At 45.9% G+C, this 72,089-nt stretch overlaps 2 protein-coding genes and 1 pseudogene across 2 annotated transcripts; 2 read left to right on the forward strand and 1 right to left on the reverse strand.

The window, feature by feature from the left end:
• Positions 1–5,163: 5,163 nt before the first annotated feature.
• Positions 5,164–7,116, forward strand: LOC148220111 (endogenous retrovirus group K member 8 Gag polyprotein-like). Its single transcript, XM_088155786.1, has 2 exons — positions 5,164–5,182; positions 5,930–7,116. Exons 1-2 carry the CDS (start codon positions 5,164–5,166, stop codon positions 7,114–7,116), a joined length of 1,206 nt encoding a protein of 401 aa, XP_088011912.1.
• A 4,237-nt stretch (positions 7,117–11,353) lies between these two features.
• LOC148220112 (endogenous retrovirus group 3 member 1 Env polyprotein-like) lies at positions 11,354–15,520 on the forward strand (annotated as a pseudogene).
• Positions 15,521–15,764: 244 nt separating this feature from the next.
• On the reverse strand, positions 15,765–18,416 carry LOC148220113 (uncharacterized). The gene is given in 2 exon segments (XM_088155787.1): positions 15,765–15,804; positions 16,633–18,416. Coding segments are annotated over 2 exon segments (1,824 nt in total).
• Between the last annotated feature and the right edge of the window lie 53,673 nt (positions 18,417–72,089).

Raw genomic sequence — 72,089 nt, forward strand, 5'->3', positions numbered from 1 at the left:
CCTAATAAAGTTACAGGTTTATTTCTCGTGGGTAGCGAGTGAAAAAGGGAAGGGAAAAGGGAGGGGAAAAGAGGGAAAAAATCCAGAAAGAGGGAAAAAGAGAGAAAAGAGAGCGAGGCCAGGGGGTACTGACCTTTTCTAGGGTCTGGAAAGGGGGGGGGGGGGAGAAATTGGATCACAGCCAGCTCTGTGTTGCCAGGAGGGGAGAGGGACCAAGACACAGGGCACAGCAGGGGTCATGGAATGTACCATTTACAATGTATCTAGGAAACACAACACAGAGGGAAACCCATCTGGACAGCTGAAATTTGGCAGGACATTGCTGCCCAAGTAGAGAAATTGACCATAAAGGTTCAACACGTGGATGCACATGTACCCAAAAGCTGGGCTAATGAAGAATATCACAACAACAAGCAGGTGGTCAGAGCTGCCAAAGTGAAAGTATCACAGGTGGATCTAGACCGGCAGCACAAGGGAGAATCATTCCTAGCTTGTTGGGCCAATGATGCCTCTGGTCATCAGGGGAGAGATGCAACATACCGATGGGCCCGTGACCGAAGGGTGGACCTTACCATGGACAGCATCTCACAGGTCATCCACGACTGCGAGACCTGTGCCGCAATCAAACAGGCCAAGCGGTTGAAGGCTCTGTGGTACGGTGAACGATGGTCAAAGTACAGGTATGGGGAAGCCTGGCAAATTGACTACATCACCCTTCCCCAAACCCACCAGGGCAAGCGCTACGTACTGACCATGGTGGAAGCAACTACAGGATGGTTAGAAACCTACCCTCTGCCTCATGCCACTGCCCGGAACACCATCTTGGGCCTAGAAAAACAAGTCCTTTGGAGGCATGGTACCCCCGAGAGAATTGAATCAGACAAGGGAACCCATTTCAAGAACGGCCTTATCAACACCTGGTCCAAAGAACATGGTATCGAATGGATATATCATATCCCTTACCACGCGCCAGCTGCCGGGAAAGTTGAAAGGTCTAATGGACTCCTTAAGACTACTTTGAAAGCACCAGGTGGTGGAACCTTCAGAAATTGGGAAATGAACTTGGCGAAAGCCACCTGGATGGTTAACACCCCAGGGTCCATCAATCGAGCCTGTCCTGCCCACTCTGAACCCCTGCACACAGTGGATGGGGACAAGGTCCCTGTGGCACACATGAAAGGTATTTTAGGAAAGACTGTTTGGATTAATCCCACCACAGGCAAAGGCAAACCAATCCGTGGGATTGTTTTTGCTCAAGGACCTGTTTGCACTTGGTGGGTAATGCAGAAAGATGGGGAAACCCGTTGTGTCCTGCAAGGAGACCTAATTGTTAGAGAGAACTGTATGTGAGGTTTCATTTTGTATTATATATCTGTAACAGGGTATTGGTTTGGGTCTGATGTAGATGGTAATAGAATAAGGGGTGGATTATGTCCTGGGGTACAATGCAAAAATGTGTATTCTATCACCATCTGTTAAAATGTGGGAGGGGTGGTCATCCTTATCACTGTGGGAGATATCCTCTGCTGATGTGCCATCTGATAAGATCAGGGGGATGATCATCATTATCTTTTTACAACCCATCCTTCCTCCGGGAGATATATTCTGTTAATGGGCCATTAAATCCTATTGTGTGACTGATAAGATTACATCATCCCATTGGGAGATGCTCCAGACAGGGGGAGGAGCCAAACATTTCCTACCTAGATAAAAAGTGAGATTTGGAACACCAAGGCACTCCTTGCTACTCGATCCCAGTGGAAAGTTGGACTTTTTTCCGCATCATCGCTGGATCTTCGGAGGAAAACTGCACCTTCTACAGGAGCACTGCTTCAACTGAACCACATCTGTCATCCAGGAGGACTGCAGCCACCACTTATACGGAATGCTACCAACACACTGACTGACAGGGTGTCAGGTTGTATTTCTGACTTTGTTGGTGGTTTTTCTTTTATATTACTGCATGTATTTTATTTTTTCTCTTTTCCCCTATGTAATCATATTACTGACTTGGAGTCTCGCACTGGTTTTACATTCAAACCAACACAAGCCTAATCCTCACTACCCGGGATCCCCCAAAATTCAACAAATTCTCCCCCAAAATCAACCTGGGACCCCTCACCTGGATCTCCCCAAATCCCCACCCTTCCCCCCCCCCAAATTCATCTGGGAACCACCAAGTCCCCAGAATTCAACCCAAAATTCACCTGGGACCCCAAAAACCTCCAAATTCGCTCCAAAATGATTGGCAACTTTACACACTCCACCTTCCCACAAAAGGATCTAGAGCCCTGTGCCCTTCGTATACAAACTAAATGGAAAAAAACTTTCTATTCATTCTCAGCAAAAAGACTTCCTATTCCACCGTCTTTTGGACAAAACTGCCTTCACTTTCAAACTTATTCTCTTGCTCACTTACATGCATAATGCTTAGTCCCTGTTCTGCATGCTCATTTTCTTCACTTTTACAAGGAATCCACTCCTCATCTTCTTTTTCCCCTGCTTCTTCCATTTCCTATGCCAAGATCACTTGTTTCTCTGTTAGATTTGTTTCTCCAGCTGATTTTTGACAACTGTCCCTATCTTGTGGCACCGCTCGCTCGATAGAGGTGATTGTCCTGCTCTGCTCTGGGCTGGGACTGCGCTCTCTTCAAGCCCTGGGGGCAATTTTGGATGCCACAACGTCAGAAAGACCTCAGGCTATTGGAGAAATGTCCAAAGGAGGGACACCGAGATAGTGAAGAGGCTGGAGGGGAAGCCATACAAAGAGTGGCTGAGGGCATTTGGTTCAGCTGCAGAGAGGACATTGAGCTCACACCTCACTTGGGACCTCTCAGCTCCCCTCAAGGGCAGCACAGGGACAGCTTTGCTCTCTGCTCTCTGCGACCAGGGACAGGAGCCAAGGGAATGCCAGGAGCTGTGTCAGGGGACGATTAGGCTGTCTATCAGGGAAAGGTTTTTTTCCTCAGAGGCTGGTCAGGCACTGAATAGGTTCTCCAGGCAATGGGCACAGCCCCAATGCTGACAGAGATCCAGGAGCGTTTGGCCAATGCTCTCAGGGATGCAGAGGGTGGGACTGTTGGAGTGTCTGTGCAGGGCCAGGAGTTGGACTTTGACGATCCCTAGGGGTCCCTTCTGACTCAGGAAACTCTTACCATTTTCCCCTCTTTCCTCTCCTTGCACAATGCTCTCAGCTTACTGTTCCACTGCATGTTCCACTTCTGAAACCTCAGCTACTACCTTCCAGTTCATGCACAGTTCTACTGGTTGCAATCCAAAGATATACCGATTGAAAAACAACCAAAAAGAAACAACTGTTTGGAATGTCGTGGTGGTATTTGGATCTCGAACTATGAAGTCGATTGTGCCTTGCAAGTTCTAAAAGGAAAATTACAAGCAAAACAACCCACCACGCTGTTTTAACATAGGGATGAGCTTTCTTCTAAGAAATCCATATCCCTTCTCAAAAGGGATCTACTTCAGTAAGAGGTCATCTTGAATAGATCACTTACTATCTAAAGAACCTGGAACACTCAAATCCGTAATCATAAGCCTGTTACCTTGTCGTTTTCTGTTCCAAAGGCAAATGAATTTGCTCAAGTGCCGTTTGTAACAAGGACAGAGTTGAAAGTGTGGCTCTGAGAAATGTTTTGGTTTCCCTCTCCTATCTCTCTCAAAAGCACTTTGTTCAATGGCTGAAACAATACTTGATATAGTCTGAATTTTAAAGGTCATGAAAATATTCTCAAAAGTGAAAAATTAATATAGCAGTCAGGTTTTAAACCAACGGGAATTTTTGTTTTACCTGTTTGAAGATTTCCTTCACACCAAAATGCTGGCTGATGGATACCTAGAAGAAATCAATTCCCACAAAATGCTTCCGGGTAAGCCATTACGTCATCCATTAAAATTTGCTTCAGTGTCCCGTTCCTGTCCAATTGAAGGTCCCTGTTTAAGAGACTCAAGTACAGAGAGAAATAAAATTAAATATGACTACAGTGCCTTTAAATCTAAATCGAACTTCCTGATCAATCTCATAAAACCTTTAGGCTAAATGTTGCCATTGATCTGTTTCTATTGAACACAATCACGTTCTGGCTTGTTAGAGATTAGTTCATTACAAAGAAAGAAATGCACAGAAGTTAAAATATTTCCAAAGAAGCATTTGACATCCTTCCTTTTGGATGGGGAACCATTCCAACACTGTTGGCGGCCTAGTAGGAGCTCTGGCTCTGCAGCCTGTCTATAGAAAACTACCTTAGTTATGTTAATGGTCTGGTCAAGGTTACCGTGTCCTTGGCGTGACTATAGGAGAAAAACAAAATCATAAATTTTGACGTTGAGATAAGCAAGAACAAAGGAAAAGACATCTGGGGAAGCAAGATCCTGTTTAGTTGATATACCTTGTCCACTTCAAAGAGTATCTTACGCAATAACTAGACTGTAGAAAGATAGATCTTAGATGAACCAATAGAATTACTATTAACATATATACGTCTTTTGTGTAACCAATCGTACTCTTTGTAACAAACTCTAAGTAACCACTGAAAACGTATAAAAATCATCTCTTTCTTAAAAATAAAGTCTCGGCTCTTTGCATTCATCTTGAGTGCGTGTTATTGATTCCTGTTCTCCAGCATGAAAACCCCAGCATCTTGGTGACCCTGACGTGATGATTTGAAGGGGCCAGACTGCTTAACAGACAGACTTTTATGTGGAGGGTCTTTGTGCGTGCTGCCTAGGAGAACGTTGACTTCCCGCAGCGGTTGTGACCGGGCATCCGAGAGAGGCGCGAGTGGCCACTGTCGACCAGTGAGTCGGAGCCTTAGACGGCTGTAAAAAATTTGCGGGATGGGAAACACGGTATCAGCTATCGAGAAAGCTACTGTTGATGCCTTAATGAAACTTGCCCAAAAGAAAGGAGAGACTGTTGATCGGTCTTCGCTCGTGAATTTACTGTATTGGGCTAAACGTCGTGGTTTTTTAAAAGACTCTTCCGATGTTTTTAAAGAGACTACTTGGCAAGAAGTCGGGGCAGATTTGTGGGAAGCTATACAAACTGGGAATAAGGAGGTAAAATCCTTAGCTCCTACGTACCGGCAGCTGCGCATGTTAATTGAACAAATGGGTGCTGAAATTGAGCTGGAACTCGCAGCATAGACCATGGTCACTTCCGTAGCTGGTAAACTCACCCCAGAGTCTGCTACTGTCCCACCCGCGTACGTGTCAGCCCCTGCTGCCCGTGGCCCCTATGATGATTTAATACCACCCTGGGACCCTACCGATGTTCATAATGTGCCTTCCTTTGCACCCCCGGCACCTACGGCACCCTCTGCGCCCTCAGTACCTACGGCACCCCCAGTAACAATGAGCGTAGCGCCCGCTAATCCCACTAATACTGACCCCGTGTTGCATCTGCCCTCACCTCCCACTTTCGACCCAGCGACTGTGCCTCTTCCCGAAGAAACAGAAATGGACACGGACGATTTACAGTCCACACTGCAAAAGCAGACCGAAACCATGCTTGAACTGTTAGGTGAAATGAAGCGGCTTGATAAGGGTTCCAAAAGTTAAACGATTCGGGAAGCATATAAAAAGGCCCCTAACGCCATTCTCTCCGGCCTCAAAACTTTAGAGGAAAATTCTTTTTCTGCACTGAATACTTCTACATCTCAACGCCGACAGAACATTATCAATTTGGTTAAGGCGGGGGAGTGGGATATGCCTACTGCAAATCAATTTCTAACATCTAAAGGTTTACCCCCAATAATGCTTTCTGAAATTGAAAACACAAATGTTTCTCATTCTACAGAAAAGGAAGGGATGGGATTGTTAACTACCTTTAATGACTCTTTTCAGCGTTGGTGGAACAAAGGAGGGGAGGGAGGCTCGGGAGGCTCGGGAGGCTTGGGAGGCTCGGGAGGCTCAGGGAAAGGTCCTGACTTAACTCCCATCCCCAAAGACCCTTCTTTTGACATGAATAAGAGGTGGAAAGGAGTGGTAACAAATGCTGAGTTGACGGGAGATTTTCAGTTTGTCTCAGCTCCGGTGGTGCGAGGAACTGGTGGTAATAATGCTTGGCAGCCCTTAGACTGGCAAATGATAGCAAGGGTTCAAAAATCTGTAATGGACTACGGTGTTGATAATCGCTTGGTAAGGCGGCAAGTAGAAGCATTGCTAAAATATCAAGAACTCGTCCCTGCCGACCTTAAGGCTATGTTTGAGCTTATACTAGGACCTACTAGTTATATGTTATTTTTAGCAAAGTGGCAACATAGATTGGAGCTTAAACAATTAGATAATGTCAATTTGCCGCAAGGTGATCCTCTACGCTTTGCCACGCTAGATATGCTTATGGGAAATGGTCAATTCATCGATCCACAAAGACAGGCAATGTTAGGGGCTCGCATTTTAGCTCAAAGCAAGTCTGCTGCTTTAGAAGCTTTTAACAACTTGCCCCAAGTAGGTAAGCCTCGACAACCTTATTTACATATTCAGCAAAAGGAAGATGAATCCTTTTTGTCTTTTGTGGACAGGATTAAAGAAGGAGTAGAGGTAGCACCAGATGTCCCTCCTGATACGAAAGATAATTTAGTAAAGGAAATAGCTATGCAAAATGCAAATGCCACCTGCAAGCGATTATTAGCAGCATTACCAGCTCATATGACAATAATACAAATGATTGAACAATGTTCAAGAGCCCCTTTAGAAATTGAAAAGGACAAAGCTCGAATTCATGCTGCTGCTTTAGCTGCAGCCATCACTCAAGCACACAAACAAGGGAACGGGGACAAAGGCCCTCCCAACACATGCTATAATTGCCGTCATACCAGACATATTAGAAAGCATTGTCCTTCAAGTTTGGCAAAACAACAACAAAATAACAATACGAACCTCACATCTACATCATTTGTGGGCACTTGCCGACGATGTGAAAAGTTTGGCCACAAGGCAAATGAATGCCGATCCAAATTTAAAAAGGATGGGACACCGTTGGCGGGAAACGAGATGAGCCACGAGGGGGGCTCTGCGAACAAAAAGAACCCCTCAGTAGCCATGGCTGTCTCTACAACATGCTCCCCGCCACAAAAAGGAGCGCTGGAGTTGATTTGGTAACTAGAGACTCCGTGACTATTTTTGATGATTCTGTTACCGTCATTGATAGTACTACCAAACGTCCACTAGGTGTCTGTATGGCCGCATTATTGCTAGGGAGATCGTCGGCCACTTTAGACAGCATTTTCGTTTTACCTGGTGTAATTGATGCTGATTATAGTGGTATTATCAGAATAGTAGTGAAAGTCTTTTCCCCACCAATGTTCATTCCACAAGGTAGTGTAATTGCTCAACTTGTTCCTTTTCTTCCCCAGGTTCCAACAGCTACTAATTCACAAAGATCTGGTGGTTTTGGTAGTACCGGACCCTTAATTGCCTTTGCTCAAGTCAGGACTAGTGATAGACCGACCCGGCAAGTAACCGTAAAATTGTATTCTGATAATATCGATGATTCCGAAATGCTTGAACATTCAATGATGCTAGACACTGGGTCAGATGTCACCATAATACCACTAATTGCTTGGCCTCAGCAGTGGCCCACTACACTCTTAAATGAGCAAATCTTAGGAGTTGCTGGAACCACCCGTACTTTACAAAGTCAGGAATTTGTAGAAATTACTGATAAAGAGGGAAACAAGGCTGTAGTAAAACCTTATGTACTAGACACTCCTCTTTGGATCCTTGGTAGAGACACGCTTAGTCAATGGAATGCCATTTTAACCAACCAACATTTTCAGGGGCGGCCACTGAGCCGATAGGTGCTCGACCCACTATACAACTAACATGGAAATCTGGCCAACCAGTATGGGTGGCTCAGTGGCCCATCACTAAAGATAAATTAGAGCATCTCCATTCATTAGTACAGGAACAATTAGCCTTTGGTCATTTACAACCTTCTATGAGTCCCTGGAATACCCCCGTTTTTGTTATACAAAAAAAAGTCGGGAAAATGGAGATTTTTACATGACTTAAGGGCAGTCAATAATCAAATGCACTCTTTAGGAATTCTGCAACCAGGTTTGCCATTGCCAGCTGGTTTACCAAAAAACTATCACCTGTTTATTATTGATATCAAAGATTGCTTTTTTAGCATTCCGTTGCACCCTGAAGATACCAAACGATTTGCATTTAGTGTGCCCTCCATTAATCACAGTGCATCTATGAAAAGATATGAGTGGGTGGTACTCCCTCAAGGTATGAAAAATAGTCCTACAATTTGTCAATGGTTTGTAGACCAAGCCTTACATCAATGGAGACTTAATAATCCAATTTTTCTAACATATCATTATATGGATGACATTTTAGTCGCAAGTGAATTTCCATTACCCCACTTAAAACAAAAGGAATTATTGCTAGAATTAGAAAAGTGGGGATTGAAAGTGGCAGAAAAAAAGGTGCAATTCTCCAACCCTTGGTCTTACTTGGGCTTTAAAATAACACAAGCTCGCTTTGTGCCTCAAAAGGTAACTTTACATGCAAATATTGAAACAGTCAATGATGTGCAAAAGCTTCTAGGAGACATTCAAAGCATACGTGCATGGGCAGCTATTTCAAATCAAGACTTAGATCCTTTAAGAAAATTGTTACAAGGTTCAAAGGACATTAATGATAAAAGGGAATTAACCCAAGAAGGGAAACAAGCACTGCAAATAATTGCTAAAAAGTTGCATTGTACAACTGCTTTTAGGTTTGATCCTACCATACCAATAAACCTTTATATCATTAACTACCCTGCTGAACAAATTGCTATAATTGGGCAGGAATAATTCAATACTTTCTTCTTATTGGAATGGGTGTTTTTAGCATGTAGCCCCACTTCCTCTGTTACAAGACGTATTGATCATTTAGGATCCTTAATTCTGAAAGCACGCCAACGAGTGCGTACTGTTTTTGGAGTTGATGCATCTTCTCTTTATGTGCCCATAAATAATTTGTCTCTTTGCACTGAATGGCAATCACTATCGTATACATTCGCTAAAGCCACTATTGGCTTAGAACTTGATAATCATTATCCATCACATGCCTTGTTTTCCACTAACCTCCCACTAAAAGGTCAAACATTGCGAAACTCTAAGCCAATTCCCAATGCGATCACTGTTTTTACTGATGCCAGTGGAAGGACCAAAAGGTTCGGATATGCAATATGGAAAAATGGCAACTGGGATGTCGTAGTTTACCAACATCCGGAAGGATCAGTGCAATTACTTGAACTCAAGGCTGTAACCTTAGCTTTTCAACACTTTGACTTTCAAGAAATTAATCTCGTTAGCGATTCCTTGTATGTTGCCTCTATCTTGGAAAGAATTGAGGACGCATTAATAGGTCGAATCTCAAACTCCTTAATTTATCATGAACTCATTCTTCTAGTAAATGTAATTAATATCAGGCACCATGCCTTTTTCTCAACACATATCCTCAGCCATCTCAATCTACCAGGGTTTTTATCAGAAGGAAATGCCAAAATTGACCAAATCGTATGTTCACCAGCCATTGGACTCAGTAATTTTGACCTTGCCGTTGCCTCTCATGCCTTTTTTCACCAGTCAGCATTAAGCCTACAGAAGGAATTCCATCTAACAAAACGAGAGGCATGAGGTATCATAGCATGTTGTCCTGATTGTGCAAAACTACCCCCAATTCAGTTACAAGGAGTGAACCCTCGTGGTCTCCACCCTAGAACATTGTTTCAATCAGATGTCACAATCGTGCCATCATTTGGACGCTTTAAACATGTACATGTCACTGTTGATACCTGTAGCAGACTAGTATGGGCAACGCCTATGATAAACGCCAAAAGTAAGGCAACCTGCAGACACTGGTTAGAAGCTTTTGCAGTGCTTGGTGTCCCACAACAAATAAAAACAGATAACGGTCCTAATTATGTTAGTTCTACTTCACGTGAGTTCCTACGTAGATGGAACATTACCCATGTCACAGGAGTACCTCACAATAGTACTGGGCAAGCTATTGTAGAACGCAAACATCAAGACCTTAAACGCCTTTTCTCTGCTTTACAAAGGGAGGGGAATGTCACCCTCTCTCCACAAGAAATCGTAGCAAAAACATTGTATGTCCACAATTGGAAAATGTGGATGGAACGCCCTGAGCTAAAAACCCAAATGTTGCCCATTACACTGCATTTTTGCAAGGATGAATCTTTGACTGTTCATAAGATACAAGTATCTGTATGGGAACCCCAATCACAACAATGGACTGGTCCCCACCAATTATTGACATGGGGACAGGGTTATGCTTGTGTATTAACAGGTGCTAAACCTAATTGGATCCCAGCCAAGTGGGTCAAGCCTTGGATATCAAAGATTGAGGAAACTGGAGAAGACACGGAGCCAAATTCAACGGTGGACGAATAGAGTGCAAGATCTCATCCCGATCCTAATCATTATTCTCAAGGAACCAATAAGAACACACCCTAATATCCCAGACTTTCCAGATGTGATTGATTTGCATAGACTAGTACAGAAATATCTTAGGTCTAGAATACAAGAAGTATTATTTCCTCGTTGCGGTTGTGTAGTATGGAAATTAGGAACTTTCTTACATGGAAATTGTAAAAGGGAGTATAACTCCAGTGATATTTATACTTGCTTTTATGGATGTAATGAATGTCAGGAACGCCAATCAGTAAGACCTTTAGAATCACTTAGAAAGTGGTTAAAACTGCCTGACTTAACTGTTAGTGAAGCTATAAGTTTATTTGAACCAATAGAAGAAAGGAATTTAGCATTGCATGCGTGGTATATTTTAAATTATACAAAGCTAGTTGAGACTGCTTGGTGTACTATTATTATATCTAGCCAATATACTGTTGCCTGCAAAATCCATAGCAATAATGATGCTAATTAAGCTACTAACACTATGTTTGACTCTTACCCAGTGCTTTTCGCAATCACCCTCCCTCAAGAGAACTTCTGGATCGCTTGGGCCAATAAAACTGGTAACACAAATTTTTGTTTACATCTTATTGCAGCCACTGAACCATTTAAAACTTGCCTCATTGGGTCACCGGTACAACCACAAGAAATTACTATAGCCCCCCCTATCAATTGCTCAGAAGAAAAAAACAACAGTCACTGCCTGGCAAAAATAATCAAATCTCTAAATACAACCCTGCCATGGGATCCTCAAGAGTTAAATTTACTAGACAGTCGAAAAGCAAATCACTCCGGATGTGTGTATTTTGGGCAGACTAGTTGGAACATTAATGAATCTAAAAAACAAGTCTGGCTAACCCCTCATAAGTTTTACAATAGTAGTGAACATTGTGGATCATCCCCCTATGGGTGGTGTTCAGGTCATATTCACTTAGATATTTCTAAGCCCCTTTCCCTACCTCAAGGCCTATATTTAATCTGTGGAGATAGAGCCTGGCAAGGAATACCTCATCATGCTTATGGGGATCCTTGTTACCTTGGCAAGTTATCTTTAATGCTACCCTCTTATAATCATTTGATTGCCTGGAACATTTCCAAAAATCGAAGGAAAAAATGACAAGTCTCAGAATTAGATGATAAATGCGATGATGAAGTGGAACTATGGAGTAGAACCGCTCGATTTTTTGCAGCATTACTACCCCCAGAGGGAACAAGACAAGCGCTAACTGAGATCCAACACCTAGCGTGCTGGACATCTAAACAGGCCAATGTCACTACACAAGTTCTGTCCCAAATGGCTCAAGATATGAGTAGTCTCCGACAAGCTATTCTTCAAAACAGAGCAGCTATTGATTACCTTTTGTTGGCCCAAAGTAAAGGCTGTGAAGATTTTGAAGGAATGTGTTGTTTTAACTTGTCTGATCATAGTGATTCAATCCATAAGCAGCTAGAATGGCTTCAAGATCACGCTAAGAAGATTACTGTCAATCACAACCCCCTTGATGACGGGTTAATGTCTTTTAGGATTTCTGCATGGGTAAAAGATATCCTTAAGATAGGAATTATTATTGTAGTAATTGTAGTAATTGTGTTATGTATGGGACCTTGCATCATCCAGAGTTTTTCCTTTCAAATTCGACGTATGGCCAATGCTGTTCTTGAAAAGAAAGGGGGAGATGTTGGCGGCCTAGTAGGAGCTCTGGCTCTGCAGCCTGTCTATAGAAAACTACCTTAGTTATGTTAAAGGCCTGTTCAAGGTTACCGTGTCCTTGGCGTGACTATAGGAGAAAAACAAAATCATAAATTTTAACATTGAGATAAGCAAGAACAAAGGAAAAGACATCTGGGGAAGCAAGATCCTGTTTAGTTGACATACCATGTCCACTTCAAAGAGTATCTTACGCAATAACTAGACTGTAGAAAGATAGATCTTAGATGAACCAATAGAATTACTATTAACATATATATGTGTCCTGGTTTAGGGCAAATTTCAGAGGAAACCTCTGAATGAGGTCCCTCGGGAAAAAGGAAAAGGAAAAAAAAAATTGGAGAGAAGTGGAAAAAAAAGAACTGTTTATTCAACAGGCAACACACTTCCCAGCGCAACAATGAACAATATCAAACAGCAAAACCTCTCACCGTTCCGAGGAGATGGCAGATTTAGAAGAGTTCTTTCCGTGGGCTGCCCAGCTCACTCAGTCTGCTCTCAGTCCCTCTGGTGCTGGGGAATGCTGCGGCCCAGGCCAGGCCCAGTGGGCCACAGGTGTGAGCTCCCGGTGCTCTTCTGGGTTTTCAGTCCAAAGCAGGTTCAAACAGTTCCAGGAAAACAGGAAAAAAAATAGAAAAAAAAAAAAAAAAAACCCAACAAAAAAACAATCCAGGGGGCTTCTCTGCCTCAGCTAGCCAAAAAACTAACCAAGAGCAAAGGAGAGCTCTCTCTCGCTGTCCACCGCAGACAACACAGTCTGAGAGCAGGAATGCGGGGGAGCCAGTGCAGTCTCTGATAACAAACTCTGCACTTCTTCTTCCCCCCTCTGCCCTTTCACTCCTGGAACCAGTCTTAAAGTTGAAGAATTTAATATTCAACACCAACAGAACAGACGATTTGGGGATATAGGCATCATACAGTCACCCCAAGACATTCCTCCCCATATCGTCAGCTTACTACCATATCTGATACACACACTAATTCTATAAACACATACATCATTATCATACACACATATATATATGCAAGGTACAACTATAGACAGACAATGACAGTGATATTCAATAGTAATATTTACATATGGTTGTCACCCAACAATTAGATCTCCCTGAGGTACACATCATGTTGTCCCATCCTTCTGAATTATCCACCATGTGCAACCTGGTCCTTGAGCAAAAACAATCCCATGAATGGGTTTGTCTGTATTTGAGGCAGAATTGATCCAAACTCTCTTCCCTAACAAACCCCTGGCATGCACCACTGGGCCTTTATCTACTTTATGCAAGGACTCAGACTGGGCAGGGCCTGCTCGATTTGTGGAACCTCGGGTGTTAACTAACCAAGTGGCCTTTGCTAAATGCTGCTCCCAATTCTTAAAAGATCCCCCACCCAATGCTTTCAAAGTGTTTTTTAACAGTCCATTGTACCTCTCCACCTTCCCTGCAGCTGGTGCATGGTAGGGGATATGGTACACCCACTCAATACCATGTTCTTTGGCCCAGGTGTTGATAAGGTTATTCTTGAAATGAGTCCCATTGTCTGACTCAGTTCTCTCAGGGGTACCATGCCTCCACAAAACTTGTTTCTCAAGGCCCAAGATGGTGTTCCAAGCAGTGGCATGAGGCACAGGATAGGTCTCTAACCATCTAGTGGTGGCTTCCACCATGGTCAGTACATAGCGCTTACCTTGGCGTGTCTGGGGCAGTGTGATGTAGTCAATCTGCCAGGCCTCTCCATACTTAAATTTGGCCCATCGCCCCCCATACCAGAGGGGCTTCACCCGCTTGGCCTGCTTGATGGCAGCACACGTCTCACAGTCATGGATAACTTGAGAAATACTGTCCATGGTTAGATCCACCCCTCGGTCTCGTGCCCACTTATAGGTAGCATCTCTACCCTGGTGGCCTGAGGCATCATGGGCCCATCGAGCCAGGAACAACTCTCCCTTGTGCTGCCAGTCTAGGTCTATCTTTGACACCTCTATCTGTGCAGCCTGATCTACCTGTTTGTTGTATTGATGCTCCTCATTAGCTCTACTTTTGGGGACATGGGCATCTACATGGCGGACTTTCACAGGTAGCCTTTCTACCCGAGTGGCAATGTCTTTCCACTCGTCAGCAGCCCAAATTGGTTTTCCCCTACGTTGCCAGTTAGCCTTTTTCCACCTTTCCAGCCAACCCCACAGAGCATTGGCTACCATCCCTGAATCAGTGTAAAGGTAGAGCTTTGGCCACTTCTCTCTTTCAGCAATGTCCAGGGCCAGCTGAACAGCTTTGAGTTTAGCAAGTTGACTTGATCCACCTTCTCCTTCGGTAGCTTGTGCGACCTGTCGTGTGGGGCTCCATACGGATGCTTTCCACTTCTGGTTCATCCCCACGATGCGGCAGGAACCATCAGTGAAAAGAGCATAGCATGTTTCATCTGCTGGCAGTTGGTTATACGGTGGGGCTTCTTTGGCCAGGGTCACTTGTTCCTGTTCCTCTTCGTCGGCAAGACCGAAGTTTTCACCTTCCGGCCAGTTGGTAATTATCTCCAAAATCCCAGGGCGATTCGGGTTTCCAATACAGGCGCGTTGTGTGATGAGGGCAATCCATTTACTCCATGTGGCGTCAGTGACATGGTGGGTAGGAGGAAACTTTGCTTTGAACATCCACCCCAGCACTGGCAGTCGGGGTGCCAGAAGGAGTTGTGTTTCTGTGCCAACCACCTCTGAGGCTGCTTGGACCCCTTCATAGGTGGCCAAGATCTCCTTCTCTGTTGGAGTGTAGTTGGCCTCGGACCCTCTGTAGCTTCGACTCCAGAATCCCAGTGGTTGGCCTTGTGTCTCACCAGGCACCTTCTGCCACAGGCTCCAGGACAGACCATGGTTCCCAGCTGCAGAGTAGAGAACGTTCTTCACCTCTGGTCCCGTCCTGACTGGGCCAAGGGCTACTGCATGAGCGATCTCCTGCTTGATCTGGGCAAAGGCTTGCTGCTGCTCAGGGCCCCAGTGGAAATCGTTCTTCTTGCGGGTAACGAGGTAAAGGGGGCTCACAATCTGGCTGTACTCAGGAATGTGCATTCTCCAAAAACCTATGGCACCTAGGAAAGCTTGTGTTTCCTTCTTGCTGGTTGGTGAAGACATTGCAGTGATCTTATTGATGATCTCAGTGGGAATCTGGTGCCATCCATCTTGCCACTTCACTCCCAGGAACTGGATCTCTCGGGCAGGTCCTTTGACTTTGCTTTTCTTGATGGCAAAACCAGCTTTCAGGAGAATCTGGATGATTTTCTTTCCTTTCTCAAATACTTCTGCTGCTGTGTTCCCCCACAAGATGATATCATCCATGTACTGCAGATGTTCTGGAGCATCACCCTTTTCTAATGCAGCCTGGATCAGCCCATGGCAAATGGTGGGGCTGTGCTTCCACCCCTGGGGCAGTCGGTTCCACGTGTATTGCACACGCCTCCAGGTGAAAGCAAACTGAGGCCTGCACTCTGCTGCCAGAGGAATGGAGAAAAATGCATTGGCGATGTCAATGGTGGCGTACCACTTTGCTGCCTTGGACTCCAGCTCGTACTGGAGTTCCAGCATGTCTGGCACAGCAGCGCTCAGCGGTGGATTCACCTCATTTAATGCACGATAGTCTATGGTCAATCTCTATTCTCCTTCAGATTTACGCACAGGCCAGATGGGGCTGTTGAAGGGTGAGTGGGTTTTGCTGACCACCCCTTGGCTCTCCAGCTCACGGATCATTTTGTGGATGGGGACCACAGCATCTCGATTCGTCCGGTACTTCCGGCGGTGCACTGTTGAGGTGGCAATTGGCACTTGTTGCTCCTTCACCTTCAGGAGTCCTACTGCAGATGGGTTTTCTGATAGTCCTGGCAAGGTGTTCAATCGTTTAATGCCCTCTGCCTCTACAGCAGCTATTCCAAAAGCCCACCTGAGTCCCTTTGGATCTTTAAAATACCCATTTTGGAGGAAGTCTATGCCCAAAATGCGTGGGGCCCCTGGGCCAGTTACAACAGGGTGTTTCTTCCATTCATTTTAAGTCAAGCTCACCTCTGCTTCCACCAAAGTAAAATCCTGTGATCCCCCTGTTATACCAGCAATAGAAACAGATTCTGTCCCCACATGTCTGGATGGGATTAGTGTGCACTGCGAACCAGTCAACCAAGGCCTTATATTTTTGTGGTTCAGATGTGCCAGGCCAACGAATCCACACAGTCCAAAAAACACGGTTTTCCCTAGCCTCTACCTGGCTAGAGGCAGGGCCCTTCTAAGCCTGGTTATTCTTCTTTCCTTGAGCATATGTCTTGGAGGTTCCTTCAAGGGGATGGGACATATCATCATCATCATCATCATCGTACTTGGCAGTTTGGCTACGGGCAACTGGAGCTGCTTCCCTTTTAGTGGAACTCCCTCTCTGCATCTCGCTGTCCTGCAATTCAAGCACCCGTTTTACCAGAGCAGTAGTAGATTTTCCATCCCACTTCTTCATGTTTTCTCCAGAATCACTCAGGAAAGACCACAATTCAGCTCGTGAGAAGGGTCTTCTCTCCCCATCTGGGGAGCGTTTATGTTTGGGGCCAGAACCTTTGATCCGTATAGCCGAGATTTGGAGAATGTCCTCTTTAATCTCCTCCCTGAGTCTCTTATGATTCTCCTCCATCCTATCTTCTAATTTCTGCAGACGTGTTTCCACAGCTGCAATTCTGGCATGTGTTGGGCCATGCACAGCATCTGCATATGCTCAGAGCTTCTTCGCCATATCAAGCACGGTCTCCTCCCTGTCATCCCCCTTCATTATTGCTAAAGCAGAAGAGTATTCTTGTGGCCCAAGTCGTACAATTTTTTGCCACATCACAGGTGTACATGGTACCAAGTCTGGATTCCTAGTTGTTAGGTCATCTGAAAAGACAATCTCTGCCACTGCCATTTCTCCCAAGCATTGAATCCCTTGTTCTATGGTCTCCATATAGAGATCGTCTGCACACAGGTATCTTTGTGCCACACTTTCCAGGACCCGTGCCCAGAGACTCTGAGGATTAGCCCCCCTCATCATTCCTTGGTCAATAGCTGGATCATGTGACACAGATCCCAAATGCCTGGCTTCAGTGCCGTCCAGAATTGTAGCCTCGCCTGCAGCATCCCAGAGACGGACCAGCCAACTAATTATAGATTCATCAGGTCGTCGGGTGTAATCCTTTCTCAGGCCACGAAGGTCTTTCAGAGATAGGGACTCAATATTGGCTTCTGATCCTGTGCCAGTTGTCCTGACTTCTGATTTTGTATCAGAAGCCTGCCTTGAGGGTCCTTCCCCCTCATCATCATTGTCCACTGGCCGATCAGTTTTGCTGGTGTGTTTTCTTCCTGCAGCAACTGCCAGTGGCTTAGGTTTACTATCTGGTTTAGCTACAACCGGAGTGACTGGGGTATTGGCTGGTTTATCTCCATGCCCCCCTGCCTCTCTCTGCTGCCCTACAGTATCTAGCAGTGTGCGATAAGCATATGCTAGGGCCCAGCTTATTGCAATGATCCTTTTCTCATTAGAATCATCATGACACTTCTCTTCCAGGTATTTCCCCACCTCGTCTGGGTTCTGAATTTGTTCATGTGAAAATTCCCAGGCTGGGGGATCAGAAAATTTCTTCAGGGTTCTGCCCATTCTCTCCCATTCCCCACACCACTCAGAATTTTCCACACCTGGGCGTACTCCTGGGTCAGGGGTCCCATCAGCTCCTCTGGACACCTCAGCCCTCACTCTAGAGAGGCTGCAGACTATGTAGAGAAAGCTTACTAGATTAAATACCAGGACTGCAGTTTCCTTGACATTCAGGGGAAACTGAACATCCTCAAAAATTGACTTAACAGATTCAAGGGAGAAAAAAGAAAGCAAAGGCTGAAAAGCCTCATCCCCTGCTCCTCCTCTAACAAACTGGGTGCAATTACTAATGAACCCCCAAAACATGCTATTAGAACTGGGATGCAGGGTAGGACAAAGAAACCATAAACCATAGATACCTAGAACAAACTCCAGTAGCTTTATGAACTTTCTATAAATCATTATCACTGAGCCCAGCACAATAGCTATTCTAATTCGTGCTCCTCTACTGAAAAAACTGCACGTTAGGGACACTACTGGAGCTATCTCTGGATAAGAAAATAAGCCTAGAGACCAGAAAGGTATTAAAACCTCAAAAAAGCCTAGGGACCCGAGACCCATAAAGGCCTCTACCCCGACAGACACAGCAGACATTATGACTTCAAACAACATGGTTACTGGCTGCTTTACCCCAATACAGAGTAAATATAATCAAAATGCAATCAGAACAGTTTTTTTTTTCCACTTTCTCGAGCCCCGCGTTTGGGCGACAAAAGTATTTGTCCTGGTTTAGGGCAAATTTGGGAGGAAACCTCTGAATGAGGTCCCTCAGGAAAAAGGAAAAGGAAAAAAAATTGGAGAGAAATGGAAAAAAAGAACTGTTTATTCAACAGGCAACACACTTCCCAGCGCAACAATGAACAATATCAAACAGCAAAACCTCTCACGGTTCCGAGGAGATGGCAGATTTAGAAGAGTTCTTTCCGTGGGCTGCCCAGCTCACTCAGTCTGCTCTCAGTCCCTCCTGTGCTGGGGAATGCTGCGGCCCAGGCCAGGCCCAGTGGGCCACAGGTGTGAGCTCCCGGTGCTCTTCTGGGTTTTCAGTCCAAAGCAGGTTCAAACAGTTCCAGGAAAACAGGAAAAAAAATAGAAAAAAAAAAAAAAAACCCAACAAAAAAACAATCCAGGGGGCTTCTCTGCCTCAGCTAGCCAAAAAACTAACCAAGAGCAAAGGAGAGCTCTCTCTCGCTGTCCACCGCAGACAACACAGTCTGAGAGCAGGAATGCGGGGGAGCCAGTGCAGTCTCTGATAACAAACTCTGCACTTCTTCTTCCCCCCTCTGCCCTTTCACTCCTGGAACCAGTCTTAAAGTTGAAGAATTTAATATTCAACACCAACAGAACAGACGATTTGGGGATATAGGCATCATACAGTCACCCCAAGACAATACGTCTTTTGTACTCTTTGTAACAAACTCTAAGTAACCACTGAAAACGTATAAAAATCATCTCTTTGTTAAAAATAAAGACTCTGCTCTTTGCATTCATATTGAGTGTGTGTTATTGATTCCTGTTCTCCAGCATGAAGACCCCAGCAAACACTGCTTACATAAGAGGTCAAATTACTGTCTTCCATGTTAGTTCTGCACTGTGCTCAGCGGAGCCTTTCTGGTTTATTGGCCTTTGACTTGGACATAAAGCTGAATCTTGATTCAAGAAAAATCAATATTCACACTTGTTTTCATTTACACGGACATTGGCTTGGTCTCCTAAACAAAGGGAATGATGGGGAATTTATGTAGGTGTTCAGATAGGTAACATTCTCTTTCCGCAACCTGGCATTGTATTTTCACTTGGTCTGTTGCCTCTGGCTTTGTTTTAACGGCTCAAATTGTTAGGAAGAGTATCAAACCTCCAGCTCTAACCACAGTCCCACTGCGAGGTGTGTGAAGGTATGTGCATCTGCCCCTCAGGTCCATACTGCTCTTCTAATGTGCCTCTGATCCAGCAGGTAGGAAAGACTGTTGCATTTCCTAGATGCATTGTAAATGGTACATTCCGTGACCCCTGCTATGCCCTGTAGCTTGGTCCCTCTCCCCTTCTCGCCATACAGGGCTGGCTGGGATCCAATTTCTCCCAGACCCTCTTTTCAGATCCTAGAAAAGATCTGTGCCCCCTGACCTCTGTCTCTTTTACTCTTGCTCCCTCTTTTCCTTGCTACCCAGGAGAAATAAACCCTGTAACTTCATCAGGGAAAAGAGCCTCTTTTGTTATCTAATTTACATCCATGAGGCAAGGGCTCCGGGAGCCATCACCCTAACACCTGAGCTAGAACAGAGGAAGGGCGAAGAACCCCATTTTAGGGCCGAGAAAAAGCCTCAGTTGGCTCCCAACTTGAATCGTCCCTACAGAGCACACCACGTTCTGCTGTGACTCCTATTTTCTAGATTCAAGAAGCCTTGGAGCTGATAAACTAGCTTAAATTCCTTTAACCTGCATTTTGTGCAGTTCGATGGCGATTAAGCACGAACCGGGAGCCTGTCAGAAGCCCAGGCAGGTCGGTTCTGGACGTAGACCCACTACAGTTACTCAGACGCCTCTGCCTGCAAGAAAAAAAAAGGTGACTGGAAGCCTCCTTTTGCGGCGGGTGGGTTCCTGGATCTCCGCGTGGGGGTCTCACTGGTGGCATTTGTCTGGCACGGGCACAGCTCTCGAGGAGAGAGACGGCGGGGGCGTGTGTGAGGTGTGCGCGCAACTCAGTGTGCCCGAGGCCACGTTGTGTGATGCGCGAACTGGGGGGGCTGGATGCAGTCACACAGGCGCAGCGGCAGGCAGGCAGATTTGATCGGTTTCAAAGCGGTGGCACGAAGGGTTTTTTTGCGTTTTTTTGCTGTTTTTGCGGGTTTTTGCGGCGGGGTCGGTCCCTACAGCGCTGCGGGCGCCATGTGGGTTTTACGGACAGAAACGGCAAAATTAACATCGGCTCCGCATCCAGTAAAGCCTGAAAACCGTAGTGTACCTGGCACGTTTTAACAACTAACTCTCTTCCTGTGTTTTTAACTGTAGTGGGGTAGATATAGTGGCAAATTGCTAAACATCATGGGCTTACAGCAATCTGCCTTACAAAAGAGTATAAGAAACCAACTAAGGGAAATATTAAGTTCAGGAAATGTTTTAATATCTAAGAAAAAATTAGCCGGTTTTGCCAGCTGGTTGTCTGTTGAAAAATCTGACCTTGAATTGCAAAATATGAATTCGATTTCATTTTGGGATGAAATAGGGGATTTATTTACTTTAAAAGTGGAAAATGGAGATAAAACAGCTTCTGTATTCCTCCTGATTTTCTTACAAATTCGGAAACTTAATTCAGACAGAAAACAGCAGGGAGCAGCAGCAAAACGGTTCAGACTCACCTTCCCTTATCCCAAAACCCTATAACCCGGACCTGGAGGGGACCCATGGGTCTCCCTGGGGGGTGCAGGGCTCCCAGCACTGCTGTGGCTGCTCTGAGTCCCTGGGTCCTCCCCGGTATCCCGGTTCTGACAATTTTTCGAAAATTGCCCTCACTCCTTCCGTGTTCCCTGCCCCTCTGGGGAACGGCCACGTGGCTACGCCTGAAGGTGTCGGGGTCCCAGATAGCTCTGGCCATGCGATACAGCTCGTAGGGGGGGGGTCCCATATGGTGGCAGCCGGGTGTCTCCTCCTTCATCCCACAACCCCCTTCACCCTCCGGTCCCTGCCCCTAAGCCTGTCCCCTCCCATAACCCATCCCCGCCCTCGGCTCCACTGTCCCCTCCCTCCTCCAAGACCCAGCCCTGCATGGCACCTAGCGACCCCGCCCACAGGTGTTGCAACCCTGGATCCCACCACCCCTCCCCCGCTCCGGTTTCACATTCCTTCCCTCCAACCTGCTGCGGGGTGGGGGAGGGCAGTGGACCCCCTGATGAGTTCAGTACCGGTGGGGGTGGGGGTGGGGAGGGGTCAGCTCACAGCCACTGCGGAACGGATGGTGTCCCCGTGGTGGGGGGGGAGTGGGCAGCCCCCCGGTCCGGGTGGGGGGGGATGCCCAGCCCTGAAAGTCAACACCAGTGAAAAGAGTATATAGCATCAGTTGCTCCTGTAGTTTATCTTGGTAAGAGGAATGGTAGAAGAAGTTATCAACCTTTGACCTATCAAGATAAAAAAGGAAATTTGTAAAGTACAGAGAGAATTTGGTAGAAATAGTGACATCTTTAAAGGCATGATGAGAGCCACCTTTAACTCAAACGAACTGGTTCCATATGATATCAAAGAGCTTTTCCGATGTCTGTTAACTCCTTCAGAATATGATCTATGGGAAAGCCTGTGGAAAAGATCTTTGAAAGTGCTTTTACTAGATCTTTTGAAAAGCTCCGATGATGCAAAAGATGCTGAAAATAATGACATAACATATGAACACCTATGTGGGGAAAAGGATTGGCATTGCCCCGAAAGCCAAACCAGAGTACTATCCAAGTCTGTCCTGGATAAAATAAGCAATGTTGCAGAAAAGGCTTATAATCAATTACCAACAGTAGATACTAAAGGCAGTTATGTTAACATTAAACAGTTTGCTTCTGAGAATTTCTTACAGTTTGTGGACCGCCTTCGTGCGCAAGTGGAAAGACAGGTGTCTGATCCAGTGGTACAAGCTGAATTAATTAAAGAGATGGCTCAGAGGAATGCTAACGATACCTGCCGTAGGGTTATTCTTGGCCTTCCCCTGGAGCCAGCACCTAGCTTAGCATAGATGATAGAAGCCTACATCAGGAAAGCAGAACTGCTCAGTGGACACGAGAGAAATCCAGGACTGGCACACCCAAAGACCACGGCAACTGTAACACCAGAAGCCAAGAAGCAACCAATGTCACCAGAGCAACTGCAGCACATCATCTGCTTCCAGTGCAAGCAGCCAGGACACTTCGCCAGAGACTGTCCACACAACCAGAAACAGAAGAAGACCAACAAACAAAAATCTAGCTTTACAGTGTGTACCCGCCATTACCACAATAGCGCGCTCGGTTATAAATACTGAGGGCTCCACACTCGCAAAAGACTCTCTCTTAATAAACAAAAAGGGGGAGGATGGGATAGAGGGTGTGGGGATGCATGGCAATGAAAATATTAAATGTTCAATTAACAAGGTTTGGAAGCCACTAGGCCGTTTTAGGCTTGTGACTATCAAAGGTTTTCATTTCAGGTCACCTGATTGGACAGTCATTACAGTGGACTTACCTAACAGTACACAGGACGTGACATTAAACCACATGAAACTGGACAGTGAGTGCTTTGTTGTCGGGAACACAGCACACACACCCCTAGAGATTGAGGTGGTTCCCATGACCATCAAGGGAAGCATAACTAGCCTCATTCTCCTGGCACGATGTTCTCTACCACCATATTACCTGGTTGAGGGACAAATCCTTGCCCAGGCCATTCCTGTTCCAGCAGAGTTCCCAGTAGATGGAAAATCACCTGAAGTCTACTGGGCAGAAGTGGTGGGTGAGGACAAACCTTCTCTGGCATGCAACCTAACCCGTGGATGAGATCACCTCCATGTGGAGGGGGTACTGGACACAGATGCTCATGTGACTATCATACCTGAAAGGATGTGGCCGTCACATTGGAAACTTCAGCCTGTGGCAGGCAGAACCCAGGGTGTAGGAGGAGTCAAATTGGCAAAAATATCAAAAAGCATCGTACAAATTGAGGGGCCAGATGGAAAATTGTCTAGCATCCGTCCATTTGTTACAGACTATTAATGCCCTCTATGTGGAAGAGACACCATGACCCAGTGGGGGGTGAAATTAATTAGTCCTAAAACTTCTCAGGATTTTCAGAAGCGGCCAATGTGGGGCCCTCTACCCAAAAGTTGAAATGGCTAGATGATACCCCAAAGTGGGTAGCACAGTGGCCGATGAGTAAGGAGAAGCTCAGGGGGCTTGAGGAGCTTGTGGAGGAGCAATTGGCTAAAGGCCACATAGAGGAGACCACAAGTGAGTGGAATTTCCCAGTTTTTGTGATACAGAAACCCGGGAAGGACAAGTGGAGGCTGCTCCACGACCTCTGGGAAATAAACAAAGTGATTGAGGACATGGGGTCTCTCCAACCTGGAATGCCTTCTCCAACAATGCTTCCTAAAGATTGGCAATTGGCTGTTCTAGACATCAAGGACTGTTTCTTCCACATTCCCCTACACCCAGAGGATGCCCCACGGTTCGCCTTCTCGGTTCCTACCATCAATCGAGAAAGCCCCAATGAAGCCCTACTACTGGAAAGTTTTGCCCCAGGGATTAAAATGTAGTCCCTCCATCTGCCAGTGGCATGTGGCCTCATTGCTGTCCCAGGTGCGTGCCCAGAGAGGGGAGGCCATCATCCTTCATTGCATGGATGATGTGCTTGTGTGTGCCCCCGATAATTCTCTACTCCAAGACACACTTGACCTAGTGGTTAAAGTTTTAACCTCTGCTGTATTTGAATTGCAGGAGGACAAAGTCCAAAGGATGCCACCTTGGAAGTACCTGGGCCTGGAAATTACTGCACGGACCATTGTTCCGCAGAAATTGGAAATTAATTGTAATCCAAAAACCTTAGCAGATCTCCATTCCCTGTGTGGGTCATTGAATTGGGTTAGGCCCTGGCTAGGCCTCACTAATGAGGACCTAGAACCTCTCTTCAATTTATTGAATGGGGAGAGAGAGCTGCTTTCTCCCAGGGAACTGACCCCAGAGGCAAAGACTGCAATCTAAAAGGTACAAAAGACCTTAGGCGAGAGGCAAGCTCACCGTTACCAGCACCAGCTGCCCTTCAAATTCATTGTCTTGGGAAAACTGCCACACTTACACAGGTTAATATTCCAATGGATCAAGGAGCAGAGAGAGTCACTCTTAATCATAGAGTGGGTCTTCCCCTCCCACCAAAGATCCATAACTACCACTAAGCCACAAGAGTTAATAGCTCAGCTGATTCAGAAAGCAAGTGTGAGACTGTATGAACTAGCTGTTTTTGACTTCACATGTGTTCACCTCCCTGTTAAACTGTCTGAAAAGGGAAGGAACTCTCCTGAAAGATTGGCTAAAGAGATGTTTGAGCACTTGCTCCAGAGAAATGCCCGTCTCCAATTACCCCTGGACAGCTATAGAGGACAAATATCAGTCCATGCCCCGTCTCACAAGCTGTTTAATGAGGAATTCCACCTCATTCCTCGTGAGGAGTCAGAGACCACTCAAAGCTCTCACAGTGTTCACGGATGCATCCGGGGCGTCCCACAAGTTGCTGATGACTTGGCGAGATCCTCAAACTCAGCATTGGGAAGCTGATGTTGAGTTTCTAGAGGGATCACCCCAGGTAGCTGAACTGGCAGCAGTCGTGAGAGCCTTTGAGAAGTTCTCAGAGCCAATAAACTTGGTAAGAGACTCAGCCTATGTAGCAGAGATAGTGTCCCCGGCAGAGCAGGCAGTGCTCAAAGACATCAAAAATGAGCAGCTTTTCAGGTTGCTTTCCAAACTAATTTATTTGATTTCTCATAGAGAACATCTGTTCTATGTGATGCATGTGAGATCACACACAGATTTGCCAGGTGAAATTGCAGAAGGGAACCATCAGGCAGACTCCCTTGCAACCCCAGCAGAACAAGCACGCCTTCCTGACATCTTCCAACAGGCAAAGCTGAGCCACCAGCAGTATCGCCAAAATACACCAGATCTAATGCGTCAGTTCCAGCTAACACGGAGTCAGGCTCGAGCCATTGTGGCCACCTGTCCCAACTGTCAGCTGCACACCATACCCTCAGTAGGCATGGGGGTTAACCCCAGAGGTCTTAGCAGTTGTGAAGTATGGCTGACAGACATCACACACATTCCTAGTTTTGGTCACCTCAAATATGTGCATGTTAGCATAGACACGTATTCAGGCACAGTCTATGCCTCTGCCCATGCAGGAGAAAGGGCAGTGCACGCCAAACAACACCTAGTGCAAGCCTTTTCAGTATTGGGGATCCCTAAGGAAATCTTAACTGATCAGGGCGCAGCGTGTATGTCCAAGGAGTTCCTGGAATTCGTCCAGCAGTGGGGAGTGGAACATAAAACTGGCACCTCCCACTCCCCCACAGGCCAAGGTGTAGTTGAGCGAGCTAATCAGACACTCAAGCAGGTTTTGGCTACACAGAGCAGTTCAACTGTGTGGATGTCTCCACAGCAGAAGCTCTGCAAAGCCATGTTCACTATCAATTTCCTGAATTGTTCATTTGAGAACATGAGTCCACCTGTGGTACGTCACTTTAACAGTGGTAAACAGTTCAAGTTATCCCAACATAATCCAGTTTTGATTAGGGACCCAGAAACCTGGGAAATCAAAGGTCCCTATGAGCTTGTTACCTGGGGGCGTGGCTATGCGTGCGTACCCACTCCCTCAGGCCCTCGGTGGATTCCCCAAAAGTGGGTGAAACCGTATGTTCCCAAACATCCTGCTCCAACTGAGGGGAATGAGGAGCAGGTGGCTGTGGCTTCAAAAAGAAGACGCCGCCAGAAAAAAGGAAAAAAATCCTCATCGAGGCTGGCATTGCGGCAGATAGAGACTTTTAACAGGTTTTATAATGGTTGTCTTTCCTTTTAGAAAAAAGCTTCTCTTCTCTCAGTCCCCTGATGAACCCCATCCAAGCTGTCTTCCTGTTAACACTGAACAGTCTGGCAGCTGCATGGATCGTCCCTCAACCACGTCAGAACATCTGGGTGACCCTGGCACAAACGCTCCAACAAGAAAACGTATGTCTGTCCACAGCAGCAACAGCAAACCCTATGTCCACCTGCCTGGTAGGAATCCCATTGAAGGCTGGAGAATATTCAGCCAGTTTTAAAACACACTTGTCCAATGAAATTCCTGAGTCACACACCATTTCATCACACAAAAATCATAGACAGCAAGCTGGGGTAAGTAAGAACTCCATAGAGGAGTTGCTGCCAAGTTTGCCCAAATCAACTCAGGAACCCCAAGAACTAGAGCTGTTAGGTTCCTACCCGGCACAATATTGCATTCACTTTAGGATCTTCCCAAAACCTTCTAGCATAAAGGAATTCCACAACATAATGCAATATCGTGGGGAATTCACTGCCAAAAGGTGGTGCAATACTATAAGCCATATTGCAGCTGACACCCCAACTTATTCAAGCCCCAAAAGCCTCCCAAAGGGATTGTTCTTAATTTGTGGAGACCGGGCGTGGGCAGGGATTCCTTCTCGGGTCTTAGGAGGGCCATGCACCTTCGGTCGGTTGTCCCTTTTGGCACCCAACGAAACCTTAATAAACGACTGGACTCACAAAAACAAATCAGGTAATAAAATCCAAAAAAGAAGTGCAGACAATTTGGACCCAAACTGTGATTCTGAAATTTTCCATTGGGCCAAGTCCAAAAGAATTGCTGTGTCCCTGTTTCTTCCGTGGGTTGCAGCAACTAAAGCTCTAGGTGAATTGGGCCACCTAAAGTGTTGGGTAGTCAAACAAGCAAACTTAACATGCACCGCAATCAGCTCCCTCCTAGAAGACGAGGAAATTACCAGGCAGGCCACACTACAAAATCGTGCTGCTATAGATTTTCTCTTGCTACTGCACGGACATGAGTGCCAGGAATTTGAAGGACTTTGCTGTATGGACCTGACCTCGAGAGCTCCTAACATCCATGCTGCCCTCCGAAACATGAACAACTTAATCGGACAAGTGAAACAAGAATCTGAAGATTGGTTCAATGGACTGTTCAAAAGCTGGGGACTCACAGGGTGGTGGACATCTATAGTCAAAACAATTATGTTAATTTTTGTTATTCTTTTCCTTGTAATAATGGCATTCGGGACCCTAGGTAACTTAGTTTTCAAGGCCATTAATGGTATCATTCCCTCTACCTCAGTAGTCAATCACATAGAAATGAAAATCTTAGAACAATCTAACCCTCCCACCAACTGCAAGTGGTGGGCAAAATCATAATTTGAATGAAACTAATATCCTTCTTTCAACTTTGTTGCATTTCCTAGATACATTGTAAATGGTACATTCTGTGACCCCTGCTGTGCCCTGTATCTTGGTCCCTCTCCCCTCCTGGCCATACAGGGCTGGCTGGGATCCAATTTCTCCCAGCCCCCCTTTCCAGACCTGAGAAAAGGTCGGTACCCCCTGGCCTCTGTCTCTTTTTCCCCTCTTTTCTCCCCCTCCCTCTTTCCCTCGCTACCCACGAGAAATAAACCCTGTAAATTCATTAGGGAAAAGACCCTCCTTTGTTATCTTATTTACGTCCATTAGGCAAGGGCCCAAGGAAACTTCACCCTAACACCTGAGCTAGACTGGAAGAAAGGGGGAAACCCCATTTTAGGGCCAAGTAAAAGCCTCATGATGGAGTCGCCCATATTCCTTTGTCAGTTTTGCTAATTCAGTGGCAGAATATGGGATTTCTTTTGTAGAAATATTTGGTACAAAATCATCAGGACCAAGATAAGTATATTGTGTTTTAACCATAGGTCTCAACTTCGGACAGCAGTGTTCCCCAAGATTTTTCATTATACTTAACTCCTTTTGGGGATAAATTTGATTAATGTGAACAATCTCCTTCTCTTCTGTTTCTGCGTGTGTTTCATTCTGCTTTACTTTTTTGGTATTTTCTTCTCTTGGGGCAGCCTGTAGCAAATGATTTTCATCTCGCAACAAACGGCTCTCATTCCTTTCTGGATCTAATTGTTTTTGCAGAATTTGAACAAGATTTTGCAAAGAATCTATAATTGTACTTTCTTCACTAACTCGTTTAGAGGGAGTTTCTATGGCTGCCGTAAGACAAGCTCCCAAAACTGAGCAGAGTATGGCTTTATTTTTGTCCAGTTTGAACTTTGATTCATGTTGCAAAGAATATATTCTATCAGTCACATTCTCCAGATTGAGCCAATTATTGATCGCCCATTCCTCCCCACCTTGGGACGGTCTGGTGCTACACTTAGCTAATAGAGCATAAAATGCAGCTTTATCTGTTACGGTGGAATTCTCAGTCATTTTGTGAAGGGATAAGTAAAAACCACAACAGGGAGGTCTATTGCTTAAGTTACCACACACAACGAAACAGCTTGCGCTGTGTGCCCCCCTTCGCGGGTGAAGAGACCAAACTACTTGGGAGGCACTCCTTAGTTACAAAACACCAGGTTGTCTCTTCACTCCACCAAGTATCAAAAACATCATCAACAACAACAACAACAGTGTCCCGCCTTTTGCACCAGTAGATCTTTTGTGAAATTCTGATGACAGAGCCCTCAAGCGAGTCTGGGGATGCTCCACACCAAGGTGTCTGCAGTCTGTGGGAAATCAGAAAAACCCCCCTTGCTTTCTAGACAGGCTCACCCATCCAAGGTGGCCAGCTAGGTGAGGCTGGAGTAAGACTTCCTTCCTCTGATACAGACTACAGACAACCTTGCATCCCTTCTGTCTGTCAGAATATCCTGTACGTGACGCCAATTTAATGTCACCATCCGCTATTAATACAGAGCGGGGGTCATGATGGTTCTTTTGATCTTAAAGGTGCAAACAGGCAAAGTGCAGGGGACAAAATCAGTTTATTCAACAGCAGAAAATCAGTTTATTCAACAACAGCAATGCATTTCATCAAATACCAACAACTCAGTTACAGTAAGGGGGAGAGGTATAGGAAACCAAGTATAGGGAGAGGGGAAGGTAAGAAAGGGATGGGAAAATAGCTACCAACAGACGAGACGGGCGTCCTCATGGGTCATCCGATAGACGGGTCTTCGTCAGTGGAGAGATCTCAAAGGGTCTTTCTCAGAGGATTGCTCTTTTATAGTCCTTCTCCAAAGTGAGTGGCCTCTGGCCAAGAGGTGGGAAGATTTATGGACCATTGTGTGGTGCTGCAGGAGACAGGTACGGTCAAGCACTCTTCAGTTGGTGGTACAACACAAACTCTGGTTGGAATCACTCCTTGAAAGATGAGCGAGAGCGTCTTTCTGGGTGCATTGCATTGAGTGAGAGCTCGCTAGGGACTTTGCACTCGGAGCCAAGGCAACAGGGCTTGCTTGCCCCCAGAACTGAGGAGAAGCTGTTGGGCAGAGCTGAAACTGTCCGCTGGAGTTTAGCTCTGTCTGGACGGCAGAAGGCGAAGAACGAAGCCGCAGCGCACCGGGCTGGCGAGAGCAGTGCAGCAAAGAGCACACGAGCAGCCAAATAGCTCCTTCACAATCACTTTCACTTCTCAGTGCTCTTGCTGCTCGGAAAAGTAGCACACAGCCGTTGCACGGCAGGGAAAATGCTGGGGCAGTGCCCTTCCTCACACCTTTGTTATGGTGTAATCCATGCAGCTAGAGTGAAGCGAGAAGGACGCGAGGAAGAAGAAGGCGTTCTTAAAGTAGCCCTCTGTCAAGCAGCGCTGAAAGGGTGCATAACACACGGCGTCTCGCTGCCCTCTCTTCTACATACTCGCCACGCCCTTTGCCTACTTGCAAAAGTTGCTACCAAAACTGAGGGGGCCAGATTGAAGAGGCAGTGCCTAGGTTCACCTTGTACTTATTGCACGTAAGCCCTGTCCAGCTCCTCGCTGCACTCTGTATTTCCCTTCTCCGCGGCATTTACCGTGGTGCTCTCTGCAACTCGGAGCCTAGACGTGACCGCCAATGTTTCCACAGCGGACTGCAAGGGAAACAAGGAGCAGCACAAGCAGCAGTGCTTCAGCTTCCTCCTTTCGACTGCTAAGGGCACTTGGGAACCCAAGCGAGAGGCAGCCACCTTCCTCTCCTAGTAGCCTGTAACGTGGTGCACACAAGCACGGTACTTGTGCTTCTTCGTTCACCTCCCTCGCCCACTCCTGGCGCCCCTTTCACTCCCCGGCGGCCAGAAGCCGCTGAAGCCGAGCCACACAGCCAGCAGTGTGCAGGCAGCCAAGCGCTCGAGAACGCTGCTTCTGCCCAAGCCCGCCTAGGGCGTGCACCTTTGTTCTCAGAGCTCCGTGCAACAGTCTGCCTCTCTCGCAGTTTGCATGGAAAACTAAAGCTTTTCGCCTACACCCTTCACAGAGATCTGTTGCCAGGACGTGAAGGTCTTGTGGCCGGAGCTCGCCCCCGCAGCGAGGAAGCTGCTATTAGCACCGCATTGCAGGGGCACATGTCGCTCCTTGACTACCTGCTCAGCACTCTCCGAATTCGCTGCTAGCTCCACGGTCCTTCTCAGCTGCAAGTAGAAGCGCTCACAGTACAGAGAGCTTCGCATGGTCCCAAGACCTGGAGGGACATATCGCACACGAAAATGTGTCACGACAGGGACGTGTTCTACATTGTCCCTTCTCGTCATCAAGCTTGTGCTCCTGCTGCCTCTGCTGTGACGAATCGTTCCTTGAAAGACGAACGAGAGCTCCTTTCCAGGCACATTGCACTGAGTGAGAGCTCCCTAGGGACTTTTGGATGTAAAACTTTTTCCACCTCCAAAAATACATGGCTAAGTCCTAAAAGTTTTTGTTTTATTAAGAATAGTTTCGTCCAAGTATTTCTGTTCTAAACACCCTTGGTTTCAGTCTGAAATTAACTGCTTGTTTCTGTCTTTTTGCCTAGTGGCAATCTAATTCTAAGGTAACTGGATGTGTTGGAAATCCATAAATTACATCTCAGGTTAGGTGGGATAATTGGCTCGGAAGAAAATGGAATTGAGATTTTGGAAAGAAACCAAAGTGAGCTGATGTCACCATCCGAGATTCCCTTGGGTTCCAAATCCTTTCATTTGTGTTTTTGTGGGCTTTTTTGAAGGCGGTGTACAGTTGAAGCCATGATTTAGCTGCGGTGAGACCTGCTCCGCTGTAAAGGCATTGTTTTCTCAGTGAGCATGGACAACAGTTACAGTGTCGTCTTTTAAGATTCCCTGCACTCCACTTATGGTGGAAAAAGCAGTGCCTTGACTGTAATCATAAAAGTGATTACAGTTTCATTGCTTTGACATCATGTAGGATGCTTCCTCCATCTGCTGTGGTCAGCATTAAGTAACAGATTTCTCAGTTTCTAGGAAGAGTCTAGCAAAACAATCACCTTGCTCCTTCTCTTGCATTTATTCATCACTGCTATGCTGCTATACAGACAGATAGTCTGTTTATGATTCAACAATTCAATGGGACATCAAGTAAATAGCAAAGCAAAACTAACTACTGAAAGCACTATAAGGGCAAGAGATTAGCTTGGATCAAAACAGGTATTCTCCTAGCACTGTTTATAAACAAGTCAGCATGTGAAACAGAAGGCACAATGTAGTTTGTGCCTTGTTTTGGGCTTGCCCGGAAGAAGGAAATTCTCATTTCACATATGGGAAAAGAAATGTTGACATTTGAATGAGATTGTTCATATCCCAGAAAAGGTTGCCTTGAAAGGTTGTGGAAGTCCTGTTAGGAAACATGGCTTTACAAGTCCTTTCCACCAGGAGACAACAGCTGCAGAACATCTGGGTGTGCCAGTGTTGAGAGCACCAGCAAAGATCAAAGTGGAGAAGTTGGTGAACAATGGCAGTGGCCTGGGGGAGAGCACGTGAGCTGCTGGCTGTGGGACAAGGGGAGTCCTGACTGATTTAGGAGGCGTGTGATGGTCTGTGCCAGCAAGAGGAGTAGTGCTGTGGCCTTGCGACACTGCGAATACTGGAATTCAGTGGGGTCACTGGGCAGGCTGAGTGTCTGAGCTGCTGGAGGGACCCAGTTTGCCCACATGTAAACATCCAGTCTCACTCTTGCCAGCCACAGAAAGGAGCAGGATGTGGCTGCTGGCGATGCCTGTCGTGTATATGTAGTGTATATGTGTGCTATCCCAGCCTTCTGGGAGCACTTCTTCTTTGTGACTGCTTGGGCTGAGGGAGAGAAAGCAGTGGTAGTTTCTGAGGTTTCGAATTTGCTAGAGTTTCTCAGGCTGTTTCTGGAGCCACCCAGAGTTCTCTTCCTTGAAGTATTTCAATTCCTGGTAATTTTCAAAATTCAAACCGACACAGCCCTAAGCTAGTTGATCTGACTTCAGAGCTATTCTTATGCTGAGCTGTTGGATGATCTGATCTCCTGAGATGTCTTCCATCTCAGTTTATGACCTGGTTCTTGTGAAAAGTAGGATCTTTTAGCCTGGAGAAGAGAGGTTTCTGGAGAGACAGGATGGTGGCCTTTGAATATGTAAAGAGGGTATAAGACAAATGGAGAAAGACTTTTTAGGAAGGTTTGCAGAGACAGGACAAGGGGCCATGCTTTCAAACTGAGACTAGGTTTAGATTGGCTAAAAGGAAAAACTGTTCTACAATGAAGCTGGTGAGACACTCAAACGGGTGTTCCAGAGAAGCTGTGGATGCCCCATCATTAAGAGTGCTCCTTATCAGATTGGCTACTCTTGAGCAATTTGATCGACTGTAAGATCTACCTGGCAAGGAAGGTGGACTAGATGATCTTTAATCACAGACTGTTGTACGATTCCGTGAAAGACAGAATGCAATAAAGGTCATATTACAGATTTTGGTGCAGACATATTTATTATTTCTCACTTTATGCAGCATTGCAAGGACAATTTGTTAGCTTCTGAAATGATGAGATGAGATTGATTTCCTTCCTTAGTTTCATTTTCCCTGTTATTCCTTCACTCTTGGACTTTTTTTCACTAGATTTCCTCTTTCAGTAAAGTGCCCTTAAGTATCACTTTGCTCCGCACCTGGCTTTTTTTTCTATTTCAATGGCACCTTTTCACTGGTGAGTTTTGGGCCTTTGCTGCTTGAAGTGCAGCAGCCTCCTTGTCTGAGCAATATGGAGCTTTCTTTACAGCTTCATCACTATGCAAAAAGCCATAATTACTGTGTTCCATCTCACATACCATCAAGTATCACACTAATATTCCCTCTACTGAGTAGCTGGTTGGCTTACATAGACCAGCCAAATACCAGGAAATCCAGATGGCAGCAAGAATCTTGTAGACTACTCCTGCTTTTCATTTAAATTCTGGAGAAGTCACGTGAGGTATCACATTCTCTTGAAAGAAGTGTATATCATCTCGGACATTCTAGAATGAGCTATTAATATTGTCATGAGTTTCTGGCTAGACTTTTTAGTATGCAAATTCAAATTCAAATGATCTGAAATGATAGAACTTCAAGAAATATTTTTCCCAGAATCGAAGTATGATGGAGTTGCATAGGGAGAATCTTAATCTTAGTTATTCTATTCCATCTCACATCATGGCTGGGGGCAGGGAGAAGGGAGTATCTTTGGGGGACAATGGGTTCCAGTGTAGTCAGTAAGCTGTGCATAGGAGCCATCAGGTATTGTCTGTTGTTGGGGGGGGATTCATGTGAACTCTTCCTTTCTTGTACCCTGCCACTAGTATTGTTGCTAAAATTGTTTGTTTTCTCATCCAAGTGACAAAATCAGCACACTTAATGAGGGATGAAGAGGGAGCTGCGACCTCAGAACAGGGGGAACAAGAAGCAGAGCCTGCTGTCCTCCAGAAGAAAAAAACACTACCAGCCAACTTTGCATCATCTGTGAACTTCCTGGGCGTGTACTCTATCCCCTTGTCCAGATCACTGATAAAGATATTAAACAGGACTGGGCCCAAGACTGAACATTGGGGACCAGCTGGATGAATTCTATTTCCCACCACTCTGTGGGCCTGGCCATCACCCAGTTTGTCAGCCAGCAAACAGCCCACCCATCCAAACCATAAGCAGACAGTTTCTTCAGGAGAATGATGTGAGACTCATTGCAAAATGGATCAGGGAGATGCCTAGGAAGAGTCTCAGGTGAATCCAGGAGACTATAGTGGAGGACTATTCAGTTTTCCAATCAATTTGCTTAAAAAACTCCACAAAACCATAATAAAAAACAAACAAACAAACAAACAAACAAAAAAAGCAGACCAATCAAACACACAAAAAACCCCAACCAATAATCCCCAAAGATACAAAAAAGCCCACAAAAAAACCTAAACTGAAAGAAAACTCCAAACCCAACACATAAAAAACCAGTGTGAATGCTTTTAGTAACTTTAAAAATAACAAAACAAAACAAAAAAAAAAAACCCAGAAAGTCACATTTCTAAAGGTGCTGTCCCAGCCTCTTCTCTCAGCAGGGAAGACATCCTGAAGTGGCACCAGTTGGAAGAATGTGGGACAGGGCAGCACCTGGGCCATTGTCACAGGACGGCCCTGTGGCTGCCCCATTGCCAAAACCTGGACACATAAATCAAGCACACGTATGCACATGTGCTTAGACACAGCAAAAATATATTTGTCTGAAAAGAATACTGGTCCATTTATATCACTGGAAAGAGCATAATGCCTCGTCTCAGCTTTCTTTTCAGTCATTACAAATGTTTCGAAAACATAGGAGTGCAGAAAATGGAAATATCCAAGATCAACATGAGGACCAATGACAAAGATTCCATTTTTGAAACTGCATTGGGAATCCCCTGCAGTAATTGACTCAGAGCTCTAAGATTTACAAAAAAGACCAAGAGTATTGGAGTCAATACAACACAGTGTCTGGAGACTTCAGCTGGTTGCCTTGATTTCTCAAATATGATGGAGGAAGCACCTTAGCAACTACAGCTGCCAGTTCTCTCAGGGCCCTGACATGCCTCTGGGTGGGTCCCATGGTCCTGAATGCTCAGGTTCCTCAAGTGGTCTGAAAGCTGACCTGCTACTAGGGCTTAGAATCAAGTCCACCAGTCCAATAACCTGAGAGATGTGGAAATAGTGACTGGCAGTAAAAATTGAGACCAACACTTGTTGAGTACCTCAGCCTTCTCCTTGTCTGTTGTTGTTACCGTATGGACTAGAAATCCTGAATATTAGAATATAAAGTGTATAAACCATAATAGTAGTAGTAATGCTAAGGCTTGAAGACTGCAGTCCCCAGAGTAGGCCCTGGGAAACTAACTTAAGAATGTGCTGTGCTAAGAGCATGCAGAACCGTTAGTGATAAGGTTAAAGTATAAACATAAATAAAGTACTGGTGGTGGGCAGTGGCATAAGAGAGAGATTGAGGGGGAGAACACTATAGTCCTAAGGCAGTGGCGCCAGAGAGAGATTGAGGAGGAGAACACTATAGTCCTAAAATAAGCAACCATGTAGGATTTATGACGCCAAAATGCTATCTTCAAGGTGAAAGTATCTACAGAAGAATGTGTACTTCTGCACATAAACCATTTGTAAAAAGGGTATAAAAAACCCTTTAAAAAGGGACCCAGCGGGATCCTGACTTGGGACGCGAGTCCGCAGGTCCCCGGGCCCTGAATAAAGCACTGCATAAACTGACACTCTGTTAGTTTGTGTTTTACTTGGGGTTTCGGGCAGAACCTAGGGACATTTGGATGTAAAACTTTTTCCACCTCCAAAAATACACGGGTAAGTCCTAAGAGATTAGGTTTTATTAAGAATAGTTTCGTCCAAGTATTGCTCTTCTAAACACCCTTGGTTTCAGTCTGAAATTAACTGCTTGTTTCTGTCTTTTTGCCTAGTGGCAATCTAATTCTAAGGTAACTGGATGTGTTGGAAATCCATAAATTACATCTCAGGTTAGGTGGGATAATTGGCTCGGAAGAAAATGGAATTGAGATTTTGGAAAGAAACCAAAGTGAGCTGATGTCACCATCCGAGATTCCCTTGGGTTCCAAATCCTTTCATTTGTGTTTTTGTGGGCTTTTTTGAAGGCGGTGTACAGTTGAAGCCATGATTTAGCTGCGGTGAGACGTGCTCCACTGTAAAAGCATATTTTCTCAGTGAGCATGGACAACAGTTACAGTGTCGTCTTTTAAGATTCCCTGCACTCCACTTATGGTGGAAAAAGCAGTGCCTTGACTGTAATCATAAAAGTGATTACAGTTTGATTGCTTAGACATCATGTAGGACGTTTCCTCCATCTGCTGTGGTCAGCATTAAGTAACAGATTTCTCAGTTTCTAGGAAGAGTCTAGCAAACAATCACCTTGCTCCTTCTCTTGCATTTATTCATCACTGCTATGCTGCTATACAGACAGTTTATGATTCAACAATTCAGTGGGACATCAAGTAAATAGCAAAGTAAAACTAACTACCGAAAGCACTATAAGGGCCAAAGATTAGCTTGGATCAAAACAGGTATTCTCCTAGCATTGTTTACAAATAAGTCATCATGTGAAACAGAAAGCGCAATGTAGTTTGTGCCTTGTTTTGGGCATGCCCGCAAGAAGTAAATTCTGATTTCACATATGGGAAAAGAAATGTTGACATTTGAATGAGATTGTTCATACCCCAGAAAAAGTTGCTTTGAAAGGTTGTGGAAGTCCTGTTAGGAAACATGGCTTTACAAGTCCTTTCCACCAGGAGACAACAGCTGCAGAACATCTGGGTGTGCCAGTGTTGAGAGCACCAGCAAAGATCAAAGTGGAGAAGTTGGTGAACAATGGCAGTGGCCTGGGGGAGAGCACGTGAGGTGCTGGCTGTGGGACCAGGGGAGTCCTGACTGATTTAGGAGGTGTGTGATGGCCTGTGCCAGCAAGAGGAGTAGTACTCTGGCCTTGGGACAGTGCAAATACTGGAATTCAGTGGGGTCACTGGGCAGGCTGAGTGTCTGAGCTGCTGGAGGGACCCAGTTTGCCCACATGTAAACATCCAGTCTCACTCTTACCAGCCACAGAAAGGAGCAGGATGTGGCTGCTGGCAATGCCTGTCATGTATATGTAGTGTATATGTGTGCTATCCCAGCCTTCTGGGAGCACTTCTTCTTTGTGACTGCTTGGGCTGAGGGAGAGAAAGCAGTGGTAGTTTCTGAGGTTTCGAATTTGCTAGAGTTTCTCAGGCTGTTTCTGGAGCCACCCAGAGTTCTCTTCCTTGAAGTATTTCAATTCCTGGTAATTTTCAAAATTTAAATCGACACAGCCCTAAGCTAGTTGATCTAACTTCAGAGCTATTCTTATGCTGAGCTCTTGGATGATCAGTTCTCCTGAGATGCCTTCCATCTCAGTTTATGACCTGGTTCTTGTGAAAAGTAGGATCTTTTAGCCTGGAGAAGAGAGGTTTCTGGAGAGACAGGATGGTGGCCTTTGAATATGTAAAGAGGGTATAAGACAAATGGAGAAAGACTTTTTAGGAAGGTTGGCATAGAGAGGACAAGGGGCCATGCTTTCAAACTGAGACTAGGTTTAGATTGGCGAAAAGGACAACTTTCCTACAATGAAGCTGGTGAGACACTCAAACGGGTGTTCCAGAGAAGTTGTGGATGCCCCATCATTGAGAGTGCTCCTTATCAGTTTGACTAGTCTTGAGCAATTTGATCTACTGTAAGATCTGCCTGGCAAGGAAGGTGGACTAGATGATCTTTAATCACAGACTGTTGTACGATTCCGTGAAAGACAGAATGCAATAAAGTTCATATTTCAGATTTTGGCGCAGACATATTTATTATTTCTCACTTTATGCATCATTGCAAGGACAACTTGTTAGCTTCTGAAATGATGAGCTGAGATTGATTTCCTTCCTTAGTTTCATTTTCTCTGTTATCCCTTCACTCTTGGACTTTTTTTTCACTAGATTTCCTCTTTCAGTAAAGTGCCCTTAAGTATCACTTTGCTCCCCACCTGACTTTTTTTTCTATTTCAATGGCACCTTTTCACTGGTGAGTTTTGGGCCTTTGCTGCTTGAAGTGCAGCAGCCTCCTTGTCTGAGCAATATGGAGCTTTCTTTACAGCTTCATCACTATGCAAAAAGCCATAATTACTGTGTTCCATCTCACATACCATCAAGTATCACACTAATATTCCCTCTACTGAGTAGCTGGTTGGCTTACATAGACCAGCCAAATACCAGGAAATCCAGATGGCAACAAGAATCTTGTAGACTACTCCTGCTTTTCATTTAAATTCTGGAGAAGTCACGTGAGGTATCACATTCTCTTGAAAGAAGTGTATATCATCTCGGACATTCTAGAATGGGCTATTAATATTGTCATGAGTTTCTTGCTAGACTTTTTAGTATGCAAATTCAAATTCAAACGATCTGAAATGACAGAACTTCAAGAAATTTTTTTTCCCAGAATCGAAGTATGATGGAGTTACATAGGGAGAATCTTAATCTTAGTTATTCTATTCCATCTCACATCATGGCTGGGGGCAGGGAGAAGGGAGTATCTTTGGGGGACAGTGGGTTCCAGTGTAGTCAGTAAGCTGGGCAGAGGAGCCATCAGGTATTGTCTGTTGTTGGGGGGGGATTCTTGTGAACTCTTCCTTTCTTTTACCCTGCCACTAGTATTGTTGCTAAAATTGTTTGTTTTCTCATCCAAGTGACAAAATCAGCACACTTAATGAGGGATGAAGAGGGAGCAGCCACCTCAGAAGAGGAGGAAGAAGAAGCAGAGGGTGCTGTCCTCCAGAAGAAAAAAACACTACCAGCCAACTTTGCATCATCTGTGAACTTCCTGGGCATGTACTCTATCCCCTTGTCCAGATCACTGATAAAGATATTAAACAGGACTGGACCCAAGACTGAGCCTTGGGGACCAGCTGGATGAACTCTATTTCCCACCACTCTGTGGGCCTGGCCATCACCCAGTTTGTCACCCAGCAAACAGCCCACCCATCCAAACCATAAGCAGACAGTTTCCTCAGGAGAATGATGTGAGACTCATTGCAAAAAGGATCAGGGTAATGCCTAGGAAGAGTCTCAGGTGAATCCAGGAGACTATAGTGGAGGACTATTCAGTTTTCCAATCAATTTGCTTAAAAAACTCGACCAAACCGTAATAAAAATACAAACAAACAAACCAAAATGTAGACCAAACAAACACACAAAAAACGCCAACCAATAATCCCCTGAGACAAAAAAGGCCACAAAAAAACGCACCCAAAACTGAAAAAAAAATCCCCAAACCCAACACATCAAAAAATCAGGGTGAAAGTTTTTAGTAACTTTAAAAATAACAAAACAAAACAAAACAAAAAACCCAGAAAGTCACATTTCTAAAGGTGCGGTCCCAGCCTCTTCTCTCAGCAGGGAGGACATCCTGAAGTGGCACCAGTTGGAAGAATGTGGGACAGGGCAGCACCTGGGCCATTGTCACAGGACGGCCCTGTGGCTGCCCCATTGCCAAAACCTGGACACATAAATCAAGCACACGTATCCACATGTGCTTAGGCACAGCAAAAATATATTTATCTGAAAAGAACACTGGTCCATTTATATCACTGGAAAGAGCATAATGCCTCGTCTCAGCTTTCTTTTCAGTCATTACAAATGTTTCGAAAACATAGGAGTGCAGAAAATGGAAATATCCAAGATCAACATAACAACCAATAACAAAGATTCCATTTTTGAAACTGCATTGGGAATCCCCTGCAGTAATTGACTCAGAGCTCTAAGATTTACAAAAAAGACCAAGAGTATTGGAGTCAATACAACACAGTGTCTGGAGACTTCAGCTGGTTGCCTTGATTTCTCAAATATGATGGAGGAAGCACCTTAGCAACTACAGCTGCCAGTTCTCTCAGGGCCCTGACATGCCTCTGGGTGGGTCCCATAGTCTTGCATGCTCAGGTTCCTCAAGTGGTCTGAAAGCTGACCTGCTACTATGGCTTAGAATCAAGTCCACCAGTCCAGTAACCTGAGAGATGTGGAAATAGTGACTGACAGTAAAAATTGAGACCAACACTTGTTGAGTACCTCAGCCTTCTCCTTGTCTGTTGTCACTAGTCCTGTCTGGCCTATGGGGGTGGGGGAATAGGGGAGGTGTGATAGGTTTCTTTTCATCTTCCTTTTCCCTCTGAAATACCCGTAGGTGCCTTTATTATTCTTATTTTTGGCATGCTTTTCCAAATTCAGCTTCAACTGAGCCTTAGCTATACTGATCCCATCCTCACACACTCATGTGTTACCACTGTATTTTTCCCATGATTTGTCTCCCTGTGTATTGTCTGCATATTACCTACTTGCTTCACATCTATTAATTTTCAATAACCTTCTGGCTTTAACTTGTTTTCAAAAAAAAAAACCTTTTGAACCTTTTCACCTCAGAAATTCACCTGGGAAACCCAAAATCCCCAAAATTCACCCCGGAGTCCCCCCTGGGATACCCAGCACTCACCTCGCAACTCCCAAAATACATCAAATTCACCCCAAAATTCCACCTGCAACCCCCAAAATCCCTCAAATCACCCCCAAGACCCAGTCCCCCCAACACCTCCCAAATTCACCCCAAAATGTCTCCAATCCCCCTCAAAACCCACCCAGATACCCACAAATCTCCCAAATTCTCTTGAAGACCCAGCTGGGACGCCCAAAAATCACCAAAATTCCATGGAAAATCCACCTGCTTCCCCCCAAATTCATCCCAAAATTCTCCCACGAGTCCCAAATGCTCACCTGGATACCCCAAAATCGACAGAATTCACACCAAAATCCACCTGGTATCCCCAAAACTCACCTGAGAACCCTAAAATTCACATGCATGCCCTAAAATTCACCAAATTCACCCCAAAATTCCCCTGAGATCCCTAGAATTCCACAAATTCCCCCTAAAATTCACCTGGGACTCCCCACATTCCACAAATTCACCCCTGTCCTGGGCTACAGTGCAAAAATATGTATTCTATCACCATCTCTTAAAATGTGGGAGTGGTGGTGATCCTTATCTCTGTGGGAGATATTCTCTGCTTATGTGCTATCTGATAAGATCAGGGGGATGATCATCATTATCTTTTCACAACCCATCTGTCTTGGTTTAAAAGACAGGTATGGTCTAAGGAAAGGCAAGAGCCCCTTTCCTGAGATGCGGAATGCAAACCCCTCCCTTTTAATTATTTTTGGTCCAAACCAGAGGCCTTCAGGCAGGACATGTGGGGATAAGAATAAAATTCTTTACTGATATCTAACAAGGCACAAAAAACAACAACAGCTATAAAAATTGACAACAAAACAGAACACTATAACTCCTCTCCTGTCCCTTTTGGCCGCAGGCCGTCTCCCTGCGCTCAGTTACCGGTGCTGTGAGGGCGGGGCAGGTGCCCCGCAGTTGAAGAGGGCTGAGTGATGGCGGCAACAGCCCAGGGGTGAGAGGGATGGGAAAGTGACTCCCCCCCTCACGGTGTCGGTCGTGGTGCTCAGCAGGGTGTCCGGAGATAGTTGGGTGAGGTGGGAGAGCAGCAGAGCGAAGTCCAACCGCAGGGAGCATGGATCTCAGTGTTGGGGTGGCAGGGGAGATGCCAGATCAGAGCCCAGTCTGTCCTCTCACTCCACGAGCCAAGCGAGAAAGAGAGAGTCCCCCGCTCCAGACCCCCCGTCCACCTTTCCTTTTCCGGTTCCCCCCCCCTCCACCCACCCCCCTACAAAAGAACATTATTTGTCATTTTAAGGTGTAGCCACAATTACTTAGCATAACAATGGGAGAAAATTCCACAGAAAGAAAAGGGAACAATTCAACCCCAACATTATCCACCCCTGAATTTCTCCCATACTAATATGCTATATCAAATTAAACCGTTACGTTATATATACATAGATGCAGTTAGGGACATAGGCACAGTACTATAGGTATTTCACCCTAAAACAAGGTCTCCTTGGGGTATGCATCGGGTCTCTCCATTCTTTTGCATCACCCACCAGGTGCAACCTGGACCTTGAGCGAATAAAACTCCATGGATGGGATTGTCTTTGCTGGAGGCAGGATTCACCAAAACAGTTTTTCCTAGCATACCTCTCATGTGTACCACTGGAACCTTATCTCCATCTGATATTCCCAAGGGCTCAGATTGGGCAGGGCCTGCTCGGTTAGTGGAACCTCGGGTGTTCACTAACCAGGTGGCCTTTGGTAGATTAATCTCCCAGTTCTTGAAAGTTCCCCCACCCAGTGCCTTCAAGGTGGTTTTAAGCAGGCCATTGCACCGTTCAACTTTCCCTGCAGCTGGTGCATGGTAGGGGATATGGTACACCCACTCAATGCCGTGTTCTCTAGCCAAGGTGTTTTATAAGGCTGTTCTTGAAATGAGTCCCATTGTCTGACTCAATTCTCTCAGGGGTACCATGCCTCCAAAGAACTTGTTTTTCCAGGCCCAGGATGGTGTTCCGAGCAGTGGCATGAGGCACAGGGTAGGTCTCTAACCATCCAGTGGTGGCTTTCACCATGGTCAGTACATAGCGCTTACCTTGGCGTGTCTGGGGCAGTGTGATGTAGTCAATCTGCCAGGCCTCTCCATACTTATATTTGGCCCATTGCCCCCCATACCAGAGGGGCTTCACCCGCTTGGCCTGCTTGATGGCAGCGCATGTCTCACAGTCATGGATAACTTGAGAAATACTGTCCATGGTTAGATCCACCCCTCGGTCTCGTGCCCACTTATAGGTGGCATCTCTGCCCTGATGACCTGAGGCATCATGGGCCCATCGAGCCAGGAACAACTCTCCCTTGTGCTGCCAATCTAAATCTATCTTCGACACCTCTATCTGTGCCGCCTGATCTACCTGCTCATTGTGTCGGTGTTCCTCATTAGCCCTACTCTTGGGGACATGGGCATCTACGTGACGGACTTTCACAGGCAGCTTCTCTACCCGGGTGACAATGTCTTTCAATTCATCGGCAGCCCAGATTGGTTTTCCCCTATGTTGCCAGTCAGCCTTTTTCCACCTTTCCAGCCATCCCCAAAGAGCATTGGCTACCATCCATGAATCAGTGTAAAGGTAGAGTTTTGGCCACTTCTCTCTTTCAGCAATGTCCAGGGCCAGCTGAACAGCTTTGAGTTCAGTAAGTTGACTTGATCCACCTTCTCCTTCGGTAGCTTGTGCAACCTGTCGTGTGGGGCTCCATACGGATGCTTTCCACTTCCGGTTCATCCCCACGATGCGGCAGGAACCATCAGTGAAAAGAGCATAGCATGTTTCATCTGCTGGCAGTTGGTTATACAGTGGGGCTTCTTCAGCCCGGGTCACTTGTTCCTGTTCCTCTTCATTGGCAAGACCAAAGTCTTCCCCTTCCGGCCAGTTGGTGATTATCTCCAAAATCCCAGGGCGATTCGGGTTTCCAATACGGGCATGTTGTGTGATGAGGGCAATCCATTTGCTCCAGGTGGCGTCAGTGGCATGGTGGGTTGAGGGAACCTTTCCTTTAAACATCCACCCCAGCACTGGCAGTCGGGGTGCCAGGAGGAGTTGTGTTTCCGTGCCAACCACCTCTGAGGCAGCTTGAACCCCTTCATAGGCCGCCAAGATCTCCCTCTCCGTTGGAGTATAGTTAGCCTAGGACCCTCTGTAGCTTCGACTCCAGAATCCCAGTGGTCGGCCTCGCGTCTAACCAGGCACCTTCTGCCACAGGCTCCAGGACAGACCATGGTTCCCGGCTGCAGAGTAGAAAACGTTCTTCACATCTGGTCCCGTCCGGACTGGTCCAAGGGCTACTGCATGAGCGATCTCCTGCTTGATCTAGGCAAAGGCTTGCTGCTGCTCGGGGCCCCAGTGGAAATCGTTCTTCTTGCGGGTGACCAGGTAAAGAGGGCTCCCAATCTGGCTGTACTCAGGAATGTGCATTCTCCAAAAGCCTATGGTACCTACGAAGTCTTGTGTTTCCTTCTTGCTGGTTGGTGAAGACGTTGCAGTGATCTTATTGATGACTTCACTGGGGATCTGGCGCCGTCCATCTTGCCACTTTACTCCCAGGAACTGGATCTCTTGGGCAGGCCCTTCGACTTTGCTCTTTTTAATGGCGAAGCCGGCTCCCAGCAGAATATCAATTATCTTTTTTCCTTTCTGAAATACCTCCATTTCCCTGTCCCCGCACAGAATGATGTCATCAATGTACTGCAGATGTTCTGGAGATCCACCCCTCTCCAGTGTAGCCTGGATCAATCCATGACCGATGGTGGGGCTGTGTTTCCACCCCTGGGGCAGTCGATTCCACGTGTATTGCACACCCCTCCAGGTGAAAGCAAACTGAGGCCTGCACTCTACTGCCAGAGGAATGGAGAAAAATGCATTGGCGATGTCAATGGTGGCGTACCACTTTGCTGCCTTGGACTCCAGCTCGTACTGGAGTTCCAGCATGTCTGGCACAGCAGCGCTCAGTGGTGGAGTCACCTCATTCACTGCACGATTGTCCACAGTCAATCTCCATTCTCCTTCAGATTTATGCACAGGCCAGATGGGGCTGTTGAAGGGTGAGTGTGTTTTGCTGACCACCCCTTGGCTCTCCAGCTCACGGATCATCTTGTGGATGGGGATCACGGCATCTCGATTCGTCCGGTACTGCCGGCGGTGCACTGTTGAGGTAGCAATTGGCACCTGTTGCTCTTTCACCCTGAGGAGTCCCACTGCAGATGGGTTTTCTGATAGCCCAGGCGGGGTGTTCAACTGCTTAACGCCCTCTGCCGCCACAGCAGCTATTCCAAAAGCCCACCTGAGTCCCTTTGGGTCTTTGTAATAGCCGCTCCTGAGGAAGTCTATGCCTAGGATACATGGTGCCTCTGGGCCAGTCACAATTGGATGTTTCTGCCACTCTTTCCCAGTCAGGCTCACCTCAGCCTCCAGCAAAGTCAATTCCTGAGATCCCCCCGTAACCCCAGCAATTGAAACAGGTTCCTTCCCGACATGTCCCGATGGTATTAATGTACACTGTGAACCAGTGTCAACGAATGCACTGTGTTCCTGTGGCTCTGATGTGCCAGGCCATCGGATCCACACCTTCCAAAAGATCCGGTTTTCCCATGCCTTTCCCTGGCTAGAGGCAGGGCCCCTCTAGCCCTGGTTATTATTTCTCTCCTGGGCATACATACTGGAGGTTCCTTCAAGGGGATCTGACAGATCATCCTCCCTTCTGTAATACCCTGCACCTTGGTCATGGAAGGCTGAGGCTACCTTCACTTTAGTGGAGTTCCCTCTGTTAGTGTTCGCCTCCCTGAGTTGGCGCACCCGTGCTGCCAGGACAGAAGTGGGTTTCCCATCCCACCTTCTCATGTCTTCCCCGTGGTCACGTAGAAAAAACCACAGGTCAGCACGTGGGGTGTATCCTCTCTCCCTAGCTGGGGGGCATTGGGCTCTACTTTTGGGGTCCATGACTCGCACTGGTGCTGCACTGATCTTCCTCACCTCTTCCCTTATCTCCTTCATCTCCTCCTTAAACTCCTCTCTGAGGTCCTTAGCCACAGCAGAGACATGAGCCTGCATTGGGCCAGACATCATACTCTGAAAATTCCTGAGCCTGTTGGCAACAGAACCCACTGTCACTTGGTTGCTATCAGCATTAATCATTGCAATAAAGGGGGTATATTGAGATGGGCCCAGGTTTGCCAGATTCCACAACCTCTGCCCTGTGCACCTGACCTTGTCAGGGTCATTGTCATGCTGTCCATCCCTCCCAAAGAGCACCTCCAGTACTGCCACTTGTCTCAGCTGTTGGATCCCTTCCTCAAGGGTATTCCAACGCATTCTCTGGTGGTGCTCCTGCATTCTTTGCCTGTGGACAAATCTCTCTCTCACACTCATTAAAAGTCGCTCCCAGAGGGAAAGGAGACCTGTCTCCCTTACAAATACTTGGTCCACACCTGAGTCCTAGGTCAAGGCTCCCAAATTCCTTGCCTCAGTACCATCCAGTTGCACACCTGTACCCATAAGGTCCCAGACCCGCAGTAACCAGGTTGTAAAAGGCTCACGGCCCCGTAGTACAATGTCTTTTCACAGGTTACGGAGACTCTCGTATTACAGGGACTCAGTGATGATCTCAACTTCTGGCTCCCCTGCTGGTTGTGAGGGGCCCCCTTCCTGTCCCTTATTATCTGGGTGCCTTGTTTTCATCTTAGACTTCCTAGTTTCCACAGGGGCAACTGCTGCTGCTGAGAGCCCTAGAAGTTCAGCTGGAACCTGGACAGATGTAACATCTGTGGGTCCCACTGCTGCACCATCAGAGTCTCCCTCTTTAAGGCACGGGGAGGGTTTCTCTCCAGCTGGGGAGAGGTACTCCAGCATCTGGCCCATCTCACTTATCTCCTTCGCTAGCACCCCCACCCATTCTGGGTGGTTCCTTTCAAAGTTGGGCTGTGGGGCAGGGTCAAACGCTGGGTTACTATCCCTAGTCTCTTGGAGAGGATCAGGCTCTGGGGTAACATCCCTAGTCTCTGGGACAGGATCAGGCTCTGGGCTAGCATCACTAATCCCTGGGGTAGGTATCAGGGTTGTTATCCAAGTCAATCTCCCTTTATCTCTGAATGTTAGATAGAACAGGTTTAACAGGGATATAAACAACACTATCCACAGTATAATGTCATTAGTATTTAAAGCGGATTTGAACCCCTTGAAGACTGGTGGGGTGAACTTCAAAAACCATGTGATGGGTTTGGAGAAGATTTCACCTGCTGCCACTTCCTCACAGTAAGTACCATTATTGAAGTAGACCCAGAAACACACACTTAGAGTGCGATAGCTCTGAATCCATGTGGCCATCTTCCAGAGAAAATTGAAAATCCATGAATTCCTCAACGGATCAATCCACAAAATGAAATGGATAATAGCCACAGTAACCTTGGTTATGAGACTCATGTTTAAAAAAGGCCTTGCAAATGGGAGAGATATAGCAGTGACCACATGGAGGCCAATCCAGGGTAAGCTGGACAGCATGGTGTCACCTACCACAAGCTTGGGTAATTCAAGAACTGTTATTCCCTTTTCTAACCCTCTCTCAATGCCCTCAGGCAATGCCTCACGTCCCGGGCGTCAAAATCTGTCTTGGTTTGAAAGACAGGTATGGTCTAAGGAAAGGCAAGAGCCCCTTTCCTTCGATGCAGAGTGTAGCCCCCCTCCCTTCTAATTATTTTAGTTTTAAATCAGAGGCCTTCAGGCAGGAGATGTGGGGATAAGAATAACAGTTCTTTACTGATCTCTAACAAGGCAGAAAACAACAACAGCTATAAAAATTGACAACAGAACAGAACAGTGTAACTCAGTTCCAGTCCCTTTTGGCCGCAGGCCGTCTCCCTGTACTCAGTTACCGGTGCTGTGGGGGCAGGGCAGGTCCCGCACAGTTGAAGAGGGCTGCAGCCCAGGGCTGAGAGGGATGGGGAAAGTGACTCCCCCCTCACGGTGTCGGTCATGGTGCTCGGCAGAGTGTCCGGAGGTAGTAGGGTGAGGTGGGAGAGCAGCAGAGCGATGTCCAAATGCAGGGAGAGTGGATCTCAGCGCTGGGGTGGCAGGGGAGATGCCAGATAGGAGCACGGGGTGTCGTCTCCCTCCACGAGCCAAACGAGAGAGTTTTCCAGCCCACCTTTCCTTTTTCCCGTTTCACCCCCCCTCCCTCCACACACCTCCCTGGGAGAGAACATTACCTAAAGATATAGCCAATTAGCATAACAATGGGATAAATTCCACAGAAAGAAAAGGGAAGCATTCACCCCCCAACAATGGAGTACACCACAGCGAAGGTGTGAGGAAGGGTACTGCCCCAGCTTTTGCCCTGGCGTGCAACGGCTGAGAGCTACTTTTCCAAGCAGCAAGGGCACTGAGAAGTGAAAGCGATTGTGAAGGAGCTCTTTGACTGCTCGTGTGCTCTTCGCTGCACTGCGCTCGCAAGCGTCTTCGTTCTTCGCCTTCTGCCGTCCAGACAGAGCTAAGTCCTGAGGTCAGTTTCAGCTCTGCCCAATAGCTTGTCCTCAGTTCTGCGGGCAAGCACGCCCTGTTGCCTTGGCTCCTAGTGCAAAGTCCCTAGCGAGACCTCACTCAGTGCAATGCACCCAGAAAGACGCTCTCGCTCGTCTTTCAAGGAGCGATTCCTAACAGCAGAAGCAGCAGAAGCACAAACTGGATGACGAGAAGGGACAATGTAGAACACGTATCTGTCCTGGCGCGTTTTCGCGCGCGATATGTCCCTCCAGGTCTTCGGTCCTTGTGAAGCTCTATGTACTGTGAGAGCTGCTACTTGCGGCTGAGAAGGACCGTGGCGCTAGCAGCGAATTTGGAGAGAGCTGAGGACGTAGTCAAGAAGCGGGAAGTGCCCCTGCAATGCGGTGCTAACAGCAGCTTCCTCGCGGTGGGGGGGAGCTAGGGCCACAAGACCTTCTCGTCCTGGCAACAGATCTCTGTGAGGGGTGTAGGCGAAAAGCTTTCATTTCCCATTCGAACTGCGAGAGAGGCAAACTGTTGCACATAGCTCTGAGAACAAAGGTGCACGCCCTAGGCTGGCTTGGGTAGAAGCACCATTCTTGAGCGCGTGGCTGCCGGCACACTGCTGGCTGTGTGGCGCACCTTCAGCGGCTTCTGGCTGCCATGGAGTGAAAGCCGCGCCAGGCCTGGGAAAGGGCATTGAACGAAGCCCCTCAATTACCGTGCTTGTGTGCATCACGTTACAGGCTACTAGGAGAGGAGGGTGGCTGCCTCTCGCTTGCCTTCCCAAGTGCCCTTAGCAGTCAGAAGGAGCAAGCTGAAGCACTGCTGCTTGTGCTGCTACGTGGTTCCCTTGCACCCCGCTGTGGAAACATTGGCAGTCACTTCTAGGTGCCGAGTTGCAGAGAGCACCACGGTAAATGCCGCGGAGAAGGGAAATACAGAGTGCAGCGAGGAGCTGGACGTGGCTTACGTGCAATAAGTAGAAGGTGAACCTAGGCACTGCCTCTTCAATCTGGCCCCCTCTGCTCTGGTAGCAACTTTTGCAAGTCGGAAAAGGGAGCTGCGAGTACTTAGAATGGAGGGCAGCGAGATGCCATGTGTTATGCCCCCTTTCAGGGCTACTTGAGAGAGGGCTACTTTAAGAACGCCTTCTTCTTCCTCGCGTCCTTCTTGCTTCGCTCTAATTGCATGGAGTACACCACAGCGAAGGTGTGAGGAAGGGCACTGACCCAGCTTTTGCCTAGGCCTGCCTGTGCTGCACCTTTAGCTGCACACCAAAACAATGGCATTTCTGAACCTCAAGGTAAAAAAGGCGTTAGTGCAGCCTCAGGAATGGCAAGTGCCTAGGCATAATGTAGAGAGACCACGTATGAGGGAGTCTTTAGAGGATTCCTCCCCCATGGTTCTGGTGTATTCTCATTCTTGTGCTGAACTGAAAAGTCCGGGCATTGCAAGTCCAGCCTGCCTTGTGCAAAGACGAGCACAAATGTGGGGCTATGATCCTCTGTTCCAGAGCTCTGCTTTTGGGTGTGTGGGCCGCCATGAGCCTGCAGCAGCCTCAGAGGACACTGTGGATTGTGGATGTGGCTGGGCCGGCTGCCCGACCCCCGTTGGTCTGACAGCAGCAGAAGTGGCACCTGAACGGCATTGCCTGAGGGCCCCATGGGGGGCGGGGAGAGAGCCGGGAGTGACCCTGAGCGACACCGGAAGCGATATCTGTAGGGCGCAAAAGGCCAGCGGTGGCTTCGAGTTTCACGGGCAGGAGGCTGCTAAGCTGCTTTTAAAGCTGGAGCTCCTCTGCTCTAGGACGGACTGGGAGAGCTGTGGGTGTCCAATCTGGAGAACAGAAGGCTCCAGGGAGACATTTGAGCCCCTTGCAGTGCCTGCTGGGACTTCAAGATAGCTGGGGAGGGACTTTGCAAAAGGCTCTGGACTCGAAGGACAAGGGGGTATCGATTCAAAGTGCCAGAGGGCAGGGGTAGATGGGATATTGGAAAGGAATTCTTCCTTGTGTGGGTGCTGAGGCCGGGCACATGTTGCTCAACGAGGCTGTGTGGGAGCCCCATGGCAGGAAGTGTCCAGGGCCAGGCTGGAGTGGACATGGAGCAACCTGGACTAGTGGAAAAGTGTCCCTGCCCATGTCAGGATGTGGGAAGAAGATAATCTATCATCTCTAAGGTCGCTTCCAGTCCAAACCATTCAGGGATTCTAGGATTAATGGAAGGCCCTTTTCCAAGTGAAGTGTTGTATCTCTTGGCTCCCAGCTTGTAGATGCCAGTTCTTCTGGCAGCAGGCCTGGCCAAGCAGCTGTGATGAGCCATGGCTTCTCAATAGGACGAGTGTTATATATTAGCAGAGAGGAAGGCTGCAGACAGATCTTCAAGGCCCAGGTAAAACAAGCAAAGGATTGAATAAAAGCCAAAGTTTGGTTGTGTTAGTCAGTTTGCTGGCTGTCGAAATGAGTCCAGGTCATTTTCAACATTTCTAATTTGGATTTGTTTGAGTAAAAAATGAATGTGTTACCTCCAGCGTGGGCTCTCCAATGCATCTCCATGTGCTCCCATCTCTTTGTTGTATATCAGGTTCTATTAACTGAAGACAGAATCATAACACAGTAGTAAAATATTTAGAGGTGTAGTTAGCCAGCTTCAGGAGTTTTCAACTCTGCTGTTGACTTTTCTGGTAACTGTAAGCAAGGCAACACAATCCAGTTACTCCACTTTTCCTCTCTGAGGAAAAGATGATCTTATTTCTTTTTTTTTTTTCCTCGTTTTGAAAATAGCCTCGAATGAAGAGAGTTATGCATGTGGCATGTAGGATTCATTATTTTACCTTTCTCTCCTGCTGTCTTTCACGTACTAGTTTTTTTAAATTTCTTTGGATGCTTTTCTCCATTCAGTAGGTTTGAAAGAATTCTAATTGTTGAGATGATGGTTCTTTGAAGGCTAACTTAGCCCACCTTTTGGGTGAAGGAAAGAAGAAGACAAGGTCCTCTAAGAAGAGTAAAAAGCATACTTTAAAGAGACATTCAGAGATGTCTGCTGATGCCATGCAATTACCGTGTAATCAGCAGAAATGTGTTGGAAAAACACCCATCAGTGACTTCACAAGAAAGCCACACTCAAGGCAGGTAAAGAACAGAAGCATAAAACCCCAAAGGTATGAAATGGACAAATTTTCATTGGGAATGAGCAACTCCTGAATTCTTGGTTCTAGAACTAGGGGCTTGTAATAAATAGACTCTCTCCTTGCCAAACGTAAATTTGGTGTAATGAATTGCTTACTGCCCGTTGAAGTGCAGGACTAGTAGACTAATATTTGCCATGGCAGGCATATTGTATGGCTTTCCTGTTAAAAAGAAATTGGTTTTGCTCATAGCAATCTAGATATGTACCCAGTCTGACACCTATTTTTTAGGCTATATTTCCAAGTAAATGGCTTCCATGATGATGCAGTAAGTTTATGTCATGAACAGGAATGAAGTGATTGCATGCATCCTTTTTACCCCAAGCCAGCTGCTGAATAATGAGACAGAGACTCTCACTGACAGCAAGGAGTGCCCAAGCTTTTGGGAAAAGCACTGGGCAGATAAAGCCTATTTCCACATTTCTTGCTAGCGTCTCCTTCAAAGTTCATGGGTTTGTTCATCTTTTAGAGCTGTTCTAGATGTCTTTGTAGTTTACATGTACTAAATGAAGCAGGTATTGCTTTCAAATTCAAATGATCTGAAATGATAGAACTTCAAGAAATCTTTTTTCCCAGAATCGAAGTATGATGGAGTTACATAGGGAGAATCTTAATCTTAGTTATTCTATTCCATCTCACATCATGGATGGGGGCAGGGAGAAGGGAGTATCTTTGGGGGACAGTGGGTTCCATTGTAGTCAGTAAGCTGGGCAGAGGAGCCATCAGGTATTGTCTATTTTTTTGGGGGGTGGAGGATTCTTGTGAACTCTTCCTTTCTTCTTCCCTGCCTCTAGTATTGTTGCTAAAATTGTTTGTTTTCTCATCCAAGTGACAAAATCAGCACACTTAATGAGGGATGAAGAGGGAGCAGCGACCTCAGAACAGGAGGAAGAAGAAGCAGAGCCTGCTGTCCTCCAGAAGAAAAAAACACTACTAGCCAACTTTGCATCATCTGTGAACTTCCTGGGCGTGTACTCTATCCCCTTGTCCAGATCACTGATAAAGATATTAAACAGGACTGGGCCCAAGACTGAGCCTTGGGGACCAGCTGGATGAACTCTATTTCCCACCACTCTGTGGGCCTGGCCATCACCCAGTTTGTCACCCAGCAAACAGCCCACCCATCCAAACCATAAGCAGACAGTTTCCTCAGGAGAATGATGTGAGATTCATTGCAAAAAGGATCAGGGTAATGCCTAGGAAGAGTCTCTGGTGAATCCAGGAGACTATAGTGGAGGACTACTCAGTTTTCCAATCAATTTGCTTAAAAAACTCTATAAAACCGTAATAAAAAACCAACCAACCAACCAAACAAAAAAGGCAGACCAAACAAACACACAAAAAACCCCAACCAATAATCCCCAAAGAGACAAAAGAGCCCCAAAAAAAGCCCACAAAAAAACCCACCCAAAACTGAAAAAAATCCCCAAACCCAACACATCAAAAAATCAGGGTGAAGGTATTTAGTAAAATTAAAAATAACAAAAAAAAACCAAAAAAACCCCAAAAACCCAGAAAGTCACATTTCTATAGGTGCTGTCCCAGCCTCTTCTCTCAGCAGGGAGGACGTCCTGAAGTGGAGCCAGTTGGAAGAAAGCGGGACAGGGCAGCACCTGGGCCATTGTCACAGGACGGCCCTGTGGCTGCCCCATTGCCAAAACCTGGACACATAAATCAAGCACACGTATGCACATGTGCTTAGACACAGCAAAAATATATTTGTCTGAAAAGAATACTGGTCCATTTATATCACTGGAAAGAGCATAATGCCTCGTCTCAGCTTTCTTTTCAGTCATTACAAGTGTTTCGAAAATATAGGAGTGCAGAAAATGGAAATATCCAAGATCAACATAATGACCAATAAGAAAGATTCCATTTTTGAAACTGCATTGGGAATCCTCTGCAGAAATTGACTCAGAGCTCTAAGATTTACAAAAAAGACCAAGAGTATTGGAGTCAATACAACACAGTGTCTGGAGACTTCAGCTGGTTGCCTTGTTTTCTCAAATATGATGGAGGAAGCACCTTAGCAACTACAGCTGCCAGTTCTCTCAGGGCCCTGACATGCCTCTGGGTGGGTCCCATGGCCTTGCATGCTCAGGTTCCTCAAGTGGTCTGAAAGCTGACCTGCTACTATGGCTTAGAATCAAGTCCACCAGTCCAGTAACCTGAGAGATGTGGAAATAGTGACTGGCAGTAAAAATTGAGACCAACACTTGTTGAGTACCTCAGCCTTCTCATTGTCTGTTGTCCCTAGTCCTGTCTGGCTTATGGGGCTGGGGGGGGATAGGGAAGTTGTGATAGGTTTCTTTTCATCTCCCTTTCCTCACTGAAATATCCGTAGGTGCCTTTATTATTCTTATTTTTGGCATGCTTTTCCAAATTCAGCTTCAAGTGAGCCTTAGCTATACTGATCCCACCCTCACACACTCATGTGTTACCACTGTATTTTCCCCATGATTTGTCTCGCTGTGTATTGTCTGCATATTACCTACTTGCATCACATCTATTAATTTTCAATAACCTTCTGGATTTAACTTGTTTTCAAAAAAAAAACCTTTTGAACCTTTTCACCTCAGAAATTCACCTGGGAAACCCAAAATCCCCAAAAGTCACCCTGACATCCTCCCTGGGATGCCCAGCACTCACCTCGCAACTCCCAGAATTCCACAAATTCACCCCAAAATTCACGGGGGACCCCCAAATCCCAGGGTTCACCCCAAAATTCCACCTGCAACAACCAAAATCCCTCAAATCACCCCCAAGATCCAGTCCCCCCAACAACTCCCAAATTCACCCCAAAATGTCTCCAATCCCCCTCAAAACCCACCCAGATACCCCCAAATCCACCAAATTCGCTCAAAGACCCATCTGTGGCTCCCAGAAATCACCAAATTTCCCCGGAAAATCCACCTGCATCCCCCCCCAATTCATTCCAAAATTCTCCCACGACTCCCAAATGCTCACCTGGATACCCCAAAATCGAGAGAATTCACACCAAAATTCACCTGGCATCCCCAAAACTCACGTGAGAACCCTAAAATTCACTTGTATACCCTAAAATTCACCAAATTCCCCCCAAAATTCCCCTGAGATCCCTAGAATTCCCCAAATTCCCCCTAAAATTCAACTGGGATTCCCCACATTCTACAAATTCACCAGAGTCCTGGGGTACAATGCAAAAATGTGCATTCTATCACAATCTGTTAAAATGTGGGAGGGGTGGTGATCCTTAACCCTGTGGGAGATATCCTCTGCTGATGTATTGGGAATCCAAATCGCCCTGGGATTCTGGAAATAATTACAAACTGGCCTGAAGGTGAGAGTTTTGGATTGTCTTCTGAAGAAGAAGAGGAGCAAGTGGCATGTGCTGAGGAAGCCCCACCATATAATGAGCTACATGAGACGGAAAGACTATATGCCCTCTTCACTGATGGTTCCTGCCCAATTGTAGGCACTAACCAGAAATGGAAAGCTGCAGTATGGAGCCCCACACGACAAGTTGCACAAGCTACCGAGGGACAAGGTGGATCGAGTCAGGTCGCAGAGCTAAAAGCCTTCCAGTTGGCTTTGAATATTGCTGAATGAGAGAAGTGGCCAAGGCTTTATCTCTACACTGAATCATGGATGGTAGCTAATGCTCTGTGGGGATGGCTGGATCACTGGAAAAAAGCCAACTGGCAGCGCAGAGGGAAACCCATCTGGGCAGCTGAGATTTGGCAGGATATTGCTGCCCAAGTAGAGAAATTGACCATAAAGGTTTGACATGTGTATGCACATGTACCCAAAAGCCGGGCTAATGAAGAACATCAAAACAACGAGCAGGTGGACCGAGATGCCAAAGTGAAAGTATCACAGGTGGATCTAGACTGGCAGCACAAGGGAGAATCATTCCTAGCTCGTTGGGCCCATGATGCCTCTGGTCATCAGGGGAGAGATGCAACATACCAATGGGCCCGTGACCTAGGGGTGGACCTTACCATGGACAGCATCTCACAGGTCATCCACGACTGTGAGACCTGTGCCGCAATCAAACAGGCCAAGTGGGTGAAGCCTCTGTGATACGGTGGACGATGGTCAAAGTACAGGTATGGGGAAGCCTGGAAAATTGACTACATCACCCTTCCCCAAACCCACCAGGGCAAGTGCTAGGTACTGAGCATGGTGGAAGCAACTACAGGATGGTTAGAAACCTACCCTGTGCCTCATGCCACTGCCCAGAACACCATCTTGGGCCTAGAAAAACAAGTCCTTTGGAGGCATGGTACCCCTGAGAGAATTGAATCAGACAACGGAACCCATTTCAAGAATGGCCTTATCAACACCTGGGCCAAAGAACATGGTATTGAATGGATATATCATATCCCTTACCACGCGCCAGCTGCCGGGAAAGTTGAACGGTCTAATGGACTCCTTCAGACTACTTTGAAAGCACCAGATGGTGGAACCTTCAGAAACTGGGAAATGAACTTGGCCAAAACCACCTGGATGGTTAACACCCCAGGGTCCATCAATCGAGCCCGTCCTGCCCCCTCTGAACCCCTGCACACAGTGGATGGAAACAAGGTCCCTGTGGCACACATGAAAGGTATTTTAGGAAAGACTGTTTGGATTAATCCCACCACAGGCAAAGGTAAACCAATCCGTGGGATTGTTTTTGCTCAAGGACCTGTTTGCACTTGGTGGGTAATGCAGAAAGATGGGGAAACCCGTTGTGTACTGCAAGGAGACCCAGTTTTTAGTGAGAACTGTATGTAAGGCTTCATTTTGGATTATCTATCTGTAACAGGGTATTGGTTTGGGTATGATGTAGATGGTAATAGAATAAGGGGTGGATTATGTCCTGGGGTACAATGCAAAAATGTGTATTCTATCACCATCTGTTAAAATGTGGGAGGGGTGGTGATCCTTATCTCTGTGGGAGATATCCCCTGCTGATGTGCCATCTGATAAGATCAGTGGGATGGTCATCGTTATCTTTTCGCTACCCATCCTTCCTCCAGAAGATATATTCTGTTAATGGGCCATTAAGTCCTATTGTGTGACTGATAAGATTACATCATCCCATTGGGAGATGCTCCAGACAGGGGGAGGAGCCAAACATTTCCTACCTAGATAAAAACTGAGATTTGTAACACCAAGGCAGTACTTTCCACTGGATCCCAGAGGAAAGTCGGACCTTTTTCCACATCATCGCTGGATCTTCGGAGGAAAACTGCACCTTCTACAGGAGCACTGCATCAACTGAACCACATCTGTGATCCAGGAGGACTGCAGCCACCATTTATACAGACTGCTACCAACACCCTGACTGATAGGGTGTCAGGTTGTATTTCTGACTTTGTTGGTGGTTTTTCTTTTATATTATTGCATGTATTTTATTTTTTCTCTTTTCTCCTATTAAACTGTATTACTGACTTGGAGTCTTGCACTGGTTTAACTTTCAAACCAACACAACCCCAAACCTCGCTCCCCAGGATCCCCCAAAATTCCAAAAATTGTCCCCCAAAATCAACTTGGGACCCCTCAAAACTCAGCTGGATCTCCCCAAATCCCCCCCACCCCAATTCACCTGGGAACCCCCAAATCCCCAGAATTCAACCCAAAATTCACCTGGGACCCCAAAAACCTCCAAATTCGCTCCAAAATGACTGACAAATTTACACACTCCATTTTCCCACAAAAGCATCTAGAGCTGAATCATTAAAAAACCCGGTACAATCACGGACAAAGACCCTCTAACTAATTAAAGTTAGAAAGTAGTATGTTTATTCACCGGCGGGCGGCGCGGGAGTCACCTCCGAAAGGCGTGACGGCCCTGAACAAGGTTCTTTGCCATCTATTTATTCCCCAAGATCTTACATACAATACATATGCATAATCCCAGCACCTCCCATCCCCATCCCATATTAAAATGAGCCCATTAGTCCTTCACGCGTGCACAGCTCTTCTCTTGAATTGGGTCGGTGGTCTCGAAATGGGTCAGTGGTCTCAAAGGATGAAGTCAGGAGAGTCTTCATCAGGTCTCAGTGACCCTCTGGCACTATCCAAGGCTCCGTGCTTCATGGTTAGCAGTTTACTTATTTTACGTTCTTCTGTACGTAAATTTATAATAACAGATAATTATACCAATTAGCTCTAGCCTAAGCATCTAGTAATTAGTAACCTACCATTTACCTACCTAACTTACATCTTGGTCATGGAAACTACTTCTATTCTTAGCAAAAATCTTAACTTTTTAAAACCATGATTCAGAGCCCTGGGTGCTTCATATACAAACAAAACAGAAAAAAACTTTCTATTCATTCTCAGCAAAAAGACTTCCTATTCCTCCTTCTTTTGGACAAAACTGCCTTCACTTTCAAACTTATTCTCTTGCTCACTTACCTGCATAATGCTTAGTCCCTGTTCTGCATGCTCATTTTCTTCACTTTTACAAGGAATCCTCTCCTCATCTTCTTCCTCTGCTTCTTCCATTTCCTGTGCCTAGATCACCTGTTTCTCTGTTAGATTTGTTTCTCCAGCTGATTTTTGACAACTGTCCCTATCTTCTGGCACCACTCGCTCGAGAGAGGTGATTGTCCTGCTCTGCTCTGGGCTGGGACTGCGCTCTCTTCAAGCCCTGGGGGCAATTTTGGATGCCTTAACGTCAGAAAGACCTCAGGCTATTGGAGAAATGTCCAAAGGAGGGACACAGAGATAGTGAAGAGGCTGGAGGGGAAGCCATACAAAGAGTGGCTGAGGGCATTTGGTTCAGCTGCAGAGAGGACACTGAGCTCACACCTCACTTGGGACCTCTCAGCTCCACTCAAGGGCAGCACAGGGACAGCTTTTCTCTCTGCTCTCTGCAACCAGGGACAGGAGCCAAGGGAATGCCAGGAGCTGTGTCAGGGGACGATTAGGCTGGCTATCAGGGAAAGGTTTTTTTCCTCAGAGACTGGTCAGGCACGGAACAGGTTCTCCAGGCAATGGGCACAGCCCCAAGGCTGCCAGAGATCCAGGAGCGTTTGGCCAATGCTCTCAGGGATGCAGAGGGTGGGACTGTTGGAGTGTCTGTGCAGGGCCAGGAGTTGGACTTTGACGATCCCTAGGGGTCCCTTCCGACTCAGGAAACTCTTACCATTTTCCCCTCTTTCCTCTCCTTGCACAATGCTCTCAGCTTTCTGTTCCACCGTATGTTCCACTTCTGAAACCTCCTCTACTTCTTTCCAGTTCAAGCACAGTTCTACTGGTTACAATACAGAGATATACAGATTCAAAAACAACCAAAAAGAAACGCCTGTTTGGAATGTCGTGGTCTTATTTGGATCTCGAACTATGAAGTCGATTGTGCCTTGCAAGTTCTAAAAGCAAAACAACAAGAAAAACATCCACCACACCGTTTTAACATAGGGATTTGCTTTCTTCTAAGAAATCCATACCCCTTCTCAAAATGGATCTATTTCAGTAAGAGATCATCTTGAATAGATCACTTACTATCTAAAGAACCTGGAACACTCAAATCCGTAATGATAAGCCTGTTACCTTGTCGTTTTCTGTTCCAAAGGCAAATGAATTTGCTTAAGTGCCGTTTGCAACAACGACAGAGTTCAAAGTGTGGCTCTGAGAAATGTTTTGGTTTCCCCCTCATCTCTATCAAAAGACCTTTCTTCAATGGCTGAAACAATACTTGAAATAGTCTGAATTTTAAAGATCATGAAAATTTTCTCAAAAGTGAAAAATTAATATAGCAGTCAGGTTTTAAACCAACAGGAATTTTTGTTTTACCTGTTTGAAGATTTCCTTCGCACTAAAATGCTGGCTGATGGATACCTAGAAGAAATCACGTCCCACAAAATGCTTCCGGGTAAGCCATTACGTCATCCATTACAATTTGCTTCAGTGTCCCGTTCCTGTCCAATTGAAGGTCCCTGTTTAAGAGACTCAAGTACGGAGCGAAATAATATTAAATATGACTACAGTGCCTTTAAATCTAATTCGAACTTCCTGATCAAGCTCATAAAACCTTTAGGCTAAATGTTGCCATTGATCTGTTTCTACTGAACACAATCACGTCCTGTCTTATTAGAGATTAGTTCATTACAAAGAAAGAAATGCACAGAAGTTAAAATATTTCCAAAGAAGCATTTGACATCTTTCCTTTTGGATGCGGAACCATTCCAATACTGCTTACATAAGAGGTCAAATTACTGTCTTCCATGTTAGTTCTGTACTCTGATCAGTGGAGCCTTTCTGGTTTATTTGCCATTGACTTGGACATAAAGCTGAATCTTGATTCAAGAAAATTCAATATTCACACTTGTTTTCATTTACACGGACATTGGCTTGGTCTCCTAAACAAAGAGAATGATGGGGAATTTATGTAGGTGTTCAGATAGGTAACATTCTCTTTCCGCAACCTGGCATTCTATTTTCACTTGGTCTGTTACCTCTGGCTTTGTTTAAACGGCTCAAATTATTAGGAAGAGTATCAAACTTCCAGCTCTAACCACAGTCCCACTGCGAGGTGTGTGAAGGTATGTGCATCTGCCCCTCAGGTCCATACTGCTCTTCTAATGTGCCTCTGATCGAGCAGGTAGGAAAGACCTCCTGGGTGTCTGAACAGTGCTGCTTCCTCTATGGCTTCAGAGCTGCTGCTAAGATCTTCAGGAAGGAGAGCGGTATTGTAGCAATTTTTAGATGGTTTTTAAAGTTGCAAGTGCTTGGCTATCTTAAACATCTGAGTTCCTAGAACTTTGAATGAGATCAAATCTATGAGTGAAGAGATGATGGTGTAGACCAACTTCTGATTCCGGTGATCCAAGAATCTGCGCTACTACTTTGACCTTCTGAATAAGGCATGGATGTGATGGTATGCACAGTAATACTGATGTGCTATGGTTTTTGAATGATAGCAGTCTTCCCTTGTCCCATTCCTAAACCGTGGGCATTATTTGCCTTAACCTTCTTCACTAGGGACATTATTCTATATTCTTACATGAAGTGAAAAGCACTCTTTTTTCATACCTTCACACAACAGCATTAAAACAAGGCCTAAGTAGTACAACCAATGTTCAAAGATGCTCTACCTTTTAAGTTGACGATACAAAATTCATAGCTTGTTCTAATTTGATCTCAAGAAGAAAGGGTGTTCTCCAAATACTCCTTCAGCTCTTCCTCACAGCTCACCATTTTCCTTTTATCTAAAATTCTATCCAGATCACTTTCATCATCTATGGCCACATAAAAAAGCTAGTAAAAATGGTTTCATAGATACTAAAATCACCCCAACTATTTAGGATTCAAGGAAGTTAATTATGCACATATATTGTACACCCAGAAGAGAAAGCTACCTCAGCAAAACTCATCGCCTATGAAAATCTTCCTAGATAAGGAACACCTCTGACACTGCCACCCCAAGTTGCTTGTTGAAACAATGAGAACCTCACATCCAATCAGACTCTAGACCTGCACAAGATCTCGTAATAGCAACTTGCAGCCACTTTCTACAGAAAGCAGCAGTGATCTCTATCACTGTTGCCATACCAAGAATAAGACAGGACTGTCCATTCAGCGTGAATCAAGCAGTTAGCAAAAATGCACCTGACAGAATGAAACTGAAGAGTAGAAATTCCCATCTAAAAGTCAAAGATTACATTTTTAATTTTATAGCAGGTATTTTGAATTTCAGAGGGCTCTTTGCATTAAGAAGTCCTGTCTTTATAGCACACCCTTGTTTTTATGTTTCTACCTGTATTATGGCCATTTAGCCATCTCCTTAAAATCACTCCAAAGAAATACATTCTAGTGAACAAGTTCTTTCTAAACTTCTGGAAGGTGAAATGAATGAGTAAGAGGATATGTAACATGATAAAAGGCTGCCTGGAATTTTACGACTGGTATCCAACATGGCATCTTGTATCTGGAGAGTAAGAAAAATAAATCTCCAAGTAAATTGCTAAGAATGCGGATTATCAAAACTTCTGTTTATTCTGGCACCATAAAGCACCAAATCACATTCTATAATTTATCCCTTCAGAAACAACTGCCCGACTCTTTTTTATGTATAGAAACGATTGGAAGACATTTGGGAGATCATTTCCAGCTATTCCTAAAGTCTGATCTTAAGCAGACTGGGCCATACGTCATTCATCGCTATCATATGTATTTCAGATAAAAATGATCATAAAAATACAACCTATTTATATTACAAATAATAAACACAAGAATTATGAACACTTCCACATGAAACTCTTCCACACCAAACAGTTTCTTTGGAGTGTTTTGTCACACTATGTACCTCTTTCTAAGGTGACATCAATAGCCTACCACGCAGAAGGCATTGCAGGTGGGAGCACAGGAAGAACAGACTAATCCCAAGGAGTGATGAAAATATATGTCATCAAATAAAAGAAACGTACATCCATGTGCTCCACTTCTTCTTCAAACTTACATTTTAGTTTCTCAGTCATCTGAAGCATGTTGGAGTGCACAACTTCAGCATCTTCTGCTGTGCAAATGTTCATATCCAACAGGGTCATCTGAAGGAAAAGAAGAACAAATTATTCACATGCACAGAAGAAATACTGTGTGGCTTTCAGAGAGCCTGGCCAAATGTAGTGTTTCTTTTCTTGTGATGGACAGAGATAGATTCAGCCTCCTACATGCCATATTAGATCAGTAAACAATACCATCTGGTTGGACACAAAGGGAGAAATTGAGGCAGAGGTGGAATTTGTTTCCCAAGATAAGACAGATTTAGCACAAGGGCTGAGGCTCCTTGCATCTTCCACATTCACGTATGACAGCACTCCCTTCATTACCGACATTTGTTAGGGCTTTTCCACATTTCAAGTACAAATACCAACTACTACAGTGAAACCAAACGGATGGCTTACTTTTTGAACAGAGTAAGGCAGAGGTTAAAAAGGAATTCCACTTGTTATCTCAATGTTTTGTGAATCCTCAGATGCATTTTACTCTAATGACACATTGGACCACGGCTATCACAGCCAAAAGCTGTGGCACTCAACTTGCACATCTGCCCTTTCTCCTGACATTTACCCTCGACCAGCTCATACTGGATGCTCATTTTCTCCACACACTCCACATTAGGGCTGTCTGAATGATATGGAACAGACCACAGTCAAAATTCCCATCTTTCATAGTGCAGTGTGACATGGAAACATGACAGAGGCCATGTGCTGAATCTCAGCACACGGAACAGATCCCAGCAGTGCCTACAGACCTTTGCCAACAGACACCAGACGCTACCAGCCGAAGAAATCAAGACATTTTCATACACAGCTCTTTATCATTATGCTTCAAAGTAGCAAGGTACTTACAATCGCTACCAACTTCTTTGCTACCATACAGGCTACAAACATCCCAACAGGATGTGCTCTGGAGCAAGAGAAGGCAGACACACAGAGGGAAGGCATGCTGCAAGGACACAGAGAAAGGAACTATCTCCAACACTTCCCCACTTCTTCTCCAAGAGTTAAAAAGGAGTATTTTTGTATGATTGCGAAGGGATCCATGTCAAAATTAACTTTTGATTTCCCCCAGATTCATTCTAACCAAGCCAGTTCCTGCTAGATCTCACCATACGCAGGTGTTTGTACTAGCCAAAGGAAAGCCATGCCACAGGCAGCTTCTTTGGCTCTTACTGCCACCTCCAAGCAACTGAGAAGGTATGTGGGAACACACGGAACAAAGAATAGAGCAAACATGCACTCTCAAAGCACCTGTCTGCCTCATCGTTGCCCGGGAGAAAAGAAAATATTGCTTGAATTCCAGACTGTTCTTAAGATTTCCCGACCTACCTAGACTTTTGTTTCAGTTCTCCAGAGCTCTGCACTATTCGCTTCCATCAGATTTGGCAAGTGTTGGAGGCAACAAGGTGCTATCAAAGTAGGAAACAAGAGTCAGGTATCCCAAAATACAAACCAGTCAGTACTTCAAATATAAAATTATTAATCCGAATATCCATACTACTGGGCTTTCTTTTATTTACAGCCATCTTGGCAATGAAAATAAACCTGAGATTCTTGTTGTTCCAGGCCAACTGTTTACTGCCCGATAAGGAAATGTCACCTACCTTGTTCCTACATCCACTGTAAAAAACCTCCCTGTAAAGATCATAATGCATTGCACCCACACCAATGTGTCTTGTGTTCAGGATGGATATTCAAACGTAGCAACGTTAGACTTCTTTCCAGACTCCTCTCTTAATTTATTCACACCTTTGGGGTTTTATGCTTCTGTTCTTTACCTGTCTTGAGTGTGGCTTTCTTGTGAAGTCACTGATGGGTGTTTTTCCAACACATTTCTGCTGATTACACGGTAATTGCATGGCATCAGCAGACATCTCTGAATGTCTCTTTAAAGTATGCTTTTTACTCTTCTTAGAGGACCTTGTCTTCTTCTTTCCTTCACCCAAAAGGTGGGCTAAGTGAGCCTTCAAAGAACCATCATCTCAACAATTAGAATTCTTTCAAACCTACTGAATTAAGAAAAGCAACCAAAGAAATTTAAAAAAACTAGTACGTGAAAGACAGCAGGAGAGAAAGGTAAAATAATGAATCCTACATGCCACATGCATAACTCTCTTCATTCGAGGCTATTTTCAAAACGAGGAAAAAAAAAAAGAAATAAGATCATCTTTTCCTCAGAGAGGAAAAGTGGAGTAACTGGATTGTGTTGCCTTGCTTACAGTTACCAGAAAAGTCAACAGCAGAGTTGAAAACTCCTGAAGCTGGCTAACTACACCTCTAAATGTTTTACTACTGTGTTATGATTCTGTCTTCAGTTAATAGAACCTGATATACAACAAAGAGATGGGAGCACATGGAGATGCATTGGACAGCCCACGCTGGAGGTAACACATTCATTTTTTACTCAAACAAATCCAAATTAGAAATGTTGAAAATGACCTGGACTCATTTCGACAGCCAGCAAACTGACTAACACAACCAAACTTTGGCTTTTATTCAATCCTTTGCTTGTTTTACCTGGGCCTTGAAGATCTGTCTGCAGCCTTCCTCTCTGCAAATATATAACACTCGTCCTATTGAGAAGCCATGGCTCATCACAGCTGCTTGGCCAGGCCTGCTTCCAGAAGAACTGGCAACTACAAGCTGGGAGCCAAGAGATACAACACTTCACTTGGAAAAGGGCCTTCCATGAATCCTAGAATCCCAGAATGGTTTGGACTGGAAGCGACCTTAGAGATGATAGATTATCTTCTTCCCACATCCTGACATGGGCAGGGACACTTTTCCACTAGTCCAGGTTGCTCCATGTCTGCTCCAGCCTGGCCCTGGACACTTCCTGCCATGGGGCTCCCACACAGCCTCTTTGAGCAACATGTGCCAGGCCTGAGCACCCACACAAGGAAGAATTCCTTTCCAATATCCCATCTACCCCAGCCCTCTGGCAGTTTGGAGCTATTTCCCCTTGTCCTTCGAGTCCAGACCCTTTTCCAAAGTCCCTCCCCAGCTATCTTGGAGCCCCAGCAGGCACTGCAAGGGGCTCGAAGGTCTCCCTGGAGCCTTCTGTTCTCCAGATTGTACACCCTCAGCTCTCCCAGTCTGTTCTAGATCAGAGGAGCTCCAGCTCTCAAAGCAGCTTAGCAGCCCGTGAAACGAAACCCGTGAAACGAAATGCCTCCGTTGCCTTCCAGGCCCTACGGATATCGCTTCCGGTGTCGCTCGGGGACACTCCCGGCTCTCTCCCCGCCCCCCATGTGTGTCCCGGCAGCCAAGCGCTCGAGAACGCTGCTTCTACCCAAGCCCGCCTAGGGCGTGCACCTTTGTTCTCAGAGCTATGTGCACCAGTCTGCCTCTCTCGCAGTTCGAATGGAAAACGAAAGCTTTTTGCCTACGCCTTTCACAGAGATCTGTTGCCAGGAGGAGAAGGTCTTGTGGCCGGAGCTCGCCCTCGACTCGAGGATGCTACTGATAGCACCGCACTGCAGGGGCACTTCTCGCTCCTTGACTACGTGCTCAGCGCTCTCCGAATTCGTTGCTAGCTCCACGGTCCTTCTCAGCTGCAAGTAGCGGCGCTCACAGTGCATAGAGCTTCACAACGACCGAAGACCTGGAGGGACATATCGCACATGAAAATGTGCCAGGACACAGAGGTGTTCTACATTGTCCTTTCTCATCATCCAGTTTGTGCTTCTGCTTCTTCTGCCGTTAGGAATTGCTCCTTGCAAGACGAGTGAGAGTGTCTTTCTAGGTGCATTGCACTGAGTGAAAGCTCGCTAGGGACATTGCCCTCGGAGCCAAGGCAACAGGGTGTGCTTGCCCTCAGAACTGAGGACAAGCTGTTGGGCAGAGCTGAAACTGACTGCTGGAGTTCAGCTCAGTCCGGAAGGCAGTAGGTGAAGAAAGAAGCCACAGGGAACCGGGATCGCGAGCACAGTGCAGCGATGAGCACACGAGCAGCCAAAGAGCTCCTTCACAATCACTTTTACTTCTCAGTGCTCTTGCTGCTTGGAAAAGTAGCACACAGCCATTGCACACCAAGGGAAAAGCTGGGGCAGTGCCCTACCTCACACCTTCGCTGTGGTGTACTACATGAGGCTAGAGCGAAGTGAGAAGGACGCGAGGAAGAAGAAGGCATTCTTCAAGTAGCCCTCTGTCAGCAGCCGTGAAAGGGAGCATAATAAAAGCCGTCTCGCTGCCCTCCATTCTACATACTCGCAGCTCCATTTGCCAACTTGCAAAAGTTGCTACCAGAGCAGGGGGGGGCAGATTGAAGAGGCAGTGCCTAGGTTCACCTTCTACTTATTGCACGTAAGCCACGTCCAGCTCCTCGCCGCACTCTGTATTTCCCTTCTCCACGGCATGTACCGTGGTGCTCTCTGCAACTCGGCGCCTTGAAGTGACCGCCAATGTTTCCACAGTGGGCTCCAAGGGAACCAAGGAGCAGCACAAGCAGCAGTGCTTCAGCTTGCTCCTTTCGACTGCTAGGCTCATCTGGGAAGGCAAGCGAGAGGCAGCCACCTTCCTCTTCTTGTAGCCTGTAACGTGGTGCACACATGCACCGTACTTCTGCAGCTTCGTTCACCGCCCTCGACCACGCCTGGCGTCGCTTTCACTCCCCAGCGGTCTGAAGCCGGTGAAGCGGCGCCACACATCCCGCAGTGCGCCGGCAGCCAAGCGCTCGAGAACGCTGCTTCAGCCCAAGCCCGCTTAGGGCGTGCACCTTTGTTCTCAGAGCTCCGTGCAACAGTCTGCCTCTCTTGCAGTTCGAATGGAAAACGAAAGCTTTTCGCCTACGCCCTTCACAGAGATCTGTTGCCAGGAAGAGAAGGTCATGTGGATGGAGCTCGCTCCTGTCACGATCCGCTATTAATACAGAGCGGGGGTCATGATGGTTCTTTTGATCTTAAAGGTGCAAACAGGCGAAGTGCAGGGGACAAACTCAGTTTATTCAACAACAGCAATGCATTTCATCAAATGCCAACAACTCAGTTACGGTAAGGGGGAGAGATATGGGAAACAAAATATAGGGAGAGGTGAAGGAAAGAAAGGGATGGGAAAATAGCTACCAACAGACGAGATGGGCGTCCTCACGGGTCATCCGATAGAGTAGTCTTCGTCCGTGGGGAGATCTCAGGGATCTTCTCCAGGGGGTAGATGGGTCTTCATCAGTGGAGAGATCTCAAAGGGTCTTTCTCAGAGGATCACTCTTTTATAGTCCTTCTCCAAAGCGAGTGGCCTCTGGCCAAGAGGTGGAAAGATTTATGGACCATTGTGTGGTGCTGCAGGAGACAGGTACGGTCATGCAGTCCTCAGTTGGTGGTACAACACAACCTCTGGTTGGTGCCACGACAGCACAGTCCAGTGAACACAATACACCAGCACACAGTCACGAGCATCCACCTTGGCCGGGCCAGGAAACCATTGTTCAGAGTCAGCCTGGGTGGGGGTCCTCGAGGTCTCCTTGCGATGGTCGAGAGGCAAAATCAAGGGGAACTTCGGACCGACCCTTACACCACACCGTGACTCACGATTGGCGTCAAGAGCACCCCTTTGTAGAGTCCTGGTGGAGTCTTCAGTTGTGGTGTCTTCAGGACTCATGCAAGTTGGTAGCATATCCCGGAAAACAGAGACAGGAAAGTAGGAAAAAGATAAGGGACAGGATAAGGAAAAGGATAAAAAAGGAAAACAAAAAAGATCAATTATATTCAATTTTTGATTACTAACAATCTTAAACAATTTGTTCAATTCTTTAATTTTTCAAATTTTCATTAGAAATAAATCAAATTTTTAAAGCAAAATTTTGATTAAACAATTTCAATTGCAATTTGAAGATTATCAATTCTAGTTAAAAATCATATTTTATCCTATTTAAAACCTTGTGTCAATAACCCTAGGGATGCCAACAGGAACCGATCTGGATACATTTGTCACAGATGCCAATTGTGCTTACCGTTTCGTTATTCTCCAACTCATAATGTATAGGATTGCTGATAAAACAAAACCAATTAAAACCAAAATCAAGAGAACAATGGTGGGATGCCACAATTTGTTCAGGACACCTGTAGCATTAGGTGACCACCCAAATAGAGTATCCCACCACCTGTGTTCAGCATCTGTCTTTACCCTGTCCAAAACATGATGTATTTTTTCCACATTGTGATGAACAGCTATTAGAGTTTTCTGTCCGTTTTTCTTGATCTTCTCCAAAATTTCGATCAAATCTTGGTGGAGCATCAATTGCTTCACCAGAGAGAGGTTCATTCCAATTGGAGTGGGCAATAGATGGTGGATCAGTGTGTAATTTGACTGCAAAAGATGGTGAGAAGTAACTGGGGCTACATAGGAAAAATCACATCCTGAAATCCTAGTAAAGTTACAGACACAACAGTTTGAATGATTCTTAGTATTCACTACCAAATTTTCTATGAAAACACTATCACAAGCAGTTCTAAAGCATGCACATCCATTGCCTACATATACCAGTACTGTTTCAGGAATCTCGTTTGGATGAATTTCAAAATTGCAAACGTTCTGTGTCCAAGCAGATATGTTGAGCTCTAATTGCATTACTTTCACAGATAAACCCTTGTTGTTCCTGGACAATGCAAGGTTCCAAATTGACAGTTTGCCACCTCCCAACAATATGACGGCCCATTCCCTATGCTCGAAAGGATAGAGAATAGCTCCGTCATGGTTCAACCCTAATGCAATGATGGGGAATATTGAATGCACTGAAGCATTACGTATAGTCAGTACAAAGGCTGTGGCTGTGTTTGTGCTGGGATCATAGGTAAAATTTACTAAGTTCCACCAGGACTGGAATTCTTTTTCAAAATCAGTGGCACTGTCCCAGACTATCTTTCGAATTTCAGTGGGAAAAGTGCCTTCCTCACCTTCTCTTATAATTAAAGCAGCAACCGACTGCATCCACAACTGGGCCTGGATACAACTGAGAGCCAAAGACACGTTATTTTGTGTAGCACCAAGTGCATCGATTATCAATTTGTGGTCATTTACATTTACCTTTTCCCAACTTGGTAATATGTTTTATAACAACCACTGTTCAATCCCCAAAGCTGTTAAGGTTGTTTGCAGGGGCCGTTGTAATTTGGTTACATCTCCAGCTGTGGTAGCCAATTTATTCATTAGTACTTCTGAATCAATGCTATTCAAAATTCCCAATCCTGTTCCCACAACACCGGTTATGTCTCTTGCCATTTGTTTTTTGGAAGGATTCCGTTTCTGCAACCAGGTTGTCCATCCCTCAAAAGAAGTCTGTAGAAAGGGTGAACAAGCTGGCTGAACTTCTGAGACATTATTTTGCATCAGCAATTTGATTTGTTTGAGAGACCAGGCCGGATTAAACAATATTTGTTGTTGGCCAGTTTTTCTAATTACGTATGGCCCAAATTGAAAAATCTTAGGGCTCAACACAACCGGTGGTTGGGTGGTAGGTGTTACAACATTAACATCAAGTTCCCCCCAGTATTTTGTTTTGTTTTTTCCACACATGACTTTATATGAAAATTGTCTAGCAGTTAAATTTAGCCAACAGTCTTGATTTTGGGTTCTACAATATAAAGTCCGGCCATGGGCTCCTTTTTGTCCCAAACCCAGTCACTTGAACGGTAAACCTCAGAATCATGCAGTACTACGGTCCAAGGCTTGGGTGACGATCTCTGGGGTAGGGTCCTAAAGCACTGGTATATCTGATGGAAGCTTCAGACCACGGCCACTCGGCCGAGTTTTGGCCATGTTGTTGTGGTAGGATACAGAGAAGTATCAAAAAGGTGATCATGGTTTGTCCGGTTCCCATGTCCTTGGGCGTTCTTCTGTGAAAAGTAAACACAACAGAGTCTGCCACCAAGCGGCAGGAGGTCAAAATTATGGAACAATCCAACGGGTACTTATCCGATGCTCCTTTCCCAGAGCATTGGTGGCTACCCATGCATATTTATTCAGAGGAGTTTTTAGTACCAGTGGTACTTCTCTTACAGTAGGGAGGTTTACTAAAACAGGTTGCCCAGGGTAATGGGCTGGATTTTTAGGATCCTTAGGTCCCTGTAGTGCAGGAATGATGCTTGGGGCTTTTGGACAAAAAGCAGTTATTTTGGGACACCCGTTTACCCCCCATCTATCATTTATACCTTTTACAGCTTGCCATAATCGAAGATCCCAACTTCCCTCATGTGGTTTTAGGAGTCGCTTCAGAAGACCATTGGTCCTTTCTACAATCCCGTTGGCTTGAGGGCAATAGGGGGTGTGAAAAGTCCACTTTATTCCTTCCTCCCTTGCCCATTCCTGTACTACTTTAGCAGTAAAGTGAGACCCATTATCAGATTGAATCTCCTGTGGCTTTGGAAAAGTTCCAAACCATTCTTGTAATGCCTTAACAGTGTTTTCTCCCGTAGCTCTGTTAAAGGCTTCAGCTTGAGCTAACCCTGATATTATTTCCACTCCTACCAGCACGAAATGTTTACCACCAGACTTCTTAAAGGGACCGATATAATCTACCTGCCACACGTCCCATAAGCCTTTACCTTTCCTTAAGTGCAAAGGGTCATCTTCCAAAGGATGCCTTTCTAGTCGTCTGCGGCATTGTTCACAAGCTGATATGCATGTTTTACACATTTCCCTGGTGGCAGGCCAGCCACGAGCAAGGGCTTCTTTGTACAAATCTTTCGCACCTGTATGTTGTCTTTTTATATGCAGCCATTCTAGCAGGTGCTCCCAATCCTCTGTAATTTGTTCCTTTTTCAGGGGACTTAGTCTTGCTAACTCATCAGCAGCATTATTCCACTCACCAGCTAAATTTCCATCTGTCTGATGAGAAGCCACCCACCCCACAGCAAAGTTTCCTTGATTGGCTATATCTAGAATTTCTTGCCATTTTTCCTTATGCCATACTGGGATCCTGTTAACTTCCCAATCATTTTGCTGCCAGAAAGGAAGCCACTCTGTACATCCTTTAAACACAGCATAGGAGTCAGTGTAAATACAAACAAGAGAGGTATTATGTACCTCATGCTTGAAAACACTCCATACAGCAATCAGCTCACAAACCTGAGCACTGCCTTCTCCCTCAGTAATAATTCGTTCACCAGATGAAGTATGGAGAGCTACTGCCCTGTATTTCCACACCTTTCCTTCTCGTCTAGCAGAAGCATCAGTAAACCAAGAATTCACTGATTGTTCAGGGGAGAAAGGAGGGGCCACTTTAATTACTGAGGCAGGTTTATCGTGGCTGCTAGCCAAGTTCTCAGTTTCTTGTATAGCCAGATTTTTTACAGCTCCTTCTGTTACAGAGAAGATGTTACAGTAATGTTCTATCTGGGCATGCCACTTTACCACTTCCTAACTGAGGATCTCTGGGCCACCCCGTCAGGGGGAGGGGTCCCGCTGGTGACTGTTTTAATAACTTTAAAAGGGCCTCTTAATACAATTGGTTGCTGACGTGTAATTTTCTCCACTTCTATGAGAGCTATGCTGACAACAAAAATCCCCTTTTCCCAGGTAGTGTATCTTTTTTCAGCATCTTTAAAACCACGAGAATAAAAACCAACAGGCCTTGTAGGGCCTTCTGGGCCTCGTTGCCATATGTGCACTGACAACCCCGAGGTGGCAAATCCCCATTCTACCTGGAAAGGATCTGTGGGATGAATAGGGCCTAGAGCTTGATGTGCAGTTGCTTCAAAAATCAGCAGTTGTAATGCTTCCTCCTGAGAAGGAGTCCAATCCCATTTTACCCTTTTCCTCAGCAAGTCATAAAGAGGTCTAGCAATGATTGAAAAATCAGGGATGTGTTTTCTCCAAAACACTAATAATCCCAGAGCTTGTTGAAGCTCTTTCCTGGATCCAGGCATTTTAATTTGATCTAGGGAGGTTAGGGTATCAGGTGGAATGCATGTCATACCTTCTTTCCACCAAATCCCCAAAAACTTCACCTCCTGAGAAGGTTTCTGAATTTTCTCTGGGGGAATTTGTAAGTCAAGGCTTTCCAGGTGAGAGATTATTTTCTGTTGGCTACCCCCCACTACTTCTATTTCATCTCCCCCCAGCAGAATATCATCAATGTATTGATAGACAGCTACATTGTCAGGT

The sequence above is a fragment of the Sturnus vulgaris genome, chromosome W (assembly GCF_052056855.1).
Source record: "Sturnus vulgaris isolate bStuVul1 chromosome W, bStuVul1.hap1, whole genome shotgun sequence".
Lineage (NCBI taxonomy): Eukaryota > Metazoa > Chordata > Aves > Passeriformes > Sturnidae > Sturnus > Sturnus vulgaris.